Here is a 60,948-nt window from a genome sequence, read left to right on the forward strand (position 1 = left end):
TATTTGATTTTCAGGACCATCGGAGAACTTTTATTTTCGGGGTACTTTTCTCCGGGACGCTAAAACAGAAAACAGGAAAAACTAAACTAAATCTATCATTTTTCTTCTAAGCAAGAGAAAGTGAAAGCTTAAAACAGAGGTATGTGACTCCTTGATTCATCCATTTCATGGTCATCGAAAGAAATCCGTCAATGGGGTTGATCAAATCCCCTCGACAAAACTTTTTCGAATCGCAAAAGGAAACGGAGAATTGTCGAATAGCCACTAAGTCACCTCAATGCAGATATGAATCTCCCCAACAAACAAATGATAATTCATCTTAACACGAGGAAGAGGGCATTCAAAGCTCCCAATAAGAATCGATGAAGTTTTTTCGATAGCATTGATGCAATGTACTTGATATCGTTTCTTCAGAAAGTGCATTGTATGCTCATTACCGTTGACATGGAAGGTGACATTGCCTTTGCTGCAATCTATAATAGCCCTTGCGGTGTTTAAGAATGGTCTTCCAAGAATGATCGCCATGGCATCATCCTCAGGAATATCCAGGATAACAAAGTCCGTTAAGATAGTACGTTAGCAACCACAACAGGCACATCCTCGCAAATGCCAACAGGGAAAGCAGTTGATTTGTCGGCCATTTGCAGAGAAATTTTAGTGGGTGTCAACTTATCGAGTTCAAGTCTACGATAAAGAGATAGAGGCATAACACTAACACCGGCTCCAAGGTCACATAAGGCAGTTCTTACGTAGTTTCCTTTAATGGAGGAAGGTATAGTGGGCACTCCGGGATCACCAAGTTTCTTAGGAGTTCCACCTTTGAAAGTGTAATTGGCAAGCATGGTGGAGATCTCAAGATCTGGTATATTCCATCTATTGGTCACGATATCTTTCATGTACTTGGCATATGGAGACATTTTGAGCATATCAATTAACCGCATCTGCAGAAAGACGGGTCTCAACATTTCAATAAAGCGCTCAAAATCCTCATCATCCTTTTTCTTGGATAGCTTAGGAGGAAAGGGCATGGGTCTCTGAACCCATGGCTCCCTTTCTTTACCATGCTTCCTAGCAGTCAAGTCATTCTTATCGTATCTCTTAGGCTGTGGGTTATCAGGATTAACCGTAGGTTCAATCTCCACATCCTTATCATTGCTAGGTTGAGCATTATTATGAACATTGCTGTCCATATTGTCACGAGATTCATGTTCATCACCAGATTGTGTTTCTGCATCAGACGCAGAAATATCATTTGGTTCTTCAGGTGTGACAGTATTTGGTGAACTGACATGTAGGTTTCTATCATCCTTCTTCTTCTTCTTAGGATGACTGGGTGTATCAGCATTAATTCCTTGAGAATCTTGATCAATTCTCTTAGGATGGCCTTCAGGATACAAAGGTTCCTGAGTCATTTTGCCTCCTCTAGTAATGACTCTGACAGAGTTGTCATTTAATTCATTGAGCAAGTCATTCTGAGCTTTAAGTACTTGTTCTACCCGAGTAGTAATCATAGAGGCATGTTTACTCAGAAGCCACTACTAGAAATTGGACCATCAACGACCAGTAGCAAATAATGTTTGGTCGTTAGTGATATCAATAGGCGATTCGTCCTACGTACTTACCCTTGCGAGTCTTCACGACGACCAGGGGTTTGCCCGTCGTTAAATAAACATGGGTCGTGGTTTTTATAACTAGCTTATTTATCTCAACAACGTACGACTCTCTTTTCTATCTCGGAAAATAAGGAAATCTGGTCAGTCTAGGTTTATTCCTATCGAGGACTTGTGCCCACGAGGACCATGGCGGCGCAACCCAATCCCATAGATTGAAGGTATGGAGCTTGCCGCTGGTATCGGCATGGAGACGGTGTAGCAACCGAAGATCAGCGCAACAACCGAGTCCCTCCTTCCTAATTTCGTAGAAGGTTTGTCCCCCTATTCTCCTTTAAATCAATTCTTTTTCCTCCATCGATCTCACACACACCCGTGTTTCCTGTGCTACCGAAGTGCTGGAGCGTGGATGTGGAGTGCGGACTGTTGGTTGCATCCCGCACAGCCTCACAGGTTCAGCAACCTTCCTTCTTTATGATTTTACCAGAGCCGTGTCAAGATTGATTATATTAAGAAGCGCACATGACTATTTCTTGGAAGAGAAAAGCATTGCATGTACTGTTTCCAGGACAGCCCACCAAGTATTCGAGGTAATGCCAAAGCAAAACTAGGAACTTCTATTATGTTATTCTGCTCCGAACATTGTCGAGAGTCCTTGCTACCATTGCACATTAGTTATTGAATAGATGTTCTCCCTTTTTAGGGTTATTACATTGTGCTCTGGCTAATTACTCATCCGACACTTCCCAAGTTAATTGGCTAATGAATTTTCTTATTACTAGAGCAGAGATACTATCAAGGAATATACGAGGGGCTTGCAGTAGCAAACTGCACTGTTATTGTTTGGTGAACCTCAAAAAGTGCAGATGCTTATAGGTTGATGACTAATAATATTATATACTTTTTGAACCTGAACTATTTCATCACATGCAGTAATAAACGTTAGAGATAACCTTTTGCCATGCTGAATAACAGCAGGCCTCTTGTATATACATATTGGTATAGCGTTGTACACAAGTGCACATGCTTGTACAGTACGTACGCGTACGGGAAAACTTGAGCTCCGCCATTGTTGATTGCTCCTCCAACGATAGACTGCCAAATCCGTGATAATAACCTCATTGCTTTGGCATTTTTCAGTACTTTCAAACATTGGTAGCTCCTCCACACGATGGTTTTGACATATGTTAGTAATTTCAGTCACGACCAGCTTGCTTTGTTTTTCGCCCATGCAGCCATTAGCAGATTTAAAACATATGTATAGTGTAGTGTGAAGTAAAATGATCAGTTGCTGTTTCTTCCACATTTTTAAAGTCTCCCCGTCATTGTATAGAGTAGTGTGGCGACGGTGAAATTGATTACTTCATATTCACGTTCTTGCTTAATTGGTCAATCTAGCTACCCAACACATGATCGAAACAACTTGATTGTAGCAGATTACTTATTTTTCTCATCACTGTGATCCGTAGCATTGTTCAAACTACAGTGAAAGAAGACATCAATCGAATTATCAATTATTATATAGTCCAGTTTTATTTTATATTGTCTAAAGTGGTGATGCTAGGTTTCTTACTAGTTTGTTACAAATACATTTTTTGATAAATTCTTAAGGATTTCTTAATAATTGGTTATGTAATTTCAGGTCGATTTAGACCTATCCACGTGGAAGGTTAATCCTTGGTCCAACATGATCGAAGTTGTGCACATACAGTGATTTTGTTGTGGTGTACTTTATGCCAACTTACATGTATTGTCTTGTACAAATTGCTCGTTTGTTTTGCAGGACTGAAGGCCACCATAAGTTACACAAGAATGATGACAATGTATTGCCCTTGAAGGGTGATATGCATTCAAGATAAAACTTATGATGGTCTCACTCGACTGCAGTTGTTAGCGATGATGAACTATGTATATTGGTCTTCTAGAGTGATTTGATTCATATTTGTTGAATCACATTGTAATTTGAGAATTGTATGTTGGCATTTTGTTAATCCGTATGATTTTGAATTATGAAAAGTGGTCACAATCTTTTGATTGTTCAGATTCCTTTGTTGCTAAATAATTGTTGTTAATATTCAAATCTTCCAAGTCGTAAGTGGTTAATGATTCTACATGCGGTTGAACATATAGTTGCACTAAGTCACACAGGGTATCGAATGGTGAAAAGAATGTTTATGAATAATATATAGTGGTCATTATTGATATTTTGGTGACCATAAAGATATTATAAGCTACGACAAAAGTAGTCGTTAATACTAGAATTGTGGTCGTTAATTCTGCACAATCAACGACGACACACCATCTGGTCGTTAGAGAAATAACGACCGAAGAAAGGATGTGGTCGTTATACTTTTAACGACGGAGCCTATCACGACCACGAGATTGTGGTCGTTAATGACCTTTAACGACCACAATCTGACTTCTAGAAACCACATACGTGGTCGTTAAAAATATTTTTCCTAGTAGTGAGCTTCAGATCATTGACATTTGTGTCTACACAAGCACTTAAATGACTAAGCATACGAGTACTTTCTTCCAATTGTCTGCTAACATAATCATTGAAACTTTGTTGTTTGGCAACAAAGTTGTCAAAATCAGCAAAGCATAGGCTAGCAGGTTTGTCAAAAGGAATATCACTCGCATTGAATCTACGCAGAGAATTCACCTCTACTACTTGTATCGGGTTATCGAGACCATGGATCTCTTCGAAGGGCGGTAGATTTTTGACTTCTTCACATCTAATGCCTTTCTCTTGCATAGATTTCTTGGCTTCTTGCATATCTTCGGGACTGAGGAATAGAATACCTCTTTTCTTAGGAGTTGCCTTAGGAGGTGGTTCGGGAATAGTCCAAGCATTATCGTTGATCAAGATGTTATTCAGTAGGATCTCAGCTTGTTCTATAGTTCGTTCCCTAAAAATACAACCGGCACAACTATCTAGGTGGTCTCTAGAAGCATCGGTAAGTCCGTTATAGAAGATATCAAGTATCTCGTTCTTCTTAAGAGGGTGATCAGGCAAAGCATTCTGTAGCTGTATGAGCCTCCCCCAAGCTTACATCGCAATTCATCAGATCATAAATCCACAATTCATCGGATCTCAACAAACACATCGCAAAAGAAGATTACATCGGATAGATCTCCACATGGAGAACTTTGTATTGAAGATCCAAGAGAGAGAGAAGAAGCCATCTAGTTACTAGCTATGGACCCGTAGGTCTATGGTGAACTACTCACGCATCATCGGAGAGGTCATGGTGTTGATGAAGAAGCCCTCCGTATCCGAATCCCCCTCCGGCAGGTCACCAGAACGTGCCCCAGATGGTATCTTGCGGAGACAGAAGCTTGCGGTGGCGGAAAAGTATTTTTGTGGATCTCCTAATTTTTTTTGAAATTTTAGGGAATTTATAGGCGAAGGAGCTAGGGCAGGGGAGGCCCAGGGGGGCCACAAGCCTCGGAGGGCCCCCCCTCCGCCCCGGCCGTGACTAGGGGGCTTGTGGGGTCCCTGGTGACCCTCTGCCTTGGTTCTCAAGTCTCCCGATCGTCTTTTGTTTCGGAAAAAATCTTTTCGGAAGTTTTATTCCGTTTGGACTCCGTTTAAAATCATCCTCTGAAAAGGGTCAAAAACACGGAAAAAACACGAACTAGCACTTGGCACTGAGTTAATAAGTTAGTCCCAAAAAAGATATAAAAGGCATACAAAACATCCAAAGTTTGACAAGATAATAGCATGAAACCATCAAAAATTATAGATACGTTGGAGATCATAAATTCCCATAAATTTCCAGAAAAAATCACGAGATCATCGTAATCACTTTTTCGCCGTCGCAAGCTTCTGTCTCCGCAAGATCCCATCTGGTGCACGTCCTGGTGCCCTGTCGAAGGGGAATTCAGACACGGAGGGCTTCTCCATCAACACCATGACCTCTCCGATGATGCATGAGTAGTTCACCATAGACCTATGGGTCCATAGCTAGTAACTAGATGGCTTCTTCTCTCTCTTGGATCTTCAATACAAAGTTCTCCATGATCTTCATGGAGATCTATCCGATGTAATCTTCTTTTGCGGTGTGTTTGTCGATATCCGATGAATTGTGGATTTATGATCAGATTATCTATGAATATTATTTGAGTTTCTTCTGATCTCTCTTATGCATGATTTCATATCCTTGTAATTCTCTTCGAGTTGTGGGTTTTTTTTGGCCAACTAGATCTATGATTCTGGCAATTGGAGAAGTGCTTGGTTTTGGGTTCATACCGTGAGGTGACCTCACCCAGTGACAGAAGGGGTAGCGAGGCACGCATCGTGTTGTTGCCATCAAGGGTAAAAAGATGGGGGTTTCATCATTGGTTTGAGATTATCCCTCTACATCAAGTCATCTTGCTTAAAGCGTTACTCTGTTCGTCATGAACTCAATACACTAGATGCATGCTGGATAGCGGTCGATGTGTGGAGTAATAGTAGTAGATGCAGAAAGTATCGGTCTACTTGTCTCAGACGTGATGCCTATATGTATGGTCATTGCCTTAGATATCATCATGACTTTGCGCGGTTCTATCAATTGCTCGACAGTAATTTGTTCACCCACCGTGATACTTGCTATTTTGAGAGAAGCCTCTAGTGAACACTATGGCCCCCAGGGTCTACTCCACACCATATTTTCAGCCTTACACTTTTTACTTCGTTGCACTTTCCGCCTTCAGATCTCACTTTGCAAACAATCTTGAAGGGATTGACAACCCCTTTGAAGCGTTGGGTGCAAGCTTGTTTGTATTTGCGTAGGTACTCTGGACTTTATGAGACCCTCCTTCTAGATCGATACCTTGGTTCTCAAACTGAGGGAAATACTTACTGCTCCTGTGCTGCATCACCCTTTCCTCTTCAAGGGAAAAACCAACGCAAGCCCAGCCTCAGTCAACGTGTCAATTTCTGGCGCTGTTGTCTATGGGATAGCACTCCACGGGGATTAAAATACTTACTTCTTTCATTTAAGAGCTAGCCGAAGGCGGAGGAAGAACCACATCAAAGCGTTGCATTGAATGGATGGTCAGACCATCGATTGTACGGATGAGATGGAGACTATGACGACTGAATTTTGCAAGCATTTGTACACCTTCGAGGGGGTGTGATGACGAATTGATGGATATACTTCTCTCCCCTCGCTGGTTACCCCAAGTGGAAGGTGGAGATGTAGTCAACAACAGATTTCCCTTACACGGAGACTGTAAGGTTTATCGAACCAGAAGGACTCCTAGCCTCAACAAGTAGGTGTCTTCCACCCTGGCGCTAGCAGAAGACGTGGACCTGCACACACAACAAATAACTTTGCTCCCAACGAGTACAGAGAGGTTGTCAATCTCTCCAGCCTTGTAGTTTGCAAAGGATCAAAACACAAGCGGGAAAGTGATAGTGATTGCAACGGGTAAGTAAATGAAAGCGGTAAATGATGGAGGTGTAAACAATGATGGTGATATGGACCAGAGTCACATAATGTTCACTAGTGATGTCTCTCTCCCAAAAGACGATAAGCAACTATGCTTGGGTAAACAAATCACAGTTGGGCAATTGACAGAATTATGATCGCACCGCAATGCTAATTATGCTACTTGATAGTTAGAGGTTCAATAGTAATGGGCAGTACGCCAAGACAAGTAGACCGTTTATTCATCAACATCTACTTACTAATCATCCACCTTGAGATATCTATCCAGAACATCTCGCTGGTATTAAGTTGCGAGCCCCACCCAAAGTGTAAACTCAAAACAACGGACAACTGCATTAGCGAACTATACGTAAGGTAAACAATCCTTGCAACCATGGTCACAAGCACCGTTGTTTTGTCTCTGGTGGCAACAAGCACATCCCCTAGTCTCATGTTTCTGTCACTCAATCTAGACATAGAGGGGCATGAACCCACAATCATGCATACCGCTCCCTCTTGGAGTTACAATCTACTACTCGGCCAAAGCAATAAGTAACAACGTAGAACATGCATGGATCACTAAGGAACATAATATAAAAGGATAATCAAATATATAACTCATAACAATCTGAACATAATCTCATAATCCATCGGATCCCAACAAACCGAGCATAGCAATAGCAAGAGAATTACATAGATGCCTTGATCATGTAGGGCAGCTCACAAGGACTAACCATTGAAGCACAAGATTGGAGAGAAGACATCACATAGCTATTGGTCATGGACTCATGGTCCAAGGAGGACTACTCACAGCAAGTCCGGGAAGCGTCCATGGCGGTGGAGAAGCTCCCGGAGGTCAATCCTCCCTCCGGCAGGGTGCCGAGAAGAGCTCTCCTAACGCTCCCGATCTCGGAAGCGCTACGATAGCGGAACGATGGATAAATTCGCGATTCCAGAAGTTTTTTAAGGGTTTCCTCTGGGGACTCTAAATATAGGCCAAAGGAGGGCACCGGAGGAGGTGGGACCCACCCAGGCGGCCTCCTGGTGCGGCCTAGGGCCTGACTGCACCAGCAGGTCGCCTGGGAGGCCCCTGGCCCCCCTCTGGCACATGTTCGGTGATCAGGAAGCTTCTGTTTCTTGATTTTAAATGTATATTTTTGGAATTTTGTGGGCTTCGGAAAATTGGGTAAAATCCCGTGCAAAATAGACATCAACAGACAGAAACTAGCACTGGGTGCACTGAGTTAGTAGGTTAGTCCAAATATGTGTAAAATAATATAAAAGTGTGGCAAAAGATATAACAATATCACCCAAAAGATCATGAAACAAGCAGAAATTATAGATACGTTTGGGACGTATCAACATCCCCAAGCTTAATTTCTGCTCGTCCTCGAGTAGATAAATGATAACACAATAATTTCTATGGTGACATGCTAACACACATATAAGAACTTTAAAGTAAAGCAAGTGAGATACGTAATTCAAGTCAATACAATAACAAGCAAGAGTCTATATCTAGTATTGAGTTTAGCAAAGTAAGAACATAAAGGTGCAAGAGCTCTCGCTGTCCGTGGCTCGAATGTATCCAAATGGTGTTTGCGTGCAAGAAGTGGGAGATGGGTTGAGATTTATAAAATATATATTTTAATTGAGAACTCAATCTACTGAAATTTCACACTTGGTCTCCTTCGGAATCTTATTTTGACTCATCCCCAAACCACTAGTCAGGCACAAGTCAAAATGATCCTCTCCCTTTCGATTTTGAGCACTCATGCAATGGATGAGCGTAAGAAAGATATGTTGGCACTTAGGATGGCAAATAGAATAATGATGGGGAAGGAAGACAAAAAGGGTGTGATAGCCTCACATCAATGAGGACAACCATAGGCGAGAGAAAGCCAAATGATAGATATGATGTGAGGAGTAGGGATTGCCATGTAACGGATGCACATATGAGCTAAGGTAAGCTCTGCAATGGCACTAGTGGGAGTGCATCCAACTTGTTTGCTCATGAATACCTAGAGCTCATTTGAGGAGGCTCATCATTGGAATATGCAAACCAAGTTCTATAGTGTAAGGGTCCCCACATAGTTATGCATGAATGATAATCTCTATGTAGTACGAATATAGCAATGAAGTACGAGTGTGGATCTTTCAAAAGGAATAGTAGTGTTGCCCCCTTCTATCTTTTTATTTCTTTTATTTCTTTTATTTCTTTATTTCTTTTTATTTTTTATGGCCTCTTTGGCTCTTTCTTTTTATCTCTCATTTGTCCTCTTTGGGATCTTTTGTTTGTCCTATTTGACATTTTTTCCTCACTTAAGGGCAAACTCTATGTTTTACATGAATAAAAAGAAGATCATCACACTTTATAAGAAGTGCTCAACATAAAGACAAGTGAAAACTATCATGATGTATGCAAATGTATGCCTCTGCCAGTGTAGCAGGATATGCAATGATACTAGCGCGTCATGTAGCAATAATTGAGGCAAGGCCCAACTATCATGCGGCTCTGCGATCAAGCAAAAGCATGTATGACATGAAGATCAAGTCATGAGATGGTGGATGTTGCATGGCAATGTATCTCGAAAAGGCTATGGAAATGCCTTAATAGGTAGGTATGGTGGTTGTTTTGAGGAAAGATATAACGAGGCTTATGTATGACAGAGTGTATCATGTCATGGGTTTGGATGCATCGGCGGAGTTTGCACCAACTCTCAATGTGAGAAATGGCAATGCACGATACCAAAGAGGCTAGCAAAATATGGATGGTGGAAGTGCCAACAATCGAATACTCACATTAGTCCGAAGAACTCATACACTTATTATCGGTAACTCTTTATCTAGTTAGGAAATTCACAAAGAGACAAGTACCCCGAGGAGGAGTGTTTGGGGGTTTGGTTATCCTTGCGCATCCTCGACTCGTGGTAACGTGAGGGTACTCTATATATTCCAACCCCTCCAGAGGTTAGCGGTCAGTTTCGTAGCTAGAGTTCTCAACTAATTTTTAGTTTTGAAAAATACACGGATTTCCCAAAATACGACACCTATCACTAATAGGCTCAAGCTCTTGGCACCAATAGTCCAAACATTACTCAAATCAATACCTCAAAACTATTGCAGGTTACTAATATACTTAAATAGCAATCTTAATTACCTACTCATGCAAGACACACAACTCAGTGCAACGAGCCAACTCTCTAAACAAGATAGGCATGATAACTCAAGAGATTTCCAAAAGCAACCTAAATAAAAGCTCTTAAAATATAAGCATGAAAACTAAGAGCTAAGCATGACAGCAGCTATGGAAAGATGAAGAACACACAAAAAAGGATAAGCATGAAAACCTATGTTGTGTTCTAGAGTGGAATGGAGCATATCTCTCTCCCAAACAAGGTAGGCTAGGTTCCGACTTATGATGAACAGCAATAAAATCTAAAACAAACTAAAAAGTAAAGAGCGGGACGCTCCAAGAATAGCACATAACATATAAAGTGATAAAAATATAGCATGCATGGCGGCATCCCGAAGCTTGAGCGCTTAACACTCATGTATCTTCTTTCGTCATCTCCCATCGCATACTTGAAAACTCCCTTCAAACGAAACTCATCATAAGCTGATTAGAGTGGTTAGTACCCATAATAAAATCATTCATTACCTGCTGTAAATAAATATTTTCATGAAATGCTACTGCTTCTCATGATTTACAAAAGGTTTTTGCAAATAAAAAGTAAGCTTAGGATTTGCAAAACAATGAAAACACAAAACAAGGCAGAATCTGTGAAAAACAGGACATATGGTAGTAAATATATTTTTTCGGGGAACTTATGCAACTCAAATCAAAAAACTCAGAACATATGCCAGAAAGAAAATTGTATAGAGCATGCTTTCAAAAAAAAATCAGATCAAAAATATGATCTGGTGATTTTTGGCGAATGTTTCCGTCAAGCAGACATAATCTGTTTCTGGACAACATGTCACAACTTTGGAACTTTCTTGCAATCGGAGGCTAAAACTTGGCACAAAGCTTGAAAATAAAGATACAATCATGTTGCTACAGTAGTACAATGTTGGGTAACGTAGCATAAATTCAAAATTTTCCTACGCATATTCAGATCTTCCTATGGAGAGACCAGCAATGAGAGAGGGGTAAGAGCATCTTCATACCTTTGAAGATCGCTAAGCGAAAGCGTTGCTAGAACGCGATTGATGCAGTCGTACTCGCAGCGATTCCGATCTAGTGCCGAACTACGGCACCTCCGCGTTCAACACACGTGCAGCCCGGTGACGTCTCCCGCACCTTGATCCAGCAAGGAGGAGGGAGAGGTTGGGGAAGAACTCCAGCAACACGACGGCGTGGTGTCGATGGAGAGACGAGGTCTCCCTGCAGGGCTACGCCAAGCACCGGCAGAGAGGAGGAGAAAGAAGAGCAGGGCTGCGCCGAGGGAGAGGGAAAGGTCTAATCTCCAATGGCCAAAAGTGCCCACTATATATAGGGGGAGGGGATAGGGGGTGCCACCCCTAGGGTTCCCACCCTAGGGGGTGCAGCAGCCCCCCAGATGGGAGGTGCGGCGGCCAGAGGGGGAGGAGGGGGTGGCTCACCAACTGGTGGGCCTTAGGCCCACCTGGCTTTAGGGTTTGCCCCCCCCCCTTTTCTCTCCCTTGAGCAATGGGCTGAGTGGGGAGGCGCACCAGCCCACCTAGGGGCTGGTTCCCACCCCCACTTGGCCCACCTTACCTCCCGGGGTCGTTGCCCCCCTTCGGTGGTCCCGGTGGTCCCGGTACGTTACCGGTGATGCCCGAAACACTTCCGGTATCCGAAACCATCCGTCCTATATATCAATCTTTACCTCCGGACCATTCCGGAGCTCCTCGTGACGTCCGGGATCTCATCCGGGACTCTGAACAACTTTCGGTAACCTCGTATAATAATTCCCTATAACCCTAGCATCATCGAACCTTAAGTGTGTAGACCCTACGGGTTCGGGAGACAGGCAGACATGACCGAGACACCTCTTTGGTCAATAACCATCAGCGGGGTCTGGATACCCATGGTGGCTCCCACTTGCACCACGATGATCTCATCGGATGAACCACGATGTCAAGGATTCAATCAATTCCGTATACGATTCCCTTTGTCTGTCGGTATAGAACTTGCCCGAGATTCGATCGTCGGTATACCTATACCTTGTTCAATCTCATTACCGGTAAGTCTCTTTACTCGTTCCGTAGCACGTCATCGTGTGACTAACTCCTTAGTCACATTGAGCTCATGATGATGTTCTACCGAGTGGGCCCAGAGATACCTCTCCGTCACACGGAGTGACAAATCTCGATCTCGATTCGTACCAACCCAACAGACACTTTCGGAGGTACCCGTAGTGCACCTTTATAGTCACCCAGTTACGTTGTGACGTTTGATACATCCAAAGCACTCCTACGGTATCTGGGAGTTGCACAATCTCACGATCGAAGGAAAAGATACTTGACATTAGAAAAGCATTAGCATACGAACAATACGATCTAGTGCTAGGCTTAGGATTGGGTCTTGTCCATCACATCATTCTCCCAATGATGTGATCCCGTTATCAACGACATCTAATGCCCATGATCAGGAAACCATGATCATCTATTGACTAACGAGCTAGCCAACTAGAGGCTTGCTAGGGACACATTGTGATCTATTTATTCACACATGTATTACTGTTTCCTATTAATACAATTATAGCATGAAGAATAGACGATTATCATGAACAAGAAAATATGATAATAACCATATTATTATTGCCTCTAGGGCATATTTCCAACAGTCTCCCACTTGCACTAGAGTCAATAATCTAGTTACATTGTGATGTATCGAACACCCATAGCATTATGGTGTTGATCATGTTTTGCTTGTGGAAGAGGTTTAGTCAACGGGTCTGCAATATTCAGATCCGTGTGTACTTTACAAATATCTATCACTCCACTCTGGACATGGTCCTGGATGGAGTTGTAGCGGCGTTTGATGTGCTTCGTCTTCCTGTGAAACCTGGGCTCCTTGGCTATGGCAATGGCTCCAGTATTATCACAGAAGAGTGTCATAGGACCCGACACGCTTGGAATCACTCCAAGGTCGGTGATGAGCTCCTTCATCCAAATTCCTTCATGAGCCGCTTCTGAAGCAGCTATGTACTCCGCTTCACATGTAGATGCTGCCACGACTTCTTGCTTGCTGCTGCACCAGCTCAATGCCCCACCATTCAACACATATACGTATCCGGTCTGTGACTTAGAGTCATCCGGATCTGTGTCGAAGCTAGCGTCGACGTAACCCTTTACGACGAGCTCTTCGTCACCTCCATAAACGAGAAACATTTCCTTAGTCCTTTTCAGGTACTTAAGGATATTCTTGACCGCTGTCCAGTGTTCCATACCTGGATCACTTTGGTACCTCCCAACCAAACTTATGGCAAGGTTAATATCAGGTCTGGTACACAGCATGGCATACATTAGAGAGCCCACGGCTGAAGCATAGGGGACATAACTCATCTTCTCTCTATCTGCTGCCGTGGTCGGCGACTGAGTCTTACTCAATCTCATACCTTGCAAAACTAGCAAGAACCCTTTCTTTGAGTTTTCCATATTGAACTTCTTCAATATCTTGTCAAGGTATGTACTTTGCGAAAGACCTATGAGGCGTCTCGATCTATCTCTATAGATCTTGATGCCTAATATGTATGCAGCTTCTCCAAGGTCCTTCATTGAAAAACTCTTGTTCAAATAGGCCTTTATGCTCTCCAACATCTCTATATTATTCCCCATCAATAATATGTCATCCACATACAGTATGAGGAAAGCTACAGAGCTCCCACTCACTTTCTTGTACAGACAGGCTTCTCCGTAAACCTGTATGAACCCAAACGCTTTAATCACCTCATTAAAGCGAATGTTCCAACTCCGAGATGCTTGCACCAGTCCATAGATGGAGCGCTGGAGCTTGCACACTTTGTTAGCACCCTTAGGGTCGACAAAACCTTCTGGTTGCATCATATACAACTCTTCCTTAAGGCTCCCGTTAAGGAACGTTGTTTTGACGTCCATTTGCCAAATTTCATAATCATAGAAGGCGGCAATCGCTAACATGATTCGGACAGATTTCAGCTTCGCTACGGGAGAGAAAGTCTCTTCGTAGTCAACTCCTTGGATTTGTCGAAAACCCTTTGCAACAAGTCGAGCTTTGTAAACGGTTACATTACCGTTTGCATCAGTCTTCTTCTTGAAGATCCATTTATTTTCTATGGCTCGCCGGTCATCGGGCAAGTCCACCAAAGTCCATACTTTGTTCTCATACATGGATCCTATCTCGGATTTCATAGCCTCAAGCCATTTGTTGGAATCCGAGCCCGCCATCGCTTCTTCATAGTTCGAAGGTTCGCTGTTGTCTAACAACATGATTTCCATCACAGGGTTGCCGTACCACTCTCGTGCGGAGCGTGCCCTTGTGGACCTTCGCGGTTCAGTAGTAACTTGATCCGAAGCTTCATGATCATCATCATTAACTTCCTCTTCAGTCGGTGTAGGCGCCACAGGAACAACTTCCCGCGCTACGCTACTATCCTGTTCGAGAGGGGGTGTAATTACCTCATCAAGTTCTACCTTCCTCCCACTTACTTCTTTCGAGAGAAACTCTTTCTCTAGAAAGGATCCGTTCTTGGCAACAAAGTTTTTACCTTCGGATCTAAGATAGAAGGTATACCCAATAGTTTCCTTAGGGTATCCTATGAATACGCATTTCTCCGCTTTGGGTTCGAGCTTTTCTGGTTGAAGTTTCTTCACATAAGCATCGCAGCCCCAAACTTTAAGAAACGACAACTTAGGTTTCTTGCCAAACCATAGTTCATACGGTGTCGTCTCAACGGATTTAGACGGTGCCCTATTTAAAGTGAATGCAGCAGTTTCTAATGCGTATCCCCAAAATGATAGCGGTAAGTCGGTAAGAGACATCATAGATCGTACCATATCTAATAAAGTGCGATTACGACGTTCAGACACTCCGTTGCGTTGCGGTGTGCCAGGCGGCGTCAGTTGTGAAACGATTCCACACTTCCTTAGGTGTGTGCAAAACTCGTGACTCAAATATTCTCCTCCTCGATCAGATCGTAGACATTTAATTTTTCTATCACGTTGATTCTCAACCTCACTCTGAAATTCCTTGAACTTTTCAAACGTTTCAGATTTGTGCTTCATCAAGTAGATATACCCATACCTACTCAAATCATCGGTGAGAGTGAGAACATAACGATAACCACCGCGAGCTTCAACGTTCATTGGACCACACACATCAGTATGTATTATTTCCAATAAGTCGGTTGCTCTCTCCATTATTCCTGAGAATGGAGTCTTAGTCATCTTGCCCATGAGGCACGGTTCGCATGTGTCAAATGATTCAAAATCAAGAGACTCTAATAGTCCATCAGTATGGAGCTTCTTCATGCGCTTAACGCCGATGTGACCAAGGCGGCAGTGCCACAAGTATGTGGGACTATCATTATCAACTTTACATCTTTTGGTACTCACACTATGAATATGTGTAACATCACGATCGAGATTCATCAAGAATAAACCATTCACCAGCGGAGCATGACCATAAAACATATCACTCATATAAATAGAACAACCATTATTCTCTGACTTAAATGAGTAGCCGTCTCGCATTAAGCAAGACCCTGATACAATGTTCATGCTTAAAGCTGGTACTAAATAACAATTATTAAGGATTAAAACTAATCCCGATGGTAGACGTAGAGGTAGCGTGCCGACGGCGCTCACATCGACCTTCGAACCATTCCCGACGCGCATCGTCACCTCGTCCTTGGCCAGTCTCCGCTTATTCCGCAGTTCCTGCTTTGAGTTGCAAATGTGAGCAACAGCACCGGTATCAAATACCCAGGAGCTACTACGAGCGCTAGTAAGGTACACATCAATAACATGTATATCAGATATACCTTTAATGTTGCCAGCCTTCTTGTCCGCTAAGTATTTGGGGCAATTCCGCTTCCATTGACCTTTTTCCTTGCAATAGAAGCACTCAGTCTCAGGCTTGGGTCCATTCTTTTTCTTCTTCCTAGCATCTGGCTTACCGGGCGCGGCAACAGCTTTGCCGTCTTTCTTGAAGTTGTTCTTACCATTGCCTTTCTTGAAACTAGTGGTCTTGTTGACCATCAACACTTGATGCTCTTTCTTGATTTCTACTTCTGCAGACTTGAGCATCGAGTACAACTCGGGAATGGTCTTCTCCATCCCTTGCATGTTGTAGTTAAGCACAAAGCCTTTGTAGCTTGGTGGGAGAGACTGGAGGATTCTGTCAATTATAGCATCATCCGGAAGTTCGACTCCAAGTGAAGTCAGACGACCGTGTAACCCAGACATTTTGAGTAATTGCTCACTGACAGAACTGTTCTCCTCCATCTTACAGCTAAAGAACTTGTTGGAGACTTCATATCTCTCGACACGGGCATGAGCTTGAAAAACTAGCTTCAGCTGCTGGAACATCTCATATGCCCCGTGTTGCTCAAAACGCCTTTGGAGCCCCGTTTCCAAACTGTATAACATGCCACACCTAACCAGAGAGTAGTCATCACTCCGCGTTTGCCAGACGTTCAAAATATCTTGGGCTGCTGCGGGAGCAGGAGGGTCACCTAGCGGCGCATCAAGGACATAAGCCGTTTTAGCTGCTTCAAGGATGAGCTTCAAGTTGCGAACCCAGTCCGCATAGTAGCTACCATCATCTTTCAGCTTGTTTTTCTCTAGGAATGCATTGAAATTGAGGTTGACGTTGGACATCTACAATATTTATAAAGACAACTTTTAGACTAAGTTCATGACAATTAAGTTCATTTAATCAAATTAAGTATGAACTCCCACTTAAATCGACATCTCTCTAGTCATCTAAGTGATACATGATCCATGTTGACTAACCCGTGTCCGATCATCACGTGAGACAGACTAGTCACCATGGTGAGCAACTCCATGCTGATCGTATTCAACCATACGACTCATGTTCGACCTTTCGGTCTCTTGTATTCGAGGTCATGTCTGTACATGCTAAGCTCGTCGAGTCAACCTAGGTGTTTCGCGTGTGTAAATCTGGCTTACACCCGTTGTATGCGAACGTTAGAATCTATCACACCCGATCATCACGTGGTGCTTCGAGACAACGAACCTTCGCAACGGTGCACACTTAGGGGAATACGTTCTCGAAATTTTAAGAGGGATCATCTTATTATGCTACCGTCGTTCTAAGCAATAAGATGTAAAACATGATAAACATCACAATGCAATCATATAGTGACATGATATGGCCATTATCATCTTTGCTCTTTCGATCTCCATCTTCAGGCATCGCATGATCATCATCGTCACCGGCATGACACCATGATCTCCATCATCGTGTCTCCGTGAAGTCATCACGCCAACTACTACTATCACTACTACTATAGCTAACCGTTAGCAATGAAGTAAAAGTAGTAAGCACATGGCGTTGCATCTCATACAATAAATTAAGACAACTCCTATGGCTCCTGCCGGTTGTCATACTCATCGACATGCAAGTCGTGAAACCTATTACAATAACATGATCATCTCATACATCATACATGCAACATCACAACTTTGGCCATATCACATCACATGTCAAACCCTGCAAAAACAAGTTAGACGTCCTCTAATTGTTGTTGCAAGTTTTACGTGGCTGATTTGGGTTTCTAGCAAGAACGCCTTCTTACCTACGTGACAGCCACAACGATGATATGCCAAAGCTATTTACCCTTCATAAGGACCATTTTCATCAAATCCAATCCGACTAGAGTAGGAGAGATAGACACCCGCTAGCCACCTTTATGCACGGTGTGCATTTCTGTCGGTGGAACCAGTCTCACGTAAGCGTACGTGTAAAGTCGGTCCGGGCCGCTTCATCCCACAATACCGCCGGAAAAGAATAAGACTAGTAGCGGCAAGCAATTTGACAAATCATCGCCCACAACTTTTGTGTTCTACTCGTGCATAGAATCTACGCATAGAAAACCTGGCTCGGATGCCACTCTTGGGTAACGTAGCATAAATTCAAAATTTTCCTACGCATATTCAGATCTTCCTATGGAGAGACCAGCAACGAGAGAGGGGTAAGAGCATCTTCATACTTTGAAGATCGCTAAGCGGAAGCGTTGCTAGAACGCGGTTGATGGAGTCGTACTCGCAGCGATTCCGATCTAGTGCCGAACTACGGCACCTCCGCGTTCAACACACGTGCAGCCCGGTGACGTCTCCCGCACCTTGATCCAGCAAGGAGGAGGGAGAGGTTGGGGAAGAACTCCAGCAACACGACGGCGTGGTGTCAATGGAGAGACGAGGTCTCCCGGCAGGGCTTCGCCAAGCACCGGCAGAGAGGAGTTGAAAGAAGAGCAGGGCTGCGCCGAGGGAGAAGGAAAAGTCTAATCTCCAATGGCCAAAAGTGCCCACTATATATAGGGGGAGGGGAGAGGGGGTGCCACCCCTAGGGTTCCCACCCTAGGGGGTGAGGCAGCCCCCCCAGATGGGAGGTGCGGCGGCCAGAGGGGGAGGAGGGGGTGGGGCACCAACTGGTGGGCCTTAGGCCCACCTGGCTTTAGGGTTTGCCCCCCCTTTTCTCTCCCTTGCGCAATGGGCTGAGTGGGGAGGCGCACCAGCCCACCTAGGGGCTGATTCCCACCCCCACATGGCCCACCTTACCTCCCGGGGTCGTTGCCCCCCTTCGGTGGTCCCCCGGGGCCACCTCCGGTGGTCCCGATACGTTACCGATGATGCCCGAAACACTTCAGGTATCCGAAACCATCCGTCCTATATATCAATCTTTACCTCCGGACCATTCCGGAGCTCCTCGTGACGTCCGGGATCTCATCCCGGACTCCGAACAACTTTCGGTAACCTCGTATAATAATTCCCTATAACCCTAGCGTCATCGAACCTTAAGTGTGTAGACCCTACGGGTTCGGGAGACAGGCAGACATGACCGAGACACCTCTCTGGTCAATAACCATCAGCGGGGTATGGATACCCATGGTGGCTCCCACTTGCACCACGATGATCTCATCGGATGAACCACGATGTCAAGGATTCAATCAATCCCGTATACGATTCCCTTTGTTTGTCGGTATAGAACTTGCGCAAGATTCGATCGTCGGTATACCTATACCTTGTTCAATCTCGTTACCGGTAAGTCTCTTTACTCGTTCCGTAGCACGTCATCGTGTGACTAACTCCTTAGTCACATTGAGCTCATGATGATGTTCTACCGAGTGGGCCCAGAGATACCTCTCCGTCACACGGAGTGACAAATCCCGATCTCGATTCGTACCAACCCAACAGACACTTTCGGAGGTACCCGTAGTGCACTTTTATAGTCACCCAGTTACGTTGTGACGTTTGATACACCCAAAGCACTCCTACGGTATCCGGGAGTTGCACAATCTCACGGTCGAAGGAAAAGATACTTGACATTAGAAAAGCATTAGCATACGAACAATACGATCTAGTGCTAGGCTTAGGATTGGGTCTTGTCCATCACATCATTCTCCCAATGATGTGATCCCGTTATCAACGACATCTAATGCCCATGATCAGGAAACCATGATCATCTATTGACTAACGAGCTAGCCAACTAGAGGCTTGCTAGGGACACATTGTGATCTATTTATTCACACATGTATTACTGTTTCCTGTTAATACAATTATAGCATGAACAATAGACGATTATCATGAACAAGGAAATATGATAATAACCATATTATTATTGCCTCTAGGGAATATTTCCAACATAAAAAGCATCAAGACCACTAAAAAATGAAAGTAAAAAACTTAAAGTAAAGATAACAAGGGTTGTCTCCCTAGAGCTCTTTTTTATAGCGATAAAGATAGGCTTAAGATTTTAAAGATGCTCTCGTAGGAATATGAGTTGTAGAACAAAAGAGAGCATCAAGAAGAAAACACCAAATACATTTAAGTCTAACATGCTTCCTATGCATAGGAATATTGCAATAGAATAATTCATTGAAGCACAAAGCAATAAGCATAGGAAGGCAAAACAAGTGCAACTTCAAAACCTTCAACATAAAGAGAGGGAACTTGATATTATTGAAATATCTATAAGCATATGTTCTCTTCTCATAATAATTTTCAGTGGGATCATGAATAAAATCAACAATATAAGTATCACATAAAGCATCGTTACCATGATTCACATGGACTTCATGAGGAGGATAAAACTTGGAGTAAAAGAGAGACTCGATCTCTTCCCAATCCCGTAGGTGAGAATCATCTAGTAGCCTATACCATTCCAATGCTTTTCCTTTCAGTGACAAGGCAAATAATTTCCTCATGACTCCATCTCTTGTCAAACCTTAAACCTTAAACAACTCACAAAGTTCTGTTTGTTTCAACAAATGGATACTAGGATTGACTGTTCCATCATAACAATCATTCCTAATTATTTCAATTATCCCAAATGGTATTTTGAATGGGATACATTAAGTAGGAGGAGGAGACTTCTCTACCATGGGTGTGGTAAAGTGGCCTTCCCCAAGCAGCGAACTAAGAGTGCAGTTTTCCATAAGCCTAACTAATGAAGTCACACAACTTAGTGTTCTCAGTGGAACCCATAGCAGCAGCAACAAGCAAGAACAAAGCAAATATTTTTTTGTGGTTTTTGGTATAAGACTCTAAAGCAAAAACTAGAAAGCAAACTAACAAGACTAAAAAGCAAAAGTAAAAGATAGTGTGCAACTCCCCTATCTTGAAGACTGGAGTCCCCGGTAACGGCGCTAGAAATTTGCTTGATGACGAGTTGATGGATATACTTCTCGCCCCTCGTTGGTTACCCCAGGTGGAAGGTGGAGACGTAGTCAGCAGCATATTTCCCTTACACGAAGACTGTAAGGTTTATCGAACGAGGAGGACTCCTAGGCTCAACAAGTAGGTGTCTTCCACCCTGGCACTAGTAGAAGACGTGGACCTGCACACACAACAAATAACTTTGCTCCAATGACTATAGAGAGGTTGTCAATCTCTCCGGCCTTGTAGTTTGCAAAGGATCAAAACAGAAGCGGGAAAGTAATAGTGATTGCAACGAAAAAGTAAATGAAAGCGGTAAATGATGGAGGTGTAAACAATGATGGTGATATGGACCAGAGTCACATGATGTTCACTAGTGATGTGCTTCTCCCAAAAGACGATAAACAACTATGCTTGGGTAAACAAATCACAGTTGGGAAATTGATAAAATTATGATCGCACCGCAATGCTAATTATGCTACTTGATAGTTAGAGGTTCAATAGTAATGGGCAATACGCCAAGACAAGTAGACCGTTTATTCATCAGCATCTACTTACTAATCATCCACCTTGAGATATCTATCCAGAACATCTCGCTGGTATTAAGTTGCAAGCCCCACCCAAAGTGTAAACTCAAAGCAACGGACAACTGCATTAAGGAACTATGCGTAAGGTAAACAATCCTTGCAACCGTGGTCACAAGCACCATTGTTTTCTCCCCTGGTGGCAACAAGCACATCCCCTAGTCTCATGTTTCTGTCACTCAAGCGAGACATCGACGGGCATGATCCCACAATCATGCATAATGCTCCCTCTTGGAGTTACAATCTACTACTCGGCCAAAGCAATAAATAGCAACGGAGAACATGCATGAATCACTAAGGAACATAATATAAAAGGATAATCAAATATATAAATCATAACAATCTGAACATAATCTCATAATCCATCGGATCCCAACAAACCGAGCATAGGCATAGCAATAGCAAGAGAATTACATAGATGCCTTGATCATGTAGGGCAGCTCACAAGGACTAACCATTGAAGCACAAGATTGGAGAGAAGACATCACATATCTACTGGTCATGGACTCATGGTCCAAGGAGGACTACTCACGACACATCCGGGAAGCGTCCATGGCGGTGGAGAAGCTCTCGGAGGTCAATCCTCCCTCCGGCAGGGTGCCGGGAAGAGATCTCCTGACGTTCCCGATCTCGAAAGCGCTGCGGCAGCGGAACGATGGAGAATTTCGCGATTCCAGAAGTTTTTTAAAGGTTTCCTCTCGGGACTCTAAATATAGGCCAAAGGAGGGCACCGGAGGAGGTGGGACCCACCCAGGCGGCCTCCTGGCACGGCGTAGGGCCTGGCCGCGCCAGCAGGTCACGTGGGAGGCTCCTGGCCCTCGTCTGGCCCATCTTGAGTGATCCGGAAGCTTCTGTTTCGCTAATTTTTTATATATTTTTTCTGGAATTGTTCGAGCTTCGGAAAATTGGGTAAAATCCCATGTAAAATAGAAATCAACAGACATAAACTGGCACAGGGTGCACTGAGTTAGTAGGTTAGTCCAAATATGTGTAAAATAATATAAAAGTGTGGCAAAACATATAACAATGTCACCCAAAAGACCATGGAACAAGCAGAAATTATAGATACGTTTGGGACGTATCAGGGTGGCTCAGATGCACCATGTTCTTGACATTCTTCCATGCAAAGTCACTAAGGAGATGAATGAATCACTAAATGCTCCTTACTCTAGGGTTGAGGTTAAACGGGATCTTTTCCAGATGTTTCCTACCAAGGCTCGAGGTCCAGATGGCTTTCCAGCCCACTTTTTTCAACGCCACTCGGAGATATGTGGAGAGGAGGTAACCAGTGTAGTGATCAAGATTGTGGGGGGCATGGAGTCTGCGACATGTATAAATGAGACCGTTCTGGTATTGATCCCGAAGGTAAATACTTCAACATTGCTATCCCAATTCTGCCCCATTAGCCTGTGCAATGTATTGTATAAGATAGCATCAAAAGTAATCTCCAATAGGTTGAAGTTGATCCCCCCTGATATAATATCTGAGGAACAGTCTGCTTTTGTGCCAGGCGGATTAATTACTGACAATATCATTACAGCTTATGAATGTCTCCATTTCATGAAAAGAAATAAATCAAAGAAGCACATGTCTTTTGCCTTGAAAATGGATATGACCAAAGCTTATGACAGAATTGAGTGGCCATACCTAAGGGCGATCATGATCAAACTTGGTTTCAGTGAGAGGTGGGTGAATATTGTAATTGCATTGGTTACCATGGTGAAAATTTCAGTCATGTTTAATGGGAAGAAACTGGAAGAGTTTGAACCTTCATGTGGAATCAGACAAGGGGACCCAATATCTTCGTACTTGTTATTGCTAGCAGCAGAGGGGCCGTCGAGCCTGTTAAAATCTAAGAGTGAGTCATCCAACCTTGATGTTCTCCAAGTGGCACCGACGGTGCCACCGGTTAGCCACCTTTTATTTGCTGATGACAGCCTGCTGTTTTGTAAGGCAAATAGTGCACGAGCTGATGAGGTGAACCTGGTACTGAAACAATACTGCCAAGCATCAGGTCAGAGCATCAACTTTGCAAAATCTTCAATATATTTCAGCAAAGGGTGGCCTAGAGTGCTCGAATGAACATCAAGTCTTTGCTCAATGTACCCAACGAAACTCGAAACGAGAAGTACCTGGGAATGCCTTCAGATGTGGGGAGATCGAAAAATGGGGCTTTCAAGTACTTGAAGGACCGGCTGTGGAGCAAAGTGCAAGGGTGGATAGAGAGCACCATGTCAACAACAGGCAAAGAGGTTTTGATCAAGGCGGTAGCTCAGGCCGTTTCGGTATTTTCTATGTCATGCTTTAAGCTTCTGAGGGGTTTATGTGAACACTTGAATATGCTCATCCGGAAATTTTGGTGGGGCTCAAAAGATGGCAAACAAAAACCACATTGGGTTTCGTGGAAGTCCATGACCCAACCGGAAGGTATGGGGGGCTAGGGTTTAAAGACTTTGAACTCTTCAACATGGCGATGCTAGCACGACAGGCGTGGAGACTGCTCCAACACCCGGAGACTCTTTGTGCCCGTATTCTCAAGAGTGTTTATTTCCCAGGCACTTCAATCTTATAGGCGACTCTTGGCGAGCATCCTAGCCAAATCTGGAGGGCGATCATAGAGGGACGAGATACACTATGGCTGGGCTTGATCAGGAGGATTGGCAATGAGCAGAATACATTGATATGGGAGGCAAACATAGAGGGACGAGATACACTACGGCTGGGCTTGATAAGGAGGATTGGCAATGGGAAATATATTGATATGGGAGGATACATGGATCCCGAGAGCTGATATGATGCGACCCTATGTGTGCCTCGTCGCTGATCCACCGACCTTAGTGGCTGAGCTAATAGATCATACAAGTGCCTCCTTGAATGAGCAGAGGATTAGGCAAGTTTTTATGCCCATGGATGTACATGCGATAATGGGCATTCCCATTTTCACAAGCAATGAGGAGGATTTCTGGAGCTGGAACTTTGAAAGCAATGGATACTTCTTTGTTAAATCGGCCTATCATATGCTAGTTGCCACCCGACAGCGTCGTGAGGCATGGTTGGAAGGTGCAGCTGGCTCGTCGTCTGCTATGACTGAGGAGGCGCCATGGAAGAGCTTGTGGAATGTTCTAGTCTCGGGGAAGGTAAAAATGTTTCTATGGAGGCTGGCTAAGCAATCAATTCCAACAAAAGATGTCCGGACACACACACACACATGACTGACAACCCACTTTGCGGCATGTGCGGAGCACCCGATTCCTGGAGACACTCCTTGATCAACTGCACATCATCTAGGTGCACTTGGGCCCTGGTAGATGAAGACCTAGCTCAGAGATTGATCGCAACAACCAAGCCCAATGCCAAGTAGCAGCTCTTTGTACTAATTGATTCACTACCGCATGATCAGTTCATCCTCCTGGCAGTCACCCTTTGGGCGATATGGACAGCCCGACGCAAGGCGATCCACGAGCACATCTTCCAAACACCCCAAGCTACACAATCCTTTGTAAGAAACTTCATCGAGGAGCTTGAAGTGTTGAGAGCCCCGCGCCCAACAGGAGCTAGGAGAGGCCCTTCGGGAGTTCAAATAGCGCGCCGGAAAGCTCCACCGGCTGGGTGCGCAAAAATTCATGTGGATGCAGGTGTCCGAGCAGGCAGAGGGGGATCGGTGTCGACAGTATGTCGCGATGATCATGGTATTTACATGGGCAGATCGGCCTTGGTGATTGCTGGACTCCAAGATCCACTTATTCTAGAGACCATCGCATGCAGAGAAGACATATCGCTTGCAGCTGATCTCAATCTACAGAGGGTGGTTATTGCGTCTGACTCAAAACAGGCGATTTTGGGCATCAACAATGGGAGCATGGGGAATAATGGACCAGTGATAAATGAGATTAAGTCTAGAGTAGTTCATTTTCATTGTAATTTTGTTTTTAAAGGACGTGCAGCCAATATGAAGGCACACCATTTAGCTAAGTTTTCTCTCCGTAGAGGGTCGGGGCGCCACACCTGGTTGGGACAGCCTCATGACCCAAATTGTATCCCACATTCTGTGGCTTATGATGAATAAAGTTGTTTTACCCCTTAAAGAAAGCCAAAGGTATGCAGAAGGCTTTCCGAGCAACCAAACACGCTCGAGGTAACTTCCAAGTAGCAAAGGCGGAGGCATGTACAATGGTGCTATCTTAGAAGTGCCACATAGGATAAATGATGAGGTGGAGGAGAGAGAACTAAAAAAAGGCTTTGCCTTCTTTTATTTAAGAGAAGACTAGTAGAAATGCCCGTGCGTTGCACCGGGCTAGAAAAAAGTGCAAAACCTAATTGTTTTGCCATTATGCGTCATTAATTTTAATAAATGTCAATTATAATGTTAAATGTAAGACATCTATTTTTGGACGGAAGAAGTTTCTTTTAAAGTTTTAAAATATAGACGGAAGAAGTTTCCTTTAAAGTTTTAAAATATAATGTAATGCTTACATAAAAATTGTTTTGGAAACTGAAACAATGTTACTGGAAGTTTAATACAACAATATTTGACCTTTGAATTGCTAAGCTTAAAAAAGTGCTCCTCCAAAGAGGAAACCACGTCTATAGAAAGCCATTAAACAGTAACAGTAGGGGAAAAACTATTTCTACCCCAAGTTAAGCGCTATTAAACAAATGCACCATATTCTTGATTTAAAACAATTGTAATATTCATCTAGTTCCTTTTCAATTTCATAGATTAAAAAAATCCTAGGCCTGAAAGTAAGTTTTTTCCAGTTCAACACAACTTAAAATAATGGTCATGCAGTTAAAACATTAAAACATTCTTACCAGTAATTGTTTGCAGGTTTCAAGAGGCAACTGATAGTTCTCAACTGGGGTTATGATGACATGAAGATCAACAATCGTTGCCCCGTGTAAATTAGCAATCCATGATTATAAGCCAGATCCCCACAGAGTAGTGAGATGAAATATCACCAAGTAAAAAGTTTCAGGAGCTCGAACGTACTGAGAGAGGCACAGTAGTGTGTGCTCCTTGTGAGTCCTTGAATGTGACGTACGCAAGTTGTGACCAATCAGTTTCACTGATAAAAATACGAGCAAATATTTAAGAAACACTCTTCCGCTCCAATGAAAACAGACGCTGCAATAAGTAATTAATACACGCAGTGCCTATGAACGTGGCCTCGGAAGCTACGATGTAGATCAATGGTACTTATAAATAGAGAGAATCATCAATCCGTTGAGTATGTGCTACCTAATCGATTTAGCCTATTTCATATCAATTAATTGATGTTGCTGGACGATATGGAGAATTAAGCATAGTCGATCTGAACAGAATCAATCAGATGCGAGTTAATCTAGCCAACTTCATATCAGTTGATGACTGTTGCATGACATCTGTACTGGGAGCCAAATCTAATAAATCTGGACAGGGTCGATCTAGCGTACCGTACATTGAGATTGTGTGTCTAAGCACCAGTATACAAAGCTTACCCACAAATTTTTGGACGTGTGCATCATGAAAAGAAATTTGGGCCACCGTGGTGCAGGCTCGCAAGAAAGGCTCGCGTGCAATCACGCGCTTTATTTAGGAGATCTATGCGAGGTGAATCAGGCACTGCTGCAGAAGCGCAGGGAACCCATGATCAATTGCTTGCCATCACGTGTATCCTGACCTCTCCATCTCCTCCTTCTATCGAACACCGACACTACTCCCTGAACCCACGTCCTCCTCATCCTCTACCCTCTATACTCCAATCTTAGAACCTTAGCACCCATGGCCCTCCCGTCCTTCGCACTTGTGCATCTCACTCTAAGCACTGGGCTTGAGATGGACTCAATAACCTGGAAAAGGAGCGATTTTTGCAGCTGTAGGACATGGCGAATGAGGACCAGATTGAAGGGAGGTAGGAAAAGAGGGGACATGAATGGATTACCTGGTGGTCAAGGCCTCATTTGTACTCGCCGGAGTGGATGCGCCACCCGTGCTGCGCCACCCTTGGCCTGGTTGGTTTCACCAGAACGACCGACAACATTGATGCCTTCCTCTTCTCCTTCCTGTAGATGAACAACACCTGCAGGATGAAAAGAAGAACATGATGAGTCTGAATATTCAAGGACTCCAAGCCGCCGCACTGGATCCCTCCGTCTCCCGCGCCCGTCCACCGTCGCCCGGCTCCTGTGAGTTCGTGGCTAGGTCGTCGCACTGCCCATCATTTCTCCCTTCTCTCCCTCACCTCCCTATCTCTTTTTGCCCAGAAGTCATAGATGCCATGCAGATCCGCCCGAAAAGCCGCGCTCCAGCCTTCCTTGTCATCACCGGCAACCCACGCCTCGCGCCGACCTGCCCAGCCCCTGGCGCGTACGAATTCATCCCCTGCAAACTCCAGCCGCCGTCGCAGCTCCGCCCCCGGCCGTCGCGTTGACCCAATTAGAGGCAGAGTCGATCTAGGGAAGACCGGCGGGTTAGCGGAAAGGAGAGGTCGTGGGAAGGGTGAGAGCATGCGTCGAGGCGAGGCCATGGGGAGGGGGAGAGGATGCGTCGGGGCGAGGCCGTGGGGAGGGGAAGAGGATGCGCCGGGAGAGACCCACCTCGACGCCGGTGACCCCGGTCGGTGAGGATCTCCTCCATCGCCACTCCCAGCTAACGAGGGCGGGGCCGAAGGAGACGGCGGGGTTCATGGACGCGCCGGAGAAGGCGCCGCCAACCAGGATGATGGCGCCAACGATGAAGCCGATGGCGATGGGCGTGATGGTGCCCAGGCTGCCCTTCTTCGGGTCCACGGCAGTGGCGTACACCGTGTACACCAGCCCGAAGGTCATGACGATCTCGAGGACCACCGCCTCCTACGCGCCGATGTCGGTCAGCCCGAAGGTGCCGGTGGGGAGCCCGCCGGTGGGAAGCGGCGAGAAGGCCCCTCCGGCGGGAATGGATAAGCCAGGGAGGGGGGTTATGTAAATCCGAAACGTTTTTAACTTAGAAATGTACTGCGGGTTGAATACCGGAAAAGTGAGGGTGTTTTTGCAAAAATGCCACGACGGACGGGGCGGGGAGCGCTTTATAATTAGGGGAGAAAAGAGGTGATCTCTTAGCACAATATGTATCACCATGTTTTTAAGAATAACTAATTATAGAAGATAAGGCTAAAAGATGACTCATTGTAGACTCTCTTTTTTATCATCTCTAAATTATATGCAAAATTTAGGATAAGACTATTTTGTCAACCATTGTACATGCCCTAAACAAACAAACAAATCGGTGCCACACACGACTCGTCCACCACCACCACAACAGGTAATGCTACATCGACGGGGTTTTACAAACTGGGTTTGACCTGTCAAATTATCATTGGATTAAGGTGAGAAAGGGGGACATCCACCTGAAAATCAGGGGAGGGTGGAGAACATTAAAGGGAAGGTCCCCGTAAAATTCATATAAGGGTCCGTATGTTTAGCATTTTCGCACCACAACACTCAACTCAGCAACAGCAAGCAAGCTTGATTGATCACCCTGGAATAAGACAAACCAAGGGAGAGTAGAAAAGCAATAAAACAAGTAGCCAACCATGGCATGGTTTAGAATAGATCACACTGACACACATCGGCACGGAGATGGAAGGAATCGAATCCTCGTGGATATGCTTCCCTTCATGTGGATCGAGTCTAAGCCAAGCAGCCAGTAACCATCCAGATGCTCAATCCGTTGCAGTACTATACTCGATCACTGCAGTGGCAGGGTTGCACATCATCAGCCACTTCCTTAGCGGATTGATTAGGCATTCTCTCGGGAAGTAAGCGGGGTATATTAGCCGCATATGCTCTCCGCGAGCTCGCGTTGACTCCATGGATCCCAGCATATCCTTCCCCTCCAGCCCATTTTCTATTGCTCCACCCCCGCAAAAATGGTTTCTTTCGCCTCATCGGAGCCACCACTAGCTGCTCCGCCGATTTTCTTACTACTTCTGTCCGTTTCTCGGACCCTGCTCCGGCGCAGGCGACACACCAGCGTTGAGGATTCGATTGGTTGCTCACCTCCCTCGGCTTGACCGCGCGGGCGCAGCTATAAGGAGGGAGACACCAGAGAGAGGAGAGAGAGGGGGAGTGGTTGAGGTCTTGAGGAGAGGGGGGCGGATCGATCGGTTGTGCAGGTATGGAGATCCTGAGCCCGTCGCCGCCGCCCAGCCCGGCCAGGAACCAGTTCGTCTACGGCGGCGCCGGCGCGCTCCTGCGCCGCGACCAGGCCGGCGCCGGCGCGCTGCTCCACGTCGCCGTCGGGAGGTCGCCCGAGAAGACGCTGCCGCTGCTGCGCTGGGCCTTCCGCCGCTTCGCCTGCGCCCGCGTCGCCCTCGTCCACGTCCACCAGCCCTCCCCGGTCATCCCCACCCTCCGTACGCCCCCCAATCCCACGCCTCCTCCTTCATTTTCTTGCACGAATGAAATTTCCTGACAGCAATTCACACTCCAGTGGGCAAGATTCCGGCGGCTCAGGCGACGGAGGAGCTGGTGCTGTCGCACCGCAGGTCCGAGAGGGACGACAGGAACAGGATCCTCCTCGCCTACATCGCCTTCTGCCAAAGGGCGCAGGTACACCTCCATTCCCCTGTCAAACCTTGCTCTTCCCTTTTACAGATTATTAATTACCACTCCTGTTTTTAGCAAGTAGTTGCGCAGATCAATTAGCTGAGCATTTCCTTTGGCCACAGGTGCAGGCGACTGTTCTTGTGACAGAGAACGAACAGATCAACGACGGCATCGTCGCCTTGGTCAGGGATCATGGGGTCACAAAGCTTGTCATGGGTTCTATACCGGACAAGTAAGCGCCGCCGCTCTCGCTCTTTCCAACTACTATGTGTAATTAGGGGTAGGACATGGTCCTCTCGCTTTGTGCTACACGAGGATTTTGTACTTCACTGCTGCTGAAACATGATGTTTGTTACTCACCAAGCGGGTATTATGCGACATTTTCCAACCGGCCTCATAGTCTGGACTCTTGGCCATGTTCAGTAACCATGAAAAGCACTGATAAAATTAGAAACAAAATAGAAAAGGTGGCAGAAGTTCCTAGTAAGATGTGATGATGCTTCATGTTCACTAAAAGCATCAGGTCGTGTGTATAATGCTGCGATTGCCAAAAAAATTGGCATCTGCCCATCTGTTGTTATTATTTGCTTGGGGTGTTCTTCGTTAAAATGCAAACAGTGACCATTATCCAGTTGCTGAGTTTGTGGAGATCAACTTTTTTTGGTAGATCCTTCTTATCACTTGCCTAACTTCAGTGCTCTCCATCTACAAATGCAGCTGCTTCAAGTTAAAAGCGGGCCACAACAAAGAATATTTTATGGCAAAGAATGCTCCAGCATTTTGTGAAATTTGGTTTGTATGGAGAGGAAGACACATCTGGACCAGAGAAGCAAGCGCAGCCATTGACAACAGCATCTCGGTCTACAACCAGGATGATATTATGATGACCAGAAAGAGGACTAGGTTCAGCCCAAATAGCAACGGCGCCGAATCCATGCTTGACGGGGGATATATTACTTGTGGGACATCAACAGTAGCTGATCTTCATGTAGGTGCTGTTTCAGATAATGGTCGAGTGAATGGCTCTGGAGCTCTTGGAGCTGATGCCAACCATTTCTACAATATGAGAATATCAAATTTACAGGATGCGGAATCTGCATTCAACTCAGCACTCTGGTCTGATTCCTCTGTCCTTGGGGGAGCATTACAATTACATTCTAAGGTGACCCTTCTGCTTCATTTCTGTATTGCTAGTTTTTTTTACTAGGAGTTGATCTTACCGTGTTAAACTTAAAGTTAGTGGTATCTATCAGGAAATGATGGAGTCGAATCTCAAGCAAGTCATGGTTGAAGCTGAGGGATCAAGGAAGGAAGCTTTTCTTGAGCTTCTCAAGCGCAAAGAAATAGAGTCAAAAGTGGACAGTGCTTTTATCAGGGTACGCAGTCACCTATTGTTGCCATCTAACATAAGCTGTCGATTAAACAAATTGTTCAATTCCTTTCATAGTGCAGTTCCTAACATCCCATTTTTAATACCGTAAAGAAAATTGTGCATCTACTTCTTTGCTTACGTCGCTTCTGCTCCTTGATCAGGTAAAAGCTGCCGAGTCTTCTAAAAAACGAGAAATGAAAATAAGGGAGGAACTTGAAGATTTATTCCTAGCCACGAGAAAGCAGCATGAAGATCTGGCAACAAGTAAAGAAAAAGCTATGACTGTGTTGGGCTCTTCTATGAGAAGATTAGACATCCTAGATGCTCGTGCAAAAAACATGAGCCTTCGGATGGATGAAGCTGTGGCGGAGCTCGAGGTGATTCAATCTTCCATAAATATTCTCAAGCAGGAAAGAACAAAAGCGCATAAGCTAGAAGATAGTTATAACAACCGCGTCGAAGAAGGGTGCACATACAGCCATTCCAAGTTTCTGAACCACAGTTCAATTGCTCTTGGTGATGATCCATACACCTTTAAACAATTGACACTGTTAGATGTGCAAGCTGCAACATTTAAATTCTCAGAGAGCTTCAAATTACGGCAATGGGTTCATGGGTGCATTTACAAAGGAAAAGTTATGAACAGGAGTGTGATGATTCATAAGTTGCACTCACATAGCATTAAGAGCTCGATGCAATTCCAGCGAGAGGTACTCCCATTACCCTGCTTCTTACGCTGTTATATTTGATGCATCGGTGATTAGTCAATTATTGAACATGGCACCATGATAATTCTGAAAGTTAAATATGCAGTCACATTCATGATATGGAACTATACATGTCTCAGTGAATAATAGAAGGATGCATTTTCCTCTAGATTATCTAACTTGATAGTTTTAGGATGCCTTTTCTCTAGATTTTATCCAGACTTTTGCAGTATCATGTCTGCTATCATGAAACCGGAACAACCCAAGAATCTAATCAGTGAATATATAACTTTTTCTCTGGGACATAATCGATCTTGAAGTATTGTGACATAATCGATCTTGAATAGGTTTGGTCTACTGTGCTTGAGCCCTTCTTAGTCTATGGCTGGCTATATTACATGCTTGTTTGTCACATATATATTTTAAGTTTGTGATAGCTAATATAATAAGTAAATTCCTTTTAAGGCGGTCTTTAGTTTCAAATTTTCTTCAATGGTTGTACTCTTAATAAACTAGGTTTGTGTAGCACTAAGTAATTATTATTTGTATGTTAAAAAAAGTAATTATTATTTGGCTGAAGGCATTTATTTATTTCTTGTATGGCAGGTGTACATCCTAAACAAAGTAAGACACCCTCATCTAGTGACACTGGTTGGGGTATGCCCAGACGCACTCTGTCTTGCCTATGAGTATCCGAAAAATGGGAGCCTTCATGACCATCTCTTCGGCGAACTCAACAGTACCCCACAGCTACCATGGAAAATCCGTTCACGCATCGTGACGGAGATCTCAAGCGCTCTGATGTTCCTGCATTCGTGTAAACCACAGATGATGGTTCACGGTGGCCTGAATCTCGAGAACGTTCTTCTGGATACCGACTTCCACTGCAAGATAGCCGACTTCGGTACATTGACAGAGGAGGACTCGAAGGATCATCCAGCATTTGATTCTGGACTGCTGGCACACAAATCTGATATCAACTCCTTCGGTACCATGATACTGCAGCTACTGACTGGTAAACGGCCTGGCCCAGGCCTTGCCATCGAAGTAAGTTGCGCCCTGTCCCGCGGAAAGCTGTCATCGAGCTTGGATCCAACGGCCGGGGAGTGGCCAATGGGGGCGGCCCGAAGGCTAGCGGAGTTTGGGCTCGAGTGCAGCGGAGACAAGCCAGAGCTGTCTGAGGAAACACTACGAGAGCTGGAGCAGCTGCAACTGATCAAGGTGCGGCCAGTACCGTCCTTCTTCCTGTGCCCGATCCTCAAGGAAACCATGGATGATCCTCAGGTGGCCGCGGACGGGGTGACGTACGAGGGGCGCGCCATCCGCGAGTGGATCGAGGATGGCCGGGCCGTGGCCGACCTGAAGCTGAGGCACCTCGGCCTCACCCCCAACCACGCCCTCCGGTTCGCCATTCAGGACTGGCGCTCTCAGCCCCAGTGGTGAATGATGATGATGATGATTCTCCAGCTGCTTTAGCTTGCAACTAGCTAGATGGTAGAATATGTAGAGCCCCCTCCTGTGTATATACATGCTTCTGCTACTTCTGTACATCAGTGTGCTACTAGTTTAGTGTAGGTCAGTGCAGCGAATGGAATGTGATTTTTTTTAATTTTGTTTAGTTTTTTGGTGTACGGGTTATTATTTTTCCTGTTCATTGGTGGTATTTTTGTGTGGTCTGGATATTGTTGTTGTCCTTGTTTTGAGTTTTTGGATGGAACATCAAGGATTCTTCCTCTTTTTTTTTTTTCTTCTTCTTCTTCCAGGATATCAAGGTGTCTTCCATTGAACATGGCCAGTCTGATACTTGGGGAGAATCTGGTACTGTACTGGGCTGCTTAGCCTGAATAAGTTACATGGGCCGTCTCTCGTCCGCACCGGCAGGACAAAAAGCCCATCCAGGCCCAGCTAGCCACCCGCTTCCCGTTCTCGAAATTTCGAATTGGATTTTTCTGCGAGCGAGCGAGGGTGCGGCAATCCCCAATTCCATCCCGCCTCCCACCTCCACCACCGCCATGGACGACCGGGACCTCGACGACGCGGCGCTCTGGGCCTCCGTCGACACGGCCGTCGCCGAGGCCTCGCGCCGCGCGCTGCCCAGGCCGCCGCTCTCCCCCGCCATCTCCCTGTGGCCCGCCCCCGACGACGACCCCCACCGCGGCGAGGCGCCGCAGCCCGCCCGCCCCTTCAAGCTCCCGCGCGTCGCCTCCCACGCCCACGCCCGCGGCCGCGCCACGCCGCTCCCGCCCCCGCCGTCGCCCTCTTCTCCCCCGCCCTCCAGGCCGCTGATGCTCGTCCAGAGCCCGCACCCCGAGCTGCCCTGGGTGACGGAGCCCAGCGCGGCGGGGAGCCCCGCTGCCGCCGCGCACGGCCTCTTCCCCTCCGCCGCAGCGTCCGTCGCCAGCTTCAGGAAGTACCAGGAGGTAGCCGTCTCGGTACGCTATCACTTCTCCCATCCCATTCCATACCGTCTCTCGATACTTCTCTCTAGGTATACACTCGCCTCGTCAGAGATTTTTCGTGGCGATGATTCTTCTCGTTAGGGGTTGTAAATTCGCCGAGAAAGCTTGATCGGGTCACTACCCATGCATATTTGAGATACAGATTGTATGCTGCTGTTGTTTGAAAATTATTTCGGGCGATGCATTACATTGGGGAAACAAACGTAATTCTCTTCTATGGAATTGTCGTTGCGGCATTCTCTACATTACTGTACATGCCAGTGTTGTGAGTTTCTTCCCCAGTTTTGACTTGCCATGGAAAGCTCAGATCTATGGTTTACTCTTATTGTTAGGGGTGGCAAATTAATCAAGAGAGCTTGATCAGATCATTACTCTGCAGTATTCGAGATAAAAAAATATAATAGTGATAGAAATTATTCCAAGTAGTACGTTACATAGGGGCACATGTTTCTCTTTTACTACATTACATGCTAGTGTAGTTTCTTCGCCTTTTTTACCTGCGATGGAAAGCCCGGAGTCTATGGTTTACACTTCTCTCCCAACATTTTGGTTTCAGATTCTAGATAAAAGCGACTACACCGTGATCAGTGGGAATCCATACATAAAGAAGTCAGGTCTGTGCTTTTACAGTGCGGTGACTGACTGTGGGTTCTGTTTATAGAGTTAATCTTCATTGTCTAACTTCTCTAACCCATCTCAGGGTGGAGGAAAATATCGTGCTTCTACAATATCTCATTTGAAATCAAGGACCACTCTATTGAATTTGATGACAGCCACAATGTCAACCGTGCTGAATTTCTTGTCAGAGCGTCTATGCAGTATGTTGTTTTGTATGCATTTGCAAATTGCAACTCCTTCTGCTTTTGCAGATTCTCCAGTTCTTGGTGATATTAACTTGTTTTTTTTTTCTTCTGTGTATGAAGAAGTGGCAGGTTCTCAGATGGTTGGGGTTCATGTGATCGACGGGAAAAGAGATTCAACAAGCCAAACCATGATATCCCCAGCACAGCTGAAACAAGAGCTAAGAACAAAGCTTGTCAGGTAAGGAAGAGTCCATCCTTTGTCTTGTCACCTGTTGCTTCATTAAGACTTGGATAATGGTCTCTTGCTCTGCCTGTAGCTTTGTGGACTAGAAAATCTGTTATAGTATGTTTTCCCCTAGGTGTTTTCACATAAGAAGCTTTGCAGTGTATTACTTGATGAATTGATGCCGAAGTGTAAAAATTTCCTGAGTAAACAAATGATTTAGTTAGGATCTTCCCAATAGAAAGTATGTTACATTGGCACTATATACGGCAGTCTTGTTTGATGAAGAAACGATGAATTTCAAGGGATGCACACAATATGTAGTTCCAAACCAGATTACCAATACGATACAATGCCATGTTAAATCTTGGAGATCTGGCCAGGCCACAGAAGGTCACAGAACGTCGTGAGATCTGTACTAACCCAAGGTTGCTATAAAAATCAAATAAACTAGAAATCTTGCAGAGAGGGCCATGTGCTGCCTCCAGTGCTTACTGACATGATGGTTAAGGTTTTTGAGTCCTCCAAGTGTTTGATATGATTTCTGACTGGTTTCGTACTAGAAAATTACTAACTATCTGCAGTAGGCGCAGTTCTAAGATGCAGGTTTTATCCATGCACATGATGCATCCAGAATTTATTTTCCTGAGCCGCGCGTTTATGTTTGGCACCTGCCTGTACAACCCATATCGCGTTCAGTTGAGAAGTCTATTAATGCATAATTTTGTTTTATTTCTTGATGATATATAAAGCCTATATGTGGATGTCTAATCGCTCCCGTTGTAATTGCCTTCTTCAGGATCTTCTTGGCATCGGCCATAACCGTCCGGGATGAGTGAGGCCTTGGTCCAAGGCCTGACTGAGACACCAGCAACTCTTCTCTCCTGGTGAACTGAAGACTGTATATACACTGTAAGCCGAAGACCTTAAAACGGTGAGGTACGAGTGCCTTAACGCAGGACCAGGGATGATAGAACAACCTGAAGTGAGCTCACTCGTTTTTTGGGTGTTTCCAGAAAGATCATCGTGTCGTGTCGATCGTTGCGTCGCTGGCTGTACACTCAGCATTGGCGGCGAAGTTTCGGTAGCAGACATGAGGCTGTTCGTCACTTGCTACCTCAGTCACTGGATTTCTGTAGATGCTATAGTAGCTTTTGAATCTCAATTTAGCTGTAGTACGCGTGGGAGATTGCGATCAGACGGTACGTGTGGGAGGAGTCTGACTTGGTTGGGGTCCGGTGAATCGGATGGTACGCCTGTGGATTGTTTCAGCTGCTTGGATGCGTCCTTTGAGAGCTGCAGTGGGCGTGGTGTGGATTTCTTCTCTGTCATTTTATTTTTTGTGCGAGGGGACATTTTGTAGATGTCAGTATCGTCCTCTGAAGCCTTTTTGCCAAGTCAACTGCGGATTTTGTTGAGCAAAAGCCGGCACGCTTGATGGATTGTTTGGTCAATCAAGAATGGACGGCTTAGGAACTGTCCAAGGGACGAATAACCCTTCTCTTTTGCGAATGCGTATAGAAATATGTCTATTTTTGTACTACACATTTATACAAAGATATCAAGGGACGACATGATCTCGTTCCTTCGTTAGGGGTGTAATATACTTTCTTTTCATGTATAGGTTTTAGTCGTATACCCTAGCGACGATGTTGAGGCGTGGCAGTGGAGTAAATTCTATCGGCCTCCTCCCGTCCCGGCGGTGCTCGTTCCGATGCCGACACATGCTTGTGAGGGGTGTGATCCCATGGATAAGGGCAACCACATTTTATTAACCGATGTGAATAATCAAGTGAAGTGTTGAATCTCGGTGAGTGTCAAAGTGGTATGGCAGTGCCTACGATCTTCTTCAAGACTTGGATAGGTGTTCTTCCTTTCTGTAGGTGGTTCCACATTTTTTTTTTGGAAAAGCAGGTTCAGATCTCCGGCCTCTGCATCAATCGATGCATACGGTCATTTTTATTAATTATTCAACATAGATTTAACAAAATACATACATCAAACCATCCGAAGCCACCATTCACACCTACAAAACTCGATAATATGGAATGCTCTCACTCCCCATATCTAAAACCGATGTCGTCACCGATCCATCCACATAACGTACCGGAACCCACAACCGGTGCAACAGACCTAAAGCATACACCACATGCACACGTTTTAGACGTCGCCATCATCAGGCCGCTGACCCATCTTCAGGAGAGAGATCCGTATCATCCTTGCCAGTTTGTCCATCCGTCGACGCCACCACGACTCGTCAGTCCAGACGCAAAGATTCTGGGAGATCTGTCGTGCGTAGCACGTGCCGACCAGGCATGACACAGCGTAGCACCTGTCGGCCAGGCATGCCTTGACATCTCCACCGAAAGCTCCGTGCAAGATGATCGACGCCACCATGGCGTCAAACAGCGCCACCGCCCTGCACTCATTCGTCCAGACACGAAGATTCTAGAAGAACTGTCATGCGTAGCACCTACCAACCATGCATGACTCAGCGTAGCACCTGTCGGCCATGCATGACTTGATAGTTCCACCAAATCTTCGGGCCAGATGAAGCCGCTCCATCTCCTGCCTCTGTCATCCAGCGCTGCTCCACAAACGATGCTCCCAAGAGAAAAACGGCACCACAGTACCGCCATCGTCCGATCTGGCAAGTCAGATCTTAGGGTTTCCCCCAAAGCATTACCCACCATCAGCAACCGTCCAGGACCCACATAGTGCCCACCACCACACATCCCTCAAGGCGACGCCTTCAGGAAGGTCACGACGTCAAGGACGCCGCCGCCGCCCACATGAGTTAGGGTTTTCACCCGAGAGGCTGTGAGGTAGGCAGTGGAGGAGCAGACGTAGACCGACGTCTCCAGGAAGAACAACGGCGCTCTTGAGCGTCGTCGGCAGCGCGGTCGGCCAGGGCCGACCAATGGGTTTCCCCTTATCTGAATCTCCTCCACCAGCTTCATCCGCGGCCACGCCGGCAACGCCAGGAAACACAACGGATATCTGGATCAGTGAAGATCCAATCTGAACAGTGACGAGTACCACCACTCCGCGCTGGCTGATATAAGATCTTCAATAGCTTTGTTCATGGGCCGGTCTCAATCAACATTCTTCAAGAGTGTTCTTTATGTCATGCCTCTCGCGGTAGGTTTCTATTGCAGTTCCTCTTATTGTGGTGTGTGTTGTTGCTAGAGGTTTGTTGCGTTTTTGTAACTGCTTCTTTCGAACCGTTGTATCTCCGACGATGAGGTCGATGGAGCTCTCTGTGACTCACTAAGACTAAGAAGATGGAGTTGAAAGGCAATGGTGGCTTGGTTGGGTCTTTCTATGTTCTCGTTTAGGTTTTTAATGGTCCGCAGAGTTTTGGGGGGGGGGGGGTATTTCATTTATTGTTGCCTATGAGGTTAAAATGAACTATAGTAATACGTTAAGGGCCACATGAAAAGATAAAGAAATAGAAAAACACGCGTGCTCCGACATCACACAACAGAGGGGAAGGAAAAATGTCCTTAGAGACAAATGATTGATGAGAAAACTGATCGTGACACGGGGATGACTTTTAGTTTCGTTTTTTGATTTTTCAAATTTGGGTGAAGCCTGGTCGTCTGTTTTCCTTGACTTTTTTTTGTTTTATTTAGTTTTGTTTTGTAGGAGCATTTTTCGTTGAAGTTTATCTATACTTATTAATAAAGAAATAGGTATTCTCAGTACTTCATGCTATTTTATAGAAAACCCCTTGATGTTTCTGACATTAAATCCATATAGTTTATATTAAATGTTTTTTAAAATACTCATATTTTTTAAACCGTAACTCCAAATTTAACATGTTATATATGCATTTTGATTAGAAAAATATGTAGAACCTGAAGATGATGTTATTTACCTGTTAACAATTTTAAATATATTATCTAGGATGCAATCTTAATCAATAATGCATTACCCGTCTTGCTTTCATACCGGTACTGATTTGGATTGTGGATGAACATTTTAGTAAAATCAGGATTAGAGACGAAATTGAAGATCACTTGACCGTTTCTTTGTACGTATTAAATCTACATGCAAGTCGTATTTAAATAAAAGACATGTGGAATCTTGAACTGCGTTTTTGTAGGCTAAAATCATATTTGTTAGGGTCGTAGCTACAAATACTCAAATTATAGACCATCTTTTTATAAATTAAGAGTTGTGGTATTCTTTTTCACGTTGCAGCGCACAAGCCTTTTTACGAGTAGTAGACGTAATGAAAAGCTGTGGGTGTTTGAAAATACGCATGCAAGACATTTCATCACATATACGGATCATGCAAAAAAAATACATTTATGTAAGATATCTTTTTGCAACCTTTGGTCATGCGTATATGTACTTCAGTTCCGTCGTCGCCAACGACTAGACAAGGCACCATCTCAATAATTCGAAGATAAGTTGACATATCCCGAAGAGAAGGCATTATTAAACTCCTCGACATCTCCGGATGACCACGCGGCTCCGCGTCGGGGAGCGGCCTGCCACACGGCTCTTTTCTTCTGAAGTGTTATAATTGAAAAGAGAGAGATGTAATGAAAAACAACTATCCACTTTATTTTTGATGATGAACTTTATATGACAGGAAAAGTCGGTTCCCGCATCGTACGTGCGGTTACAAGTAGGGATTAACTTAATTAATTACATAATTAATTAAACTCTAACACTCCCCCTAATCTCTACTTGTCCTTGAACGTGTTCATCATCTTGTAATAATCTCCTTCAAAAACCCTGTGGGAAAAATATAAGGAGTGGTGTAGTATATGCAGCTAAAAGTCCTTCAAACCCTGTGGGAAAATAAGGAGAAAATGATACCGCATATAATGGTTATTGCCTCCGTTAACTCCATATGAAATGCATCCATAGAATAAGAGGACAATAAACATGTCGTATATACTTTTCCTAAAAACCCCGGTGGGGAAAACAGATAGTATGACATGTGTTCTTATGTTGATATTACCTCATTAAAAACCTTGATGAGAACCTCTAGAGTAAACTCATAAAGGGAAAAAGAGTGTAATATGAGGCTTTGAACAGGAACAGTTCAGGAAGGTACTCCCCCTGACTCTTGCAAATCTCGGAGCCGTCGCATACCAATTCCATGAAGGTATTTCTGGAATGTTGAAGCTGGTAGAGACTTTGTAAAAAGATCAGCGAGATTATCACATGACTTGACTTGCAAGATGTTGATTTCATCACTTTTCTGGAGTTCATGGGGATAAAACAACTTAGGGGCAATATGCTTAGTGATATTGCTCTTTATGTATCCTATTTGCATCTGTGCAACACAAGCCGCATTATCTTCATAGATAATGGTAGGTGATTCGATAGAACCAATTCCACATGACTGTTGTATGTGGTTTATCATTCTGCGAAGCCACGTGCATTCACGTGATGCCTCATATAAAGCAATTATTTCAAAATGATTGGTATATGTTGCAACTAGGGTCTGTTTCGAAGACTTCCATGATATAGCAGTTCCACCATGTAGGAACACAAAACCGGTCTGCGATCTGGCATTATGGGGATCAGATAAATAGCCAGCATCTGTATATCCAATTATACTAGAGTCCAGTTTTTCCTGGAATTGAAAGTATAGACCAAGATCCTTTGTGCCTTGGAGATATCGAAAGACATTCTTGACTCCCGACCAATGGCGTTTGGTAGGAGCTGCGCTGTGTCTAGCAAGTAGATTTACTGCAAATGCAATATCGGGTCTTGTGCAATTTGCAAGATACATAAGCGCTCCAATAGCACTGAGATATGGAACCTCGGGTCCCAAAATCTCTTCACCATCATCCCTTGGTCTGAACGGATCTTTCTCTACGTCTAGAGATCGAACCACTATGGGAGTTTTAGATGGGTAGGATTTGTCCATATTGAATTTCTCCAATATTTTCTGGATATAGGCAGCTTGGTGTACCATTATTCCTGAGGTAAGGTGCTCGAGTTGGAGACCCAAGCAAAATTTGGTTTGACCCAAATCCTTCATCTCAAATTCCATCTTTAGGTGATTGCGTGCTTTATCAATATCTGGTGCGTTGCCGATGATGTTGAGATCATCAACATACACAGAAATGATGCAAAATCCTGTAGAGGACTTCTTGATGAAGACACATGGGCAATCATCACTATTGGAGTAACCTTTCAGAAGAAGGAACTCACTTAGTCGGTTGTACCACATCCGCCCCGACTGTTTTAAGCCATACAATGACTTATTCAGCTTTACACAATATATGTTGCCTTTTGCATTGTTACTCGGGACAGAGATACCGTCAGGAACCTTCATATATATGTCCGAATCTAGTGACCCGTAAAGATATGCGGTCACGCCGTCCATCAACTGCATGGATAGACGATTTTGTACTGCCATTGATATAAGATATCGGAAAGTTGTTCCACTCATTACTTGAGAGTATGTCTCATTGAAATCAATGCCGGGTTTCTGCGTAAAACCTTGTGCTACGAGCCTTGCTTTATATCTCACCACCTCATTGTTCTCATTCCGTTTCTGGAGGAAAACCCATTTGAATCCCACACGGAAAACATTGGGAGGTGTAGGTATTGCTTCAGTGAATACCTTCCTTTTGTTAAGCGAGGCAATTTCTGCTTGGATTGCATCCTTCCATTTAGGCCAGTCGGAGCGCCTTTGGCACTCGACGATAGACTTTGGATCATGATCAGTGATAAGGATATCTGCAATCTCTTCAGCAAAATATATGTCGACAGTCGTAGACTTGCGGTCAAATGATTCTCCAGAATCAACATAGTTGATGGAAATTTCTTGCACCCCTAGAGACTCTTCGTTATTTCCCAATACGATTGAGTCTAGGTGTTCCGATGTTCCAGCTAGTTTGTGCACACTGGAGCTGGGTTGTGAAGGTTGGCCTTCTACTGGATGAAAAATACCCATAAGGTGTTCATCAACGTTGAGTTGACTTGCATTTACTGATTTTGAGGATTTTCTCCTCTCTCTCCTTTGCTGCTTGCGAGAAGCAGGTTCCGGGTCAGCGGCCGTACTACTCCCCCTCTTTTTAGGAACATGGAGTTGAGTGGTTTTAGTTGGTACCTCCACTCTTTCGGGCGCATTCCTGGCTGGAATCAAGGATTTTGTAACACCTTTTAGATCAGTAAATGAATCTGGCAGATTATTTGCAAGATGTTGCAAATTAATAATTTTTCGAACTTGTAGTTCGGTCTCTTGAGTACGTGGATCAAAGGTTGAAATGGCAATGGCATTCCAATCAATTTCCGGGCATTCTTTCTGGTACTTGAAATCTCCCCCTAATGCCGGAAAATGTTCCTCGTCAAAAATGCAATCAGCGTGACGGGCTGTAAATAGATCCCCAGTAAGAGGTTCTAGGTACTTGATAATCGATGGTGATTTGTACCCCACATAGATCCCAAGTTTCTTGTGTGGGCCCATGGATGTCCGCTGTGGTGGTGAGATTGGGACGTACGTAGCACATCCGAACTTACGCAAATGGGAAATGCTGGGAGGATTTCCACGTACCAATTGCAGAGGGGAAGTACTGTGATATGCAGTAGGTCGCAATTGGATTAAGTCAGCAGCGTGTAAAATTGCATGACCCCAACACGAAGTTGGCAAGCTACAATTCATTAACAAAGGTCTTGCAATGAGTTTGATCATTTTAATTTAGAGATTCAGCCAAACCATTTTGAGTATGGACGTATGGGAGAGAGTGCTGAACTTCTATCCCCAAGGCCATGCAATAGTCATTGAAAGCACGTGAGGAGAATTCTGCAGCATTGTCCATGCGAATTGATTTAATCCGATTTTCTGGATAATGGGCATGTAACTTAATTACTTCCTGCATTATCTTGGCAAATGCATGATTTCGTGTGGATAGAAGGCACACGTGTGACCATCGTGTAGATGCGTCAATCAGAACCATGAAATACCGAAATGGTCCAGATAATGGTTGGATAGGACCACAAATGTCACCTTGAATGCGTTCAAGGAACTGAAGCGGTTCAACTTGTATTTTAAGGTGTGATGGCCTCAAAATTAGTTTCCCTGTGGCGCAGGATGTGCACACAAAATCTGATGACCGAGGAAACTTTGACTCAAGCAAATTATGACCAATGGAATTGCTAGTAATTTTCCTCATCATCCCAACACTGGGGTGACCAAGGCGATCATGCCAAGTTTGGAATGCATTAACATTCTGAAAAATTACCTTGTAAGCAACATGTTCTACGGGCTTGATGTACGTATAGTACAGTCCGGACGATAGTGAAGGAATTCTTTCAAGTACTTGCTTGCCATATCCGTAATCTTTTGTGAAGAATAGAAACTCTTCTTTGTTGTCCTGATGAGTTTCAATGTGAAAACCATTTTTACGGATATCTCGAAAACTGATGAGGGTACGGGATGAATCGGGATACAACAAGGCATCCTCAATTGTCACCTGTGTACCATCTGGAAGGGTAAATATGGCACGTCCAGTGCCAACAATTACCGTATCGCGTCCAGCGATTGTCAAAATATCTCCATTCATCTTTTTCAGAGTCTGAAAATATTTCAACTTCCTCAGAATGGAGTTTGTGGTAGCACTGTCCACAAGGCATAATTCCTCTTCCATCGGATTGTCCTCGTAGAAAGCTTTTCTTCTTCCTGTCTATCTCTTCTCGTCGAAGGCGCTCTCGAAGAAGCAGTGCTACGTGTTATAATTGAAAAGAGAGAGATGTAATGGAAAACAACTATCCACTTTATTCTTGATGATGAACTTTATATGACAGGGAAAGGCGGTTCCCGCATATGTCGGTTCCCGCATAGTGCGTGCGGTTACAAGTAGGGATTAACTTAATTAATTACATAATTAATTAAACTCTAACATGAAGAAGAAAAAAAACGCGCACCCACGAGACGTTTTGAACCGGAACCCTTGCCCACCGGACCCCACCGGACCCCACCGGAGTGGTGGGCCCACCGGCCACCGCTTTTGACCCGAACCCATTCCGTTCGTCCCTTTCCACCCTCGCCTCGTACAGCGTCGCGTTCGCATCGGGGGCTGCACCCTTTCCCAAGACAACAAGGGGAAAAAAGGAAGGCAAAATAAACTCGCCATTCCTCGATTCCGACGAGGGTTTCCGCCACCGCCGCCGCCGCCATTGACCGCACAAGGTACGCACGCCCCCCTTGATCCCCATACCCCCGATCCGCCGTCTTCCGGCCCCGCCCCTCGATCGATTCGCTCACCCCGTCGCGCCCGATTCGATTCAGGAGGACGAGGAGGCGGCAATGACGTGGCTCCGCGCCGCCACGGGCCTGGCCCGCCACGCCGCGCGGCGGGCGGTCCTCGCCCGCGCCGCCAGCGCCACCCCGGGCGCCCGATCCGCGTGGTTCCACACCTCCGCCATCCGCCGCAGGGCCGCGGCCCCTGTCCCGCGGGCCGTGCCGCTCTCCAGGCTCACGGACAGCTTCCTCGACGGCACCAGCAGCGTGTACCTGGAGGAGCTGCAGCGCGCGTGGGAGGCGGACCCGGCCTCGGTCGACGAGTCGTGGGACAACTTCTTCCGCAACTTCCTCGGCCAGGCCGCCGGCTCCCCCGGCGCGGGCCTCTCCGGCCAGACCATCCAGGAGAGCATGCAGCTGCTCCTCCTCGTGCGCGCCTACCAGGTCAACGGCCACATGAAGGCCGCCCTCGACCCGCTCCGGCTCGACGACCGCGCCGTGCCCGAGGACCTCGACCTCGCCCTCTACGGCTTCACGGAGGCCGATCTCGACCGCGAGTTCTTCCTCGGCGTCTGGATGATGGCCGGCTTCCTCTCCGAGAACCGCCCCGTGCTCACCCTCCGCGAGATCCTCAGCAAGCTCGAGCGCGCATACTGCGGCCCCATCGGCTTCGAGTACATGCACATCCCCGACAGGGACAAGTGCAACTGGCTCAGGGAGAAGATCGAGACCGTCGCGCCCAAGGAGTACGACAGGGACCGCCGCCTCGTCATGCTCGACAGGCTCATCTGGAGCACCCAGTTCGAGAACTTCCTCGCCACCAAGTGGGCCACCGCCAAGCGGTTCGGCCTCGAGGGCGGCGAGACGCTCATCCCCGGCATGAAGGAGATGTTCGACAGGTCCGCCGATCTCGGTGTCGAGAACATTGTCATTGGCATGCCCCACAGGGGGAGGCTCAATGTGCTGGGGAACGTCGTCCGCAAGCCCCTGTCTCAGATATTCAGTGAGTTTGCTGGAGGGACGAGGCCTGTCGAAGGTGAGGACGGGCTCTACACTGGAACCGGTGATGTCAAGTACCATCTAGGTACCTCCTACGACCGGCCAACCCGTGGTGGCAAGAGGATCCACTTGTCGTTGGTCGCCAATCCCAGTCATCTGGAGGCTGTCGACCCTGTTGTCATTGGCAAGACGCGTGCAAAGCAGTTCTACTCCAATGATGATGACAGGACAAAGAACATGGGCATTCTTATCCACGGGGATGGTAGCTTTGCTGGGCAGGGAGTGGTTTATGAGACGCTCCATCTGAGTGCCCTTCCAAACTACACCACTGGAGGAACCATTCACATTGTTGTCAATAATCAGGTTGCCTTCACAACTGATCCAAGAGCCGGCAGGTCTTCCCAGTACTGTACGGATGTGGCCAAGGCTGTGAATGTCCCTATATTCCACGTTAATGGTGATGATCTGGAGGCTGTTGTACGTGTCTGCGAACTTGCAGCTGAGTGGCGCCAGACTTTCCATTCTGATGTGGTGGTCGACCTGATCTGCTACCGTCGTTTTGGACACAATGAAATTGATGAGCCATCCTTCACACAGCCAAAGATGTATCAGGTAATCCCCATGCTACCGAATCTGTGTATTTTGCATATGTTGTTGATCATTTCCACTTGGGTAGTTAGGTTTCTAACCAATAAAGTATGCAGCTCAATGTTCATTCCTTTTTAGCCGCACCTGATTACCCTCTCTATCGTTTTCCTGTCCAATTCCTGTCTCTATCATGCTTGTGTTTTTATGCTGATATTGATGTTTTGTGCTTAGGTAGTTAGGTTTCTAACCAATAAAGTACACAGCTCAATGATCATTCCTTTTCAGCCGCACCTGATTACCCTATATATCGTGTTCCTGGCCGATCCCTGTCTCCATCATACTTGTGCTTTTATGCTGATATTGATGCTTTGTGCTTCTAGCACCCTGTGTTTCACTGTTTTTCATGAAAATTATTCTCTGTGTTTCACTGTTTCTGATGAAAATTATTCTCTGTGTTTCACTGTTTCTGATGAAAATTATTCTTTGGCAGGTCATCAAGAACCATCCCAGTTCATTGAAGCTTTACGAACAGAAACTGCTTGAAACAGGTGAAGTCGCCAAAGAAGATGTTGATAGGATCCATGATAAAGTGAACCGGATCCTGAATGAAGAGTTCGCTAAAAGCAAGGATTATGTTCCCAACAAGAGGGATTGGCTCTCGGCTTACTGGACTGGCTTCAAGTCACCTGAGCAGATTTCACGTGTCCGCAACACCGGGTAACATCACTGTTTGTGTTGATTATGCTTGTAGTTTATGTCTTCAACAGTTATATCATCCATCATAGTTGAAATGCCTGCTTTGCAGGGTTAAGCCGGAGGTACTGAAACGTGTTGGGCAAGCAATTACTTCTCTGCCTGAAAGCTTCAAGCCCCACAGAGCAGTGAAGAAGATTTTTGAGCAGCGCGCTGCAATGATCGAGAGTGGCGAAGGTATTGACTGGGCTGTTGCCGAAGCCCTTGCATTTGCAGCACTCATAGTTGAAGGCAACCATGTTAGGCTGAGTGGACAGGATGTCGAAAGGGGAACTTTTAGCCACCGTCATTCGGTTGTGCATGACCAGGAAACTGGGGCGAAGTACTGCCCACTTGATCATGTTGTGATGAATCAAAATGAGGAGCTGTTTACTGTTAGCAACAGGTAAGTCTGCTAATGGAACTATTATTTATGTCATCCTACTAGCTGCTTGAATATTATCTGCACTTGTTAAATTTGGAAGCTTATAAGATCATTTCTGTTCCTTGGTGGTCCATAGACAAAAATGGAGAAACTATATTTGGGTCTGTAGGTTAATTTGGCCCATCTCTGCTTTTGAATATAATTGTTCAGCTTACCAGCAGAACAATAAGCTCTACTTTTGCTTTCCCCTGTCTTTAGTCATGAATGGATAAAAGTATCCATTATTTAGATAAGCTCTACTTTTACTTGCTGCCTCGAACCACCCACTTAATTTTATTAGCTTGTCACCTTTCATATGCATACTTAGATTATTTCAGTTATATATAGTTTTCAGATGGCTCCTGTTTTACCTGTAATAAGTTTCAATTTGAATAAGGAGAACTTGCTTTTTTTTGGGATTGAGGACATGAATGTGCCTTTTGCAGTTCACTTTCTGAATTCGCTGTTCTTGGGTTTGAATTGGGCTACTCCATGGAGAACCCAAATTCGCTAGTACTCTGGGAAGCTCAGTTTGGTGACTTCTCCAATGGTGCACAAGTGATGTTCGACCAGTTTCTGAGTAGTGGAGAGGCAAAATGGCTGCGCCAAACTGGCCTTGTTGTTCTACTGCCTCATGGTTATGATGGCCAAGGTCCTGAACACTCCAGCTCCCGTTTGGAGCGCTTCCTTCAGGTAATTCACAGAACATAGTTCTTGTTTTTTCTGTATCATGCAGCCAATTGGTCCTGTCCAGTCAGAAGCAACCTCCTGTTTCGCATCCTTGTTCTTTGATAGTTCTGTAGCATGCTTTAGTTGTTTGTCGGTTTGAAATATCCTGTCACCATTCGAGAAAATATGGGTTTGTTTTACAACTTTTGATAGCTACGGTGATGGCTTGGTTTTCATTATTTGTGGATGAGTGGTATGATTGGTTCTTGAATGTTTGTTGCTTACCAGAGATTTATCAATTTGTTCCACAGATGAGTGATGACAATCCTTTTGTCATACCTGAGATGGACCCAACACTTCGCAAGCAGATACAGGAGTGTAACTGGCAGGTTGTGAATGTGACAACCCCTGCAAACTATTTCCATGTGCTGCGTCGTCAGGTTAGTTTATTTTCACTCTTCTGAAGTTTTTCCAGATGCCATTATGTGGCTACTAGCATGAAATGATTGTTATACTCTGTCTGTGGGGTCTAGATACATAGGGATTTCCGGAAGCCGCTGATTGTGACGGCCCCCAAGAATCTACTTCGGCATAAGGAGTGCAAATCCAACCTCTCTGAGTTTGATGATGTTGAAGGGCACCCAGGATTTGATAAGCAAGGAACACGTTTCAAGCGCCTGATAAAGGACCGTAACGATCACAAGGAAGTCGAGGAGGGTATCAACCGCCTTGTATTATGTTCTGGAAAAGTATGTGTTCCCTTATAGCACAAATCAAGCTAAACAAATTACCAGTTGAGTGCAAATATGAACTCCCTTTTGAAATGGTTATATTGCAGGTGTATTATGAACTTGATGATGAGCGGAAAAAGTCCGAGCGCAGCGATGTTGCTATTTGCAGGGTTGAGCAACTTTGCCCATTCCCATACGACCTTATCCAGAGAGAGCTAAAGAGATATCCAAGTATGAATCCTTCTCCTCAAAATTTAATCCATTGTTTTTGTGAATGCCTGCATTTGCCACGTTTTTCATTAGTTCCCCTCACATTTGCAAAATTGTCTGTGGTGGCATTGCTTATTTCACAGTGAGCTTTGGTTTTGTTATACCTGTATTGTTATTACTAGTATGCTTGTAGAGAGCATAGTGAGTTTTGGCACTTGTGGTCTAGTGGATCACCTCACTGGGCTGGTGCTGAATAGGTCAGGAGGACACCAGCACCACTGTGTGTCCTGAATCCTGACCTGTAGCTGATTGCTCACAGCAGCTATTGCTGGTCTGCTAGCAGTTGTTCCTGTCCAAATTCGTATGCTGCATTTTCTCTCTCGGGGGTATATTTAGTACTTGTATGGTTGCTTATGTCTGCACTACCTACACAGATGCGGAGATTGTGTGGTGCCAAGAGGAGCCTATGAACATGGGCGCATACAGCTACATCTCACCCCGCCTGTACTCAGCCATGAAGACCCTGGGGCGGGGCACTTTTGAGGACATCAAGTACGTGGGCAGGGCGCCTTCGGCCGCCACAGCCACCGGCTTCTTGACGGTCCATGTGCAGGAGCAGTCGGAGCTGGTGAAGAAGGCATTGCAACCGGAGCCGATCAAGTTCCCCTGATGCGGGAAACCCGTGCAAAAATAACCTGTCGCAGGCTCGGGTTGTCCAGCCTGTGCACACACCGTCTTAAAAGTTTTGGCCTGTACAAGTTCTTTTTTGCTCTCTCTTCGTTCTTCTGTGAGGCGTTTCGCTCTGAAGGTCGTGAATAATCAACTATTGTGAACCTTCTTGCTGTTGAGGAGGCGTGAGGCCCGTCTCAGCACGAGCAACATCCTTGAATCATGATGCTAGTTTTACTGACAGCGTTGCTTCCGTGATTGTTCTCTGCATGAATCAATCAATCTTGATGCATTGGTTCCATATATGTGCGTTGTTACTGCAGGTTGACAATAGTATCATGTGTTTCTGTATTATTCCAGGAGTGGTGCTGATAGCAGATCTGTACAGTAGCAAGTTGGCATTTCCGCCGTGCCTGGGATTTCGCGGCCGCCCTTCGGCTAAACTCGTTTGGTATTTCTGAACTTGTACAGGATACAAAGGAAAACAGGAATCAGACATGTTGATGATGGCTCAGGAAACAAGCGCCTTTTCTTGACTCGTTTCAAGCACCAACGAACGTGTCACTCGGCTAAGGATCTGTGTTGCAATTTACACGCGTGAATGCATTGAGATTTCGAAGATGTCTCCATAGCCTTTTTTCATCATCTTTCTTGCAATCACTTGAGGCATCATCTTCTTAAAACCAGAACACCAGCAAATTTAAGTGTTTTCTGGTTTTATTTGAGTGTTTTCTGTTAAATTTGCTGGTGTTCTGGTTTATTTGCTGGCCATCCTGTAGTGCATTGCAGAAAATGAAGTCAGATTCCTCTAGCATCAGTTTACTCCATGAATAGTCCCAAGCAGCATCGAACCTACTGTCCATTTACCTTCTCCTTGGATCCATTATCTGTCAGAACTCAGAAGGCCCTTGCTGGCTGCTGCTACCCCAGCATCATCTTCAGCATCGCCACCCACTCGAGGAACACTGCCAGGAAGATCCTGAACAACACGCGTGCTGCCGCGGCTGCCCAAATTGCAATTTCCGCTGTGCCTGGGAATTCACAGCCGGCCGTCTCAATGAGTTTGTACTTTGTACATGGCTTCATCAACTGTTCAAAATGCAGACTCGTTTCAGAAGGAACAAATGCTCGTTTGGGGGTTTCTAAACTTATTCTTACAAAGTGCAAAAAATGAGCATGAATCAGCCAGGTTAAAGCTACAGCTTGGCTCAGGAAAGCAGTGCCCGGCTTGACTCGCCGTAAGCTGCAACTGAAGACCACTCAGTCTCAGAAGAGTACTCCCTCTGCAAAGAAATATAAAAGTGTTTGGATCACTAAAGTAGTGATCTAAACACTTTTTCCATCGTCTCCCCTGCAATCACTCGAGGCATCACCATCTTAAATCTTTTATATCTCTCCCTTATATATATATATATATATATATATATATATATATATCCCCTAATAATGCGCGTTTCTGCCGTACGTCGTCGGCCATTTTACATAAAACCCCCTGCGTTTTCCCCAAATCAACCCGCAGTCCGGATATAAGTGACCAGAACGAACCGTTTTTTGTAGTTTTGCAAAAAGACCCTTTTGTCTTCATGGAATCAACCCGCAATCCGTTTTGTCCGTCACCGAGCCTCCCACTCGCGCCCCCTAACCCACCAACCACTCCCTCCCCCTCCCCTCTCGATCCAGATTGGATCGGGGCTGAGGTACCGCAGCCCTGCCGGTGCCCCACTGTCGGGCCAACACCAGCCCACGCCGCTGGCCGCCCCCCTCATCAGCCCCCGCCGGGCCACTACCGTCCCACGCCACCGGTCGCGCTCCCTCATCGTCCCCCGTCGGACTGCCCCTCCTCCTCCTCACCGGACCATCCCACGCCGATGCCACCCTCCAACGGTGGTGATCCACCGGCCCCTCTCCTATCTTCCTCTCCCCTGTCCCGGCGCGCCTCCCCTAGCTCCGCCCGACCTCGCTTGCTGTGCGCCCTGACCCCGTCCACTCTGGTCGCCGCCCTCGCCCCTCCGACTGCACTCCAGCGGACCCCGGCCACGCCCCGCACGGCTTGCACCGGCTCACCCCGGCGCTCCCCACGCAGCCACACGCGCCCGTGGCCGCGCCCCATCGCGGCTCCGGCCGCCGCGTCCCTCACGCCGCCTCTCGCCTCGGCCCCTTCCGTCGCGACCGTGACCCCCAGCGCGCCGCCAGCCTCCCCGCCGGCCTGCTCTCACCCCGGGCACCTCCCTGTTGACAGGGGGATTAACCCCCCGCCGCCGCGTCCCTCACGCCGCCCCTCGCCTCGGCCCCTTCCGTCGCGACCGTGATCCCCAGCGCGCCGCCAGCCTCCCCGCCGGCCTGCTCTCACCCCGGGCACCTCCCTGTTGACAGGGGGATTAACCCCCTGTTTGGTTAGTTACTTTTGGGGGCACACTTCCCCCGAGTGAATGGCATATGGGGCCCACACCCCACCAAATGACAGGTGGGGCCCCTCATGAAAACATGCTAAAATATAAGTAAATAAATAAAAGTAATATATGCAATAAAAATAATAATTAAAATAATCAAATGTTTAATTAATTATTCTATTAAGTAATTATTTAAAGATTAATTAGTTGACTTAATTAACTTCCTAATTAATTCGATCTAATTTAGTTAAAGTAGTTAAGTAGGATAATTAGTTGGGATGGTTAATTAGGTTAAATAAACTTGAGCTAAGTAAAATAGAATCTGTTAATTAATTAATTTTAGTAGAGAATGACATGTGGGTCCCCCTTAAACTAATCAATTTAATTATTAATTAACCCTAACTGAAAATGTGTATGTGATGTATGGGACCCACTAGAATAGACCCAGGTTCGATCTGAAAGGACGTGGATGTCGCCTAGAAGGGATGAATAGGCGCTTTAAAATAATTACATAATATTTCCCTTTGTTTTGTATGGCTGCAAAATCCTTGAAGTGCTCATGATTTTGTACTAGAAAATAGGTCCTGAAATGTGCACTTTTTGGAGTGAAAATCTGTATATTTTAGTGTCACTTGCATAATCCTGCAGTGTTATCAGTAGTATAGGGCATCATAAAAGCTTTGCTTTTTGGCATGCTCCAGCAAAGGCACCAGTTGATATAGGAATAAATGTTTGCATATTAAACTTTCGTCCGGTGCAACGCACGGGCATTTGTACGAGTAATAATAAAGCACCGATGGCTTCTGCGTTCGTCGGGACAGTTTTGCAGAAAAGCCCCTCTATTTCCTAGAAATCAACCCGCTGTCCTTTTGTAAGATAAAAAACGTTTCGCTTTTACGTAAACCTCCCTGGCAATCACCACACGTCATGGCTTATCCATTCCCATCCTCCACCGCCGGGCCGACGGGCAAGGAGGCGATGGAGCTCGGGGAGCCTCCGGAGGGGCCTTCTCGCCGCTGAAACGAGGCCGAGGGAGCGGGCGGAGGCCGAAGCGGCGCGGCACAGGAGTGTAGGGGCGGTGCGGACGGCCGGGACCGCGCGAGCGCGCGGAGGCGGAGAGGGCCAGGTGTGGTGACGCGGACGGCCGGGCCGAAGCGGGGCGGCGCGGGAGACGAGCGGGTGGGGGCGGTGTGGACGACCGGGACCGCGCGGGGCGGAGTGGCGCTGGGGAAGCCGGAACGGCGAAGTCCAGCGCGCACCACACGCCACCGTCAGCTGCTCGCTACCGGCCGCATTCGCTGGCCGATGCTGCGCTCACGGGAGGCAAGCGTGGCTGGCTGCGGGCTGGCGCGTCTGCTGCCACCGTCGTTCGCCGGCCGTGAACCATCGTCAGACCATGTCCGTGCCTTTGACGAGCACCAACGGCTCGTTGCCGGGCCTTCTCCCCATGGGCGAGCAGGACAACGAGTCCGGCCCCGTCAGCGGTTGCTGCTGAATTACAACAGTCACGGTGGTTGTTGTATGTGTTGGGGAACGTCGCATGGGAAACAAAAAATTTCCTACGCGCACGAAGACCTATCATGGTGATGTCCATCTACGAGAGGGGATGTGTGATCTACGTACCCTTGTAGACCGTACAGCAGAAGCGTTAGTGAACGCGGTTGATGTAGTGGAACGTCCTCACGTCCCTCGATCCGTCCCGCGAACCGTCCCGCGATCAGTCCCATGATCTAGTGCCGAATGGACGGCACCTCCGCGTTCAGCACACGTACAGCTCAACGATGATCTCGGCCTTCTTGATCCAGCAAGAGAGACGGAGAGGTCGAAGAGTTCTCCGGCAGCGTGACGGCGCTCCGGAGGTTGGTGATGATCTCGTCTCAGCAGGGCTCCGCCCGAACTCCGCAGAAACGTGATCTAGAGGTAAAACCGTGGAGATATGTGGTCGGGCTGTCGTGGCCAAGTTGTGTCAAATCTCCCCTAAAACCTCCGTATATATAGGGGGAAGAGGGGAGCCTTGCCTTGGGGCTCAAGAGGCCCCAAGGGGGTCGGCCGAGCCAAGGGGAGGAGTCCTCCCCTTCCAAACCGAATCCAACTAGGTTTGGAAGGAGGAGTCCTTCCCCCTTTTCCCACCTCCTATTTTTTTTCTCTATGATTTTCTTCCTATGGCGCATAGGACCTTCTTGGGCTGTCCCACCAGCCCACTAAGGGCTGGTGCGCCACCCCCAAGGCCTATGGGCTTCCCCGGGGTGGGTTGCCCCCCCGGTGAACACCCGGAACCCATTCGTCATTCCCGGTACATTCCCGGTAACTCCGAAAACCTTCCGGTTATCAAATGAGGTCATCCTATATATCAATCTTCGTTTCCGGACCATTCTGGGAACCCTCGTGACGTCCGTGATCTCATCCGGGACTCCGAACAACATTCGGTAACAACCCATATAACTCAAATACGCATAAAACAACGTCGAACCTTAAGTGTGCAGACCCTGCGGGTTCGAGAACTATGTAGACATGACCCGAGAGACTCCTCGGTCAATATCCAATAGCGGGACCTGGATGCCCATATTGGATCCTACATATTCTACGAAGATCTTATCGTTTGAACCTTAGTGCCAAGGATTCATATAATCCCGTATGTCATTCCCTTTGTCCTTTGGTATGTTACTTGCCCGAGATTCGATCGTCAGTATTCGTATACCTATTTCAATCTCGTTTACCGGTAAGTCTCTTTACTCGTTCCGTAATACAAGATCCCACAACTTACACTAAGTCACATTGCTTGCAAGGCTTGTGTGTGATGTTGTATTACCGAGTGGGCCCCGAGATACCTCTCCGTCACACGGAGTGACAAATCCCACTCTCGATCCATACTAACTCAACGAACACTTTTGGAGATACCTGTAGAGCATCTTTATAGTCACCCAGTTACGTTGCGACGTTTGATACACACAAAGTATTCCTCCAGTGTTAGTGAGTTATATGATCTCATGGTCATAGGAACAAATACTTGACACACAGAAAACAGTAGCAACAAAATGACACGATCAACATGCTACGTCTATTAGTTTGGGTCTAGTCCATCACATGATTCTCCTAATGATGTGATCCCGTTATCAAGTAACAACACTTGCCTATGGCCAGGAAACCTTGGCCATCTTTGATCAACGAGCTAGTCAACTAGAGGCTTACTAGGGACAGTGTTTTGTCTATGTATCCACACAAGTATTGTGTTTCCAATCAATACAATTATAGCATGGACAATAAACGATTATCATGAACAAAGAAATATAATAATAACTAATTTATTATTGCCTCTAGGGCATATTTCCAACAGTCTCCCACTTGCACTAGAGTCAATAATCTAGTTCACATCACCATGTGATTCCAACGAATCCAACACCCATATAGTTATGGGGTCTGATCACGTCTTGCTCATGAGAGAGGTTTTAGTCAACGGTTCTGAAATTTTTCACATCCGTGTGTTCTTTACAAATCTTTATGTCATCTTATAGATGCTGCTACTATGTGCTATTCGGAAATACTCCAAATATCTACTCTACTATACGAATCCGTTTCACTACTCATAGTTATTCGGATTAGTGTCAAAGCTTACATCGACGTAACCCTTTACGACGAACTCTTTAACCACCTCCATAATCGAGAAAAATTCCTTAGTCCATCAGTTACTAAGGATAAATTTTGACCGCTGCTAGTGATTCAATCATGGATCACTCTCTGTACCTCTCAACAGACTTGCTGCAAGGCACACATCAGGTGCGGTACTCAGCATGGCATACTTTAGAGTCTACGGCTAAGGCATAGAAGACGACCTTCGTCTATTCTCTTTATTCTGCTGTGGTCGGGTTTTGAGTCTTACTCAAATTCACACCTTACAACGCAACCAAGAACTCCTTCTTCGTTGATCTATTTTGAACTCCTTCAAAACTTGTCAATGCATGCATCTTGTTGAAACTTCCATTAAGCGCTTTCGATCTATCTCCATAGATCTTTGATGCTCAACGTTCAAGTAGCTCAATCCAGGTATTCCTTTGAAAACTCCTTTCAAACAACCTTGTATGCTTTACAGAAATTCTACATTACTTCTGATCCACAATATGTCAACCACATATACTTATCAGAAATTCTATAGTGCTCCCACTCACTTCTTTGGAAATACAAGTTTCTCATAAACCTTGTACAAACCCAAAATATTTAATCATCTCATCAAAGTGTATATTCCAACTCCGAGATGCTTGCACCAGTCCATTGAAGGATCACTGGAGCTTGCATACTTGCTAGTATCTTTAGGATTGACAAAACCTCCTGGTTGTATCACATACAATGTTTTCTCAAGGAAACCGTCGAGGAAACAATGTTTTGACATCCTATGTGCAATATTTCATAAATAATGCATCAACTACTAACATAATTCTAACAGACTTTCAGCATCGCTACGAGTGAGAAAGTCTCATCATAGTCCACTGTTTGATCTTGTCGGAAACATCTTTGCGACAAGTCGAGCTTTTCTTAATAGTGACTTATCACCATCATAGTCTGTCTTCCTTTTAAAGATCCATCTTTACTCAATAGTCCTATGACCATCAAGTAGTTCTTCCAAAGTCTACACTTTGTTTTCATACATGGATCCTCTCTCGGATTTCATGGCTTCCAACCATTTGTCGGAATCTGGGCCCACCATTGCTTTCTCCATAACTCGTAGGTTCACTGTTGCTCAACAACATGACCTCCAAGACAGGGTTACCGTACCACTCTGCAGTAGTACGCGACCTTGTCAACCTACGAGGCCTGTAGTAACTTGATCCGATGCTCGATGATCACCATCATCAACTTTCACTTCAATTGGTGTAGGCGCCACAGGAACAACTTCCTGCGCCCTGCTACACACTGGTCGAAGTGATGGTTCAATAACCTCATCAAGTTCTACCACCCTCCCACTCAATTCTTTCGAGAGAAACCTTTCCTCGAGAAAGGATCCGTTTCTAGAAACAAACACTTTGCTTTCGGATCTAAGATAGGAGATGTACCCAACTGTTTTGTATATCCTATGAAGATGCATTTATCCGCTTTGGGTTCGAGCTTATCAGACTGAAACTTTTTCACATAAGTGTCGAAACCCCAAACTTTCAAGAAACGACAGTTTAGATTTCTCTAAACCTCAGTGTATACTGTGTCATCTCAACGGAAATACGTGGTGCCCTATTTAAAGTGAATGCGGTTGTCTCTAATGCATAACCCATAAACGATAGTGGTAATTCGATAAGAGACATCATAGCATGCACCATACCAAATAGTGTGTGGCTATGACGTTCAGACACATCATCACACTATGATGTTCCAGGTGGCATGAACTGCGAAACAATTTCCATATTGTCTTAACTGCGTACCAAAACTTGTAACTCAGATATTCATTTCTATGATCATATCGTAGACAGTTTTATCCTCTTGTTACGACAAACTTCACTCTGAAACAGAATTGAACTTTTCAATATTTCAGACTTGTGATTCATTAAGTAAATACTCTTGTATCTACTCAAATCGTCACTGAAGTAAGAACATAATGATATCCACTGCGTGCCTCAGCACCCATTGGACTGCATACATCAATATGTATTACTTCCAACAAGTTACTTATCTTGTTTTCATCTCAATGAAAACAAGGCCTTGCTCATGTGGTATGATTTGCATGTCACTAGTGATTCAAAATCAAGTGAGTATAAAGATCCATCAGCATGGAGCCTCTTCATGCAATTTATACCAACATAACTCAAGCGGCAGTGCCACAAGTAAGTGGTACTATCATCATTACCTCGTATCTTTTGGCACCAATATCATGAACATGTGTAACACTACGATCGAGATTCAATAAACCATTGAAGGTGATTATTCAAGAAAATAGAGTAACCATTATTCTCTTTAAATGAATAATCGTATTGCTATAAACACGATCCAATCATGTTCATGCTTAACGCAAGCACCAAATAACAATTATTTAGGTTTAACACCAATCCCGATGGTAGAGGGAGCGTGCGACGTTTGATCATATCAACCTTGGAAACACTTCCAACACGTATCGTCACCTCGCCTTCAGCTAGTCTCCGTTTATGCCGTAGCTTTCATTTCGTGTTACTAATCACTTAGCAACCGAACCGGTATCCAATACCCTCATTGTTGGAATTATGCCCTAGAGGCAATAATAAATATAGTTATTATTATAATTCCTGTATCAAGATAATCGTTTATTATCCATGCTATAATTGTATTGAATGAAGACTCATTTACATGTGTGGATACATAGACAAAACACTGTCCCTAGCAAGCCTCTAGTTGGCTAGCCAGTTGATCAAAGATAGTCAGTGTCTTGTGATTATGAACAAGGTGTTGTTGCTTGACAACTGGATCACGTCATTAGGAGAATCACGTGATGGACTAGACCCAAACTAATAGACGTAGCATGTTGATCGTGTCATTTTGTTGCTACTGTTTTCTCTGTGTCAAGTATTTGCTCCTATGACCATGAGATCATATAACTCACTAACACCGGAGGAATACTTTGTGTGTATCAAACGTCGCAACGTAACTGGGTAACTATAAAGATGCTCTACAGGTATCTCCGAAGGTGTTCGTTGAGTTAGTATGGATCAAGACTGGGAGTTGTCACTCCGTGTGACGGAGAGGTATCTCGGGGCCCAATCGGTAATACAAGATCACACATAAGCCTTGCAAGCAATGTGACTTAGTGTAAGTTGCGGGATCTTGTATTACGGAACGAGTAAAGAGACTTGCCGGTAAACGAGATTGAAATAGGTATGCGGATACTGACGATCGAATCTCGGGCAAGTAACATACCGAAGGACAAAGGGAATGACATACGGGATTATATGAATCCTTGGCACTGAAGTTCAAACGATAAGATCTTCGTAGAATATGTAGGATCCAATATGGGCATCCAGGTCCCGCTATTGGATACTGACCGAGGAGTCTCTCGGGTCATGTCTACATAGTTCTCGAACCCGCAGGGTCTGCACACTTAAGGTTCGACGTTGTTTTATGCGTATTTGAGTTATATGGTTGGTTACCGAATGTTGTTCGGAGTCCCGGATGAGATCACGGACGTCACGAGGGTTTCCGGAATGGTCCGGAAATGAAGATTGATATATAGGATGACCTCATTTGATTACCGGAAGGTTTTCGGAGTTACCGGGAATGTACCGGGAATGACGAATGGCTTCCGCGAGTTCACCGGGGGGGGGGGGGGGGGAGGGGCAACCCACCCCGGGGAAGCCCATAGGCCTTAAAGGTGGCGCACCAGCCCTTAGTGGGCTGGTGGGACAGCCCAAAAGAGCCCTATGCGCATTGGAAGAAAAATCAAAGAGAAAAAAAGGGGAGGTGGGAAAGGAAAGAGGGACTCCACCCACCAAACCAAGTAGGACTCGGTTTGGGGGGGAGTGTGACGCCCCGGGAAAATTAAGCTACAATAATCACACACTAATTCTCCCACGTCATCAAGTTTATCTAAAATAAGTTGTCACTTAAATAAAAGCAAAGCAATTATCATATCTAATTTAAAGTCAAATGAGGGAAGTTTCGAATGCAAAAATAAAAATGTCGAATGAGTTACAAATATTCCCAAATGATTTTGAAGTTGAATCATGCATTTTTAGAAATGATTTAGAGCCTATAAATGAATAAAACATAAACTAAAAAAAATTAACTAAAAAAAGATAGAGAAAAAAAACAAATCTCACCGACCCAGCAGGCCGGCCCACGCAGCCAACCGGCTCAGCCCCCTCGCTACAGCAGGGCGTCCCAACCCTAGGAGCGCCCCAGGCTCTCCTGTTCGCTGTCGCGTCGCTAGGAGACGAGGGAGCCACCCCTCGTCACCTCACCAACCCCCGTACCCCCAGCACCCCACGCGCCCCACCTACCGCCCCTGCCTCCCCTCGATCCTTCCTCCCGCGCCCTCGCTCGACCCCCTCTTCCTCCTGCATGCCCAAAGCTGCAGCCGCCATGGCCGTCGTCGTCGTGGCCAACAGCCTCCCCGTGCCATGAGACCTCGTCCATCTTCTCCGCCGTCGGCCACTGCCTCGACTACAACCACCATCGCGAGCAGAGGAGCGCTGCACCACCGGGATCGACGTTGTCTTCCTCGCTCACGGCCATCACTACGTCGCCCGATCTACCTCACCGGAGCTCCTTCGCCCTGCCAAACGTGTCCTCCGCCGTTACCTGTGAGCGCCATCCCCATTCCCCTTGTCTCCCCCTCGATCCGTCGCCGTAGCTACTGTCCCCGAGTTCGTCTAAATGTACGCGTACGTACGTGCGCGTCCGTGCGTGGCCTCGCTCCTGAAGTTGACTGCTACTGTTGCCTTGGCCGCCACTACCCGACGCTCGCCGCGCGTGCGTGTGTGTGTGTTGTGTGTGCTCCCCTGCGTCCGGTCGCGCTCGTCTTCGCGTGGCCGCGCCCCGGCTGCCTGCCCCTTTGTGCTCGCTGCTACTGCTCTTCCAAGCTGCTGGCTGCGGCCGCTGCTACTGCTGCTTGTGTTGCGGCCGCTGCTACTACTGCTATGCACGGCTGTTGCTACTGCGTGTTGCTGCCTTGCTGTTGCTGCTCTTCTTACTGCTGCCGCCGCCGCATGCTGCTCCTATTCTGCTGCTAGCGCCGCTGCTATGGATGCTGCTTGCTAGGTGTTGTTGCTTAGCCGCCACTGTT

The 60,948-nt window shown here is 45.8% G+C and overlaps 3 protein-coding genes and 1 pseudogene across 6 annotated transcripts; all 4 read left to right on the plus strand.

Annotated features, from left to right (window-relative positions):
* The first annotated feature begins 28,918 nt into the window (after positions 1-28,918).
* On the plus strand, positions 28,919-33,845 carry LOC123424571 (U-box domain-containing protein 33-like). The gene is made up of 7 exons (XM_045108203.1): positions 28,919-29,831; positions 29,909-30,027; positions 30,147-30,256; positions 30,742-31,186; positions 31,278-31,400; positions 31,558-32,106; positions 32,710-33,845. Exons 1-7 carry the CDS (start codon positions 29,594-29,596, stop codon positions 33,544-33,546), a joined length of 2,421 nt encoding a protein of 806 aa, XP_044964138.1. The 5' UTR covers positions 28,919-29,593; the 3' UTR covers positions 33,547-33,845.
* A 270-nt stretch (positions 33,846-34,115) lies between these two features.
* LOC123429350 (wiskott-Aldrich syndrome protein family member 2) lies at positions 34,116-37,397 on the plus strand. Of its 4 annotated transcripts, none has more exons than XR_006622652.1 (6): positions 34,116-34,535; positions 35,119-35,176; positions 35,263-35,380; positions 35,486-35,603; positions 36,388-36,522; positions 37,213-37,397. XR_006622652.1 is itself a non-coding variant. In XM_045113395.1 (5 exons), the coding sequence occupies exons 1-5, from the start codon at positions 34,116-34,118 to the stop codon at positions 36,421-36,423; spliced, it is 750 nt and encodes a 249-aa protein (XP_044969330.1). In that variant the 3' UTR covers positions 36,424-37,211. The 4 variants fall into 4 exon arrangements, 2 of the variants coding, with proteins under 2 accessions (XP_044969330.1, XP_044969331.1); XR_006622651.1 differs by lacking the exon at positions 37,213-37,397 and adding an exon at positions 36,605-37,211; XM_045113395.1 differs by lacking the exon at positions 37,213-37,397 and having other exon boundaries at positions 36,388-37,211.
* Positions 37,398-44,856: 7,459 nt separating this feature from the next.
* Positions 44,857-50,068, plus strand: LOC123424572 (2-oxoglutarate dehydrogenase, mitochondrial-like). The gene is made up of 8 exons (XM_045108204.1): positions 44,857-46,416; positions 46,883-47,109; positions 47,198-47,530; positions 47,995-48,241; positions 48,529-48,657; positions 48,751-48,966; positions 49,056-49,179; positions 49,593-50,068. Exons 1-8 carry the CDS (start codon positions 44,872-44,874, stop codon positions 49,826-49,828), a joined length of 3,057 nt encoding a protein of 1,018 aa, XP_044964139.1. The 5' UTR covers positions 44,857-44,871; the 3' UTR covers positions 49,829-50,068.
* Positions 50,069-53,144: 3,076 nt separating this feature from the next.
* On the plus strand, positions 53,145-53,736 carry LOC123424573 (annotated as a pseudogene).
* The last annotated feature ends 7,212 nt before the right edge of the window (positions 53,737-60,948 follow it).

The sequence above is a fragment of the Hordeum vulgare genome, chromosome 2H (assembly GCF_904849725.1).
Source record: "Hordeum vulgare subsp. vulgare chromosome 2H, MorexV3_pseudomolecules_assembly, whole genome shotgun sequence".
Taxonomy (NCBI): domain Eukaryota; kingdom Viridiplantae; phylum Streptophyta; class Magnoliopsida; order Poales; family Poaceae; genus Hordeum; species Hordeum vulgare.

Excerpts from the sequence above, each read along its gene's own strand:
- LOC123429350 (XM_045113395.1), top strand. The coding sequence starts at position 34,116 with ATGGACGACCGGGACCTCGACGACGCGGCGCTCTGGGCCTCCGTCGAC. Across the intron at positions 35,177-35,262 it reads TCCATACATAAAGAAGTCAG|GGTGGAGGAAAATATCGTGC; the intron begins GTCTGTGCTTTT and ends AACCCATCTCAG. Across the intron at positions 35,604-36,387 it reads CTAAGAACAAAGCTTGTCAG|GATCTTCTTGGCATCGGCCA; the intron begins GTAAGGAAGAGT and ends TGCCTTCTTCAG.
- LOC123424572 (XM_045108204.1), top strand. The coding sequence starts at position 44,872 with ATGACGTGGCTCCGCGCCGCCACGGGCCTGGCCCGCCACGCCGCGCGG. Across the intron at positions 47,531-47,994 it reads CTGTTTACTGTTAGCAACAG|TTCACTTTCTGAATTCGCTG; the intron begins GTAAGTCTGCTA and ends TGCCTTTTGCAG. Across the intron at positions 48,242-48,528 it reads GTTTGGAGCGCTTCCTTCAG|ATGAGTGATGACAATCCTTT; the intron begins GTAATTCACAGA and ends TTTGTTCCACAG.
- LOC123424571 (XM_045108203.1), top strand. The coding sequence starts at position 29,594 with ATGGAGATCCTGAGCCCGTCGCCGCCGCCCAGCCCGGCCAGGAACCAG. Across the intron at positions 29,832-29,908 it reads CCCGGTCATCCCCACCCTCC|TGGGCAAGATTCCGGCGGCT; the intron begins GTACGCCCCCCA and ends TTCACACTCCAG. Across the intron at positions 30,028-30,146 it reads CCTTCTGCCAAAGGGCGCAG|GTGCAGGCGACTGTTCTTGT; the intron begins GTACACCTCCAT and ends CTTTGGCCACAG.